The sequence below is a fragment of the Bombina bombina genome, chromosome 2, assembly GCF_027579735.1.
Source record: "Bombina bombina isolate aBomBom1 chromosome 2, aBomBom1.pri, whole genome shotgun sequence".
In the NCBI taxonomy this organism is placed as follows: Eukaryota; Metazoa; Chordata; class Amphibia; order Anura; family Bombinatoridae; genus Bombina; species Bombina bombina.
In genome coordinates this window covers 353,325,959-353,398,047 of record NC_069500.1, presented here as the reverse complement: position 1 = coordinate 353,398,047, position 72,089 = coordinate 353,325,959, and the positions used below count along the sequence as shown (strand labels likewise).

Below are 72,089 nucleotides of genomic sequence, written 5' to 3'. Positions count from 1 at the left end.
GATTACCTCCCTCAAAACAAGTTTTGAAGACCCCTGAGTTCTGTAGAGATGAACCGGATCATGCAGGGAAGACAATAAACTTCTGACTGAATTTTTTGATGCGTAGCAAAAGTGCCAAAAAAGGCCCCTCCCCCTCACACACAACAGTGAGAGAGATCAGTAAACTGTCATAAATTAAATAAAACGACTGCCAAGTGGAAAAAAATAGTGCCCAAAACATTTTTTCACCCAGTACCTCAGAAAATTAAACGATTTTACATGCCAGCAAAAAACGTTTAACATTAAATAAATTAAGTGTTATTAAAAAGCCTGTTGCTAGTCCCTGCAAATTAGGCTAAAGTCTTATGCATACAGTATAATTCCAGTGAAGTGCCATTCCCCAGAATACTGAAGTGTAAAATATACATACATGACAGCCTGATACCAGTTGCTGCTACTGCATTTAAGGCTGAGTTTACATTATATCGGTATGGCAGAATTTTCTCATCAATTCCATTGTCAGAAAATAATAAGCTGCTACATACCTCTTTGCAGATTAATCTGCCCGCTGTCCTCTGATCTGAAGTTTACCTCTCCTCAGATGGCCGAGAAACAGCAATATGATCTTAACTACGCCGGCTAAAATCATAGAAAAAACTCAGGTAGATTCTTCTTCAAATTCTACCAGAGAAGGAATAACACACTCCGGTGCTATTATAAAATAACAAACTTTTGATTGAAGGTATGAAACTAAGTATAATCACCACAGTCCTCTCACACATCCTATCTATTCGTTGGGTGCAAGAGAATGACTGGAGGTGACGTAGAGGGGAGGAGCTATATAGCAGCTCTGCTGGGTGAATCCTCTTGCACTTCCTGTTGGGGAGGAGTTAATATCCCAGAAGTAATGATGACCCGTGGACTGACCACACTTAACAGGAGAAAGAAGGAGGAGTGCATGGCTGGCAGTAGAGGATGCTGTCAACAGCGTGTCCCAGCAGAGGAGGACTGTTGAGGGCCTAAAAAAGCAGTGGAATGACTGTGATGCGGGTGAAGGAGAATATGAGGCAGGAAGCAGTCCACCAGAGGGGAACAGGCAGTGGCCCAGCAATCCTAGTGGAGTTCAACACCTGGCAGCACTTGATCCACAGGTCCCTGAGTACCACTGCAGTCCGTGGACATCCAGGGGCTCTTGACTCAGGGGTTGCAACCACAGCACATCATGCTGGTGAGTATCATACCATATACCATTATTATATGTAATTGCAATACAACACGCTTCAATCTTACACATTCATTTACATGATAAGGAGCATGTGAGTTGGAGTTCTAACAAACTATCTACAATTAGACTGTACATTACTGCTACATAACACAATGCCATTCATGATGTGGTCTGTAATATTGCAATACTAACATGTAACACAGGCCACAAGCCACACTGAGAGGCAGTTGGAAATAGACACTATAAAAAACATTTAGCTTTCTAAAGCAGTTTGTGTGCCTAGATCAAGTTAAAGTAAATTTAGTGACACTTTAAGTACCCATTATTTCATCATTGACATGTACAAATAACTATTGTAGAAAACACATCCCTGTATACTGATTATCTTAATAACACTCATAGACCACCTCACAATGTGCATATGCATGTAATAGAGGCTGACATATGAATCAGTATAGGCCCTAGCATGTATCATTTTAAATAGGATACCCACGTGTACATATATCTGAATGTGCTAATCCCTCTCATCCTTTAACGACTCCACAGAACCACCTCCTGCACCACATGGGACAAGGGTTCAATCAGCACCCTCTGTGCATCTTCTACCATGCTACCACTACCACCACCATGCTACCACCACCACCACCATTCTACAGGAAACAACATAAACAGTTGGCTCCCAGGCAGGATCATGGTTGGCTGACTTCAATACAGGAGCCAGCAGTGATGTCGTCGACATTGCACTATGAGCTGTGGCAAAATTCATGGCCAGAGGAATATCCTCCCTTTGGGTTTGAGGGGGAGCCAAAACGGCCACAAAGGGTACAGGTATTTTCCCCCACAAAAATGCAATCACATTCTCAAGCCGGTGACGGCTATTATCCTGGAACACTGTCACAGGATGAGGATATCGAAGAGGCTGGGTGATAGCACATTATGCCACAGTGGGACTCTGATTCATCTTGCCCACATCCACCATTTGCTGCATTCGGACAAGCTCAACCATCAGCAGCATTAGGACGAGCTCCTCCATCTTCAGAGACTCAACATGCAGCATCAGCGGGAGCACCAACAGCAGCTTCAGCAGAAGCAACAACAGCAGCAGCTTTAACAATTCAACCTCCAGCAGCAGCACATCTACCAGCATCACCTATTATTCGGACTCCTGGCCCTCGAAGAACTGCCACATATGTTGCTCAACAGTCTGAGTATGCATTGGATTCTCCCATGGATGCTGAATACATTAGGATGCAGAGTAGGATACTCAGAAGCACAGTGAGGTTCCACAGACGTGGCGCATAGAGCCGATGAGAGACATGGCAACATCGTTACAGGAAACTGTGAACAATCAGTCACAGATGATGAGATGGCTGGTTGATACGCTGCTGCATAATCAGCTTTTGGGTGTGTTGGTGGAACACTTTACACAACAGCAATACACTGCCTCAAGCCTATCATCTGCCAACAGTTGAAACACCAGAAACTGCAGAAGCAAGGAGGAAAAGGCAATCCACCACAGGCACCTCAGCTCCCTCATCCAAAAGGCCACGTAAAAAATAAAATTATTTATAGTTCAACAGAACCATTGTCCTTTGTTAGTTACCATGTAATTGTCATACACATCCATTTGGTGTTTTATTACACTAATATTCATAAAACATGATATGACCTGTGTTGAAATAGCTATAAAAACAGGCAATATGTTTATGACATATTATTGTACTATAACTCACATCACATAGTTGTGTATAAAGGGTAGATAAAGTAATATTCACTTATAAGATGTAAATCCATGTATCTCACATCCAATATAAATTTACACATGGGTATATATAATACTGGTGTATTTACAGAAGCTGTGGACATGGGGAAGTAACATCAATTTCCAGTCTTCTCCAGAATGAAATTCAGATAAATCATTGTGACCTAAACATGAATTAAACAATGAGACATATTCAGTAATTGGGGGGGGGGGTTAAGGGAAGGGGGTGGGATGCAGTAGTTTCACTTACATGCAATGGAAATCCGCAGTATGCAATTCTGCAAAACATGATATATACACATGCAATGGTTGGTGAGGTACAGTCAAACATTATAATACATGTGAATGTTATGAGTTATTGTGCGTATGAACAAATAACAATGACAAAGTCCCTCACTTCATTCTCCCTCAGTGTCCCCCTGTCCACACCTTCAGGTACAGGCACCACCTGATCTAGCTGTGGCTCAATGTCCCCAATATACATTTGTCCGCAGAAATGTTGTGTAGAATACAACATGCAATGACAATAGAACACACTTTGTTGGGGTTATACTGTAAAGCTCCACGGCTCTGAATCTGGATTTGAGTAGGCCAAAGTTCATTTCTAACACATTTCGGGTACATTTCTAACACATTTCGGGTATGTATGTGGGCCTCCTGGTACCCGAGTTGTGGCTCTGTAAGGGGTGTGCCAACGGGGTCAACAGCCATGGTCTGCAGCCGTACCCTGCGTCACCTGTCATGTGACATATACTGTATATGTATAACCTAAATGGTGAATCACTATAATTTTGGATATATACAATAAACTTAAAGGGACAGTATACAAAAACATTCCCACATAAATATGCAATATCTGCAGATTTTGCATTTTTCACAAAGAAAATGTATATTTAATTTAAAAAAATCAAAGTGAAATACACAGAATAGGCCGTGCATACTCACCAAGCAGCCAACCTCCCAAGAGTGTTCCAGATTTAAAAAGCTGGAATAAGGAGGTCTGGCGCAGGATGTAGGAATTATGGGCACTCCCTGGAAAGCCTGCATACACATGGGTGAATTTCAGAATGATATCACAGACCATCTGACAATTCAAGGAGTAGAACCCGTTCCTGTTGATATGGAGGAATGCCTCTTCATGTGAAGCCATGATACGCACGTGTGAAATCAATTGCCCCCATGGCATTGCTCCAGTCGATAAAAAGTCTTGTTTAAGATTGTTCCCCTCCTGGGGGGTAAGTTGGAAATGAAATGAATGTATCGCTGTGTATTGTTATCCAGAACAGACAACACCTTCCCCCAGGACCCTGGAGTTGGACTGCGCTAGGCCAGGTACATAGCCCTCTGTTGACTGGAATGAGCCAGATGCCAGGAAGTGTACAACACACAACAGCTTCTACATACCAGTCAGAGCACGGTTCCTATTAGCTTGAGAGTCAATATTATCCTTCAAGGCCTCATATAGGTCAATGAGGCTTGCAGATGTCAAGCGATACCCGCCCCTGACCTCCTCCTCTGTCATTCCAAACAGGGCGACCCTAACCCTGTGGATCCTTGCTGTCCCCCTCTGCTGATGCTGACATCTTATAGGCCCTGCTGGCCTCTGACCAGCTGCAGCAACAACAGGAGCAGGGACAGCTGCAGCACCATCACCAGGGACATCATAAGCAGGGATATTAGCTGCAGCAGGTTGAGCATCCTCATCAGGAACTAAAACACCAACAAGGGCAGCAGCAAGGGCTGGTAGGTCTTCCAGCACCCCTAGTGCCCCACAACAGCATCTATTCAAACGTTTCAGGTAACGCAGGAGAAAGATGGTGGCTGATGAGGGTGTGCTTTGTCAGGTGTTTTAAGGCTGCAGGTGAGGGGTTGTGCTTTTTTTGTTTCAAATAGTTTTTATTAATAATTTTTCAGAAAATATACATAACTCAAGCAGACAGTTATTATATGGTGCAAAATATGGTAAATATCAACATAATATATATTCTATAAACCTAAGAGTATTTAGCATTTGAGTTAATGGGGGAAGTGGAGATAGTGATAAGGGATCTGTTTTAAGGAAAGGAAAGAGAAAAAAGAAGCAGAGGGGGAAAAGAAGAGAACGGAAGGGAGAAGCAGAGAAAAGAGAGAAAATCTTCCCTCGCATTATGTATGTCCAACTTGGAGGGGTTGTGCTTTTTGTGATTGGTTTGACACACTTGCAGAGGGAGTATAATGTTTGTAATAATAACGTGGTCAGGAAAGGTTTACCTTTTTTAGATTTGCGGCTGTTATTTATGTGATTGCACATGTGTTAGGTGTTTGTTAGGCCTACCAGGGAGCTACGGTGCTTTTTCACACTGCGCAAAGGCTGCTGTGCCTGCCTGTAGCGAGATAAATTGGAGTAGATTCTATCCATTCTGCGCTGCATATGAGATACCAAATTGCTATGCCAGTTCTATGTCAGTTTATGGGAGTACAATTAGCGGGCGACGGGTGAAATATATGCGGCGATGTATATGTGATAGCAATACCTGACTAAAAACTGGTGATGCTGGCTTTTGCGTGCGACCTGTATATGTAATCACGCCCTTAGTGTTTTGTAGGAAGTGTTACTGCCCATTACTAGATGATCTCACTGTCCCTCTAACCAGACACTGGTCCAGCTCCCCCCACCAGCAACAGCAGTGTTTACTGACGCCTTTCTGTTCTCTGTCCAGGGGGAACTTAGTTCCACCTGCAAAAATAGTGCAGGAACTCCGTTCCCATGCATCCCCCACTAGACTTGACCCCTGTTATTACTATGTACCTGTAGTACTCTCTTTTCGTATATGCAAATTATGTAGCAATAAAAGAGAATTGCTCAACCTGGAAATGAACATTAGCATACTAGCTTGTTCTAGGGCTAGTTACCACCCTAGGAGCAGCCTCTTTCTCAACATTTGACTTTCACAGAAGAACTTTTCCTGTAGTATATCAGTCTGGTCCTGACTAAACAGTACAGTCAGTCCTGAAATACCAGGCAATCCCTCTATGAACAAGAGAAACGGCAAAACCCCAGAGGAAAATTGCCTGGTAATTCAGGGCTGGACTGACCTTGTTACGCTGGATAAGACTAATATACTTCAGGAAGCTTTTACTCTGTGAAAAGCACAATTGGGCTAAAATTAACTACTCCCAGGTGGTAACCAGGCCATAGAACAAGCCACTGAGGAGAAACAAAAAGTAATGCACCCATGAACAAATCCAATATACAGGCAAACTTGGAAGTCCATAAATCGCTACACTTACCTTGTAATACCACAATTCCTGTTGATGTTTTCTAAGTGATGTTGCTTAAAACCAGTACCATAACTACCTGTATCCCAGAGTCCTTGTCCCCCAATGTGCTTCATGTAAGAATAGCTCTCTGAATGGATTCCCTTGATCAACCTGAAGCAGAAAAAACTGACTACTGTAACCAGTAGGTCATTCTCCACCTATGACCTAGTCACTACCAGTGGCTAAAGAAATGCGAACTGATCCAGAACATTGTAATCATCTCTGGTTGACAGCGGTCACATAGGATCTTTGTCTTTGCTGATATTTTTAAATATGATTAACTCATTATATAGATCACTGCTTATTACTGTTTTATATGTAACATCCGTCATTAATTCAAAACATCACTCTTCATAATTGGGAGTCTTGACATATTTTTCAGGCCTAATCAGTATATACCCAATATATTTAAACCTAGGTTTTACACGTTAATTGTAAGATTAAAAGGGACAAATCAATACTGTGCCTTGGCTAGACCTTTTCCTGTTTCTGTTGAGAATGTTCTTGTTTATTGTAGCTCTAATGATTACTGTGAATCTTTTATGTCCTCTGATTCAAACTGCTTTAAAAAGGGACTTTAAACACTTCTTGTTTTGTGTAAAAGAAGAACATTTTCCCACTGTTCCCCAAAATCCATGATTCAGACAGAACATACAATTTTAAACCAACTTTCCAATTTACTTCTATTCTCTAATTTCCTTAAAGGGACAGTAAAGTCAAAATTAAAACTTTCATGATTCAGATATAGCATGCAATTTTAAACAACTTTCCATTTTACTTCTGTTATCAAATTTGCTGCATTCTCTTGGTATCTTTTGTTGAAGAGTAAAACTAGGAGTAAAGCAACAGCCGAAACCGGTCAGCCTTTTTGTCATCTGTTTAACTATAATTGTATGTTCTTACCCAAGGGTTAAGATACCCTTTATGTTCTAAATAAAGTTTGATTTTTTATCCGTATACTTGGTGCTCCTGTTATACATTTTTTCTGATGCTTTGCTTATTACTTGGCCAAACAGTGAGCACAGGTTTTGGATATAAATTGCGGTAGGTGGGCTAGAGGCACACTGCACTGACTGTCTTTTCATCTAAGGGACACAGGTGAAGTCTTTCAGGGCCCTAAAAATGGAATAATGGGCAGAGAGTAATAATCCTGGATTACAAGACACAACTTTTCACACCAGTACTGGACTCAGCATCCTGATCTGAAAGAACACCACACCAAGGGACTGAAGAGTGGTGAGTCAAGCATTTTATTTTATGTATATACGGATGTCTGGGAGTGGTCCCTTGTGAATGATATTAGTGTGGGGGTTGTTTTGGGGAACACCGCCACATTCTTTTCTTTACAAACAGTCTAAGTTGTGCAGTGGCCTTACAAGGAATTGGTTTCAGGACTATTTATACATTTCTTTATACAGTGCATACACCTTAACCACTTCCCCTATTGGATAATTTATGCTTACCTGATAAATGTATTTCTCTTGTGATGTATCAAGCCCACGGATTCATCCATACTTGTGGGATAGTCTCCTTCCCTACAGGAAGTGGCAAAGAGAGCACCCACAGCAGAGCTGTCTATATAGCTCCTCCCTTAGCTCCACCCCCCAGTCATTCGACCGAAGGCTAGGAAGAAAAAGGAGAAACTATAGGGTGCAGTGGTGACTGAAGTTTTTTAAATAAAAATATATTGCCTGTCTTAATAAACAGGGCGGGCCGTGGACTCGATACATCACAAGAGAAATAAATTTATCAGGTAAGCATAAATTCTGTTTTCTCTTGTAAGATGTATCGAGTCCACGGATTCATCCATACTTGTGGGATACCAATACCAAAGCTTTAGGACACGGATGAAGGGAGGGACAAAACAGGGACCTTAAACGGAAGGCACCACTGCGTGTAGAACCTTTCTCCCAAAAATAGCCTCCGAAGAAGCAAAAGTATCGAATTTGTAAAAAGTATGAAGCGAAGACCAAGTCGCCGCCTTACAAATCTGTTCAACAAAAGCTATGTGGAAGCCACTGCTCTAGTAGAATGAGCAGTAATTCTTTCAGGAGGCTGCTGGCCAGCAGTCTCATAAGCCAAACGGATGATGCTTTTCAGCCAAAAGGAAAGAGAGGTAACCATAGCCTTTTGACCTCTCCGTTTACCAGAATAAACAACAAACAATGAAGATGTTTGACGGAAATCTTTATTTGCCTTGTAAGTAGAACTTTAAAGCACGAACCACATCAAGATTGTGCAACAGACGTTCCTTCTTTGATGAAGGATTAGGACACCGTGAAGGAACAACAATCTCCTGATTGATATTCCTATTAGAAACAACCTTAGGAAGAAACCCAGGTTTGGTACGCAAAACCACCTTATCTGCATGGAAAACAAGGTAAGGTGAGTCACACTGTAAAGCAGATAACTCAAACTCTTCGAGCCGAAGAGATAGCTACTAAAAACAAAACTTTCCAAGATAGAAGCTTAATATCTATGGAATGCATAGGTTCAAATGGAACTCCTTGAAGAACTTTAAGAACTAAGTTTAGGCTCCATGGTGGAGCAACAGGTTTAAATACAGGCTTGATCCTGACCAAGGCCCGACTAAATGCTTGAACGTCTGGGACATCTGCCAGACGTTTGTGTAAAAATAGACAAAGCAGATATTTGTCCTTTTAACAAACTAGCTGATAATCCCTTCTCCAATCCTTCTTGGAGAAAAGACAATATTCTAGGAATCCTAATCTTACTCCATGAGTAACCCTTGGATTCACACCAATAAAAATATTTGCGCCAAATCTTATGATAAAACTTCCTGGTGACAGGCTTTCTAGCTTGAATCAGGGTATCAATGACCGACTCAGAGAAACCACGCTTTGATAGAATCAGGCGTTCAATCTCCAAGCAGTCAGACGCAGAGAAATTAGATTTGGATGCGTGAATGGACCTTGGATTAGAAGGTCCTGCCTCATTGGCAGAGACCACGGTGGAACCGATGACATGTCCACTAGGTCTGCATACCAAGTCCTGCATGGCCACGCAGGTGCTATCAGAATCACCGAAGCCCTCTCCTGCTTGATTCTGGCAACCAGACGTGGGAGGAGAGGAAACGGTGGAAATACATAGGCCAGATTGAAGGACCAGGGCACTGCTAGAGCATCTATCAGTACCGCCTGGGGATCCCGGGACCTGGACCCGTAACGAGGAAGTTTGGCGTTCTGTCGGGATGCCATCAGATCCAATTCTGGTGTGCCCCATAGCCAAGTCAGCTGGGCAAATACCTCCGGATGGAGCTCCCACTCCCCCGGATGAAAAGTCTGACGACTTAGGAAATCCGCCTCCCAGTTCTCTACTCCTGGGATAAGGATTGCTGAGAGATGGCAAGAGTGATCCTCCGCCCATTGGATTATTTTGGTTACCTCCATCATTGCTAGAGAACTCCGTGTTCCTCCTTGATGATTGATATAAGCTACAGTCGTGATGTTGTGCGACTGAAATCTGATGAATTTGGCCGCGGCAAGCTGAGGCCACGCCTGAAGCGCATTGAATATTGCTCTCAGTTCTAGAATGTTTATCGGGAGGAGAGTTTCCTCCTGAGACCATAAGCCCTGTGCTTTCAGGGAGTTCCAGACTACACCCCAGCCTAGCATCTGTCGTTACTATGAGCCACTCTGGCCTGCGGAAACACATTCCCTGATACAGGTGATCCTGAGACAACCACCAGAGAAGAGAATCTCTGGTCTCCTGGTCCAGATTTATTTGAGGAGATAAATCTCCATAATCCCCCATTCCACTGTTTGAGCATGCATAGTTGCAGTGGTCTGAGGTGTAGGTGGGCAAAAGGAACTATGTCCATTGCCGCTACCATGAGTCCATTTACCTCCATGCACTGAGCCACTGATGGCCGAGGAATGGAATGAAGAGCTCGGCGAGTGGTTAAGAGTTTTCATTTTCTGACCTCCGTCAGAAATATTTTCATTTCTACCAAGTCTATCAGAGTCCCTAGGAAGGAAACTCTTGTGAGAGGGAAGAGAGAACTCTTTTTTATGTTCACCTTCCCCCCGTGAGATCTCAGAAAAGCCAACACGATGTCCGTGTGAGACTTGGCTAGTTGGAAAGTAGACGCCTGAATTAAGATGTTGTCTAGATAAGGCACCACTGCTATGCCCCGCGGCTTTAGCACCGCCAAAAGGGACCCTAGCACTTTTGTGAAAATTCTGGGAGCCCTGGCCAACCCGAAGGGAAGGGCCACGAACTGGAAATGCCTGTCTAGAAAGGCAAATCTGAAGAATTGATGATGATCTCTGTGAATAGGGATGTGTAGATATGCATCCTGTAAGTCCACGGTAGTCATATATTGACCCTCCTGGATCATTGGCAGAATGGTCTGAATAGTCTCCATCTTGAATGATGGTACTCTGAGGAATTTCTTTAGAATGTTTTGGGAACCACAAACAGGTTGGTGTAAAACCCTAGCCCTTGTTCCTCTTTTGGAACTGGGCGGATCACTCCCATGGTATGTAGGTCTTCTACACAGCGTAAGAACGCCTCTCTCTTTGTCGGGTTTGCAGACAATCGAGAAATGTGAAATCTCCCCCTTGTGGGGGGAGTCTTTGAAGTCCAGAAGATATCCTTGGGACACAATTTCTAAAGCCCAGGAATCGTGAACATCTCTTGCCCAAGCCTGAGCAAAGAGAGAGAGTCTGCCCCCTACTAGATCCGGTCTCGAATCGGGGACTACCCCTTCATGCTGTCTTACAGGCATCTGCAGGCTTCTTGGCCTGTTTACCCTTGTTCCAAGCCTGGTTAGGTCTCCAGACTGACTTGGATTGGGCAAAATTCCCCTCTTGCTTTGCAGCAGAGGAAGCTTAAGCGGGACCACCCTTGAAGTTCCGAAAGGAACGAAAATTATTTTGTTTGGTGCTCATTTTATTTGTTTTATCCTGAGGGAGGGCATGGCCTTTCCCTCCAGTGATGTCTGAAATAATCTCTTTCAGTTCAGGCCCGAATAGGGTCTTTCCTTTGAAAGGGATGTTCAAAAGTTAAGATTTTGATGACACATCTGCAGACCATGACTTAAGCCATAATGCCCTGCGTGCTAAAATGGCAAAACCTGAATTCTTTGCCGCTAATTTAGCCAGTTGGAAAGCTGCATCTGTAAAGAAAGAATTAGCCAACTTAAGGGCCTTAATTCTATCCATAATATCCTTTAATGGAGTCTCCATCTGAAGAGCCTCTTCTAGAGCCTCGAACCAGAAAGCAGCTGCAGTAGTTACAGGAACAGAAGAAACCCTTGATGAACAAAAATTTTCTTCAAGAGACCCTCTAATTTTTTATCCATAGGATCTTTGAAAGCACAACTGTCTTCGATAGGTATAGTTGTAATAGTTGTAAGCTTAGCAAGAGTAGAAATAGCTCCCTCCACCTTAGGGACCATCTACCACGAGTCCCGCATGGTGTCAGATATGGGAAACATTTTCTTAAAAACAGGAGGGGGAGCGAACGGAATACCTGGTCTATCCCACTCCTTAGTAACAATATTCACAATCCTCTTAGGGACTGGAAAAACATCAGTGTAAACAGGAACCTCTAAGTATTTGTCCATTTTACACAATTTCTCTGGGACCACTATAGGGTCACAATCATCTAGAGTCGCTAATACCTCCTTGAGGAATAAGCGGAGGTGTTCAAGCTTAAATTTAAAGGCTGTCATATCAGAATCTGTCTGAGGGAGCGTCTTTCCTGAATCAGAAATTTCTCCCTCAGATAACAAATCCCTTACCCCTACCTCAGAACATTGTGAGGGTATATCAGATACAGTACAGCTACTAAAGCGTCAGACGGCTCAGCATTTGTTCTTAACCCAGAGCTGTCACGCTTTCCTTGTAAACCAGGAAGTTTAGATAAAACCTCTGTGAGGGTTGTTTTCATAACTGTGGCCATGTCTTGTAAAGTAAATGAATTCGACGCACTAGAGGTACTTGGCGTCACTTGTGCGGGCAAGACTGGTTGTGACACTTGGGAAGAGCTAGATGGCAAACCCTCATTCTCTTCTGTCTGAGAATCATCTATTGCAATATTTTTAAGTGCTAAAATATGCTCTTTATAATTTATAGACATATCAGTGCAAGTGGGACACATTCTAAGAGAGGGTTCCACAATGGCTTCTAAACACATTGGACAAGGATTTTCCTTGGTGTCAGACATGTTAAACAGGCTAGTAATGTAACAAAGCAAGTTTGGAAAACACTTTAATCAAAGCAAATAACACAAACTCTGCAAAACAGTGTAAAAAAGCAGTAAACAACAAAATTTTTACAGTAGCATCATAAAGCCTTAGTAACTTTGCATAGATATGCAAATAAACAATTAACCCCTTAATGTAAAAACCGGATTGACAAAACGTCAAAAACCTGGTAAAAAAGGAGCTATATAGACAGCTCTGCTGTGGGTGCTCTCTTTGCCACTTCCTGTAGGGAAGGAGAATATCCCACAAGTATGGATGAATCCGTGGACTCGATACATCTTACAAGAGAAATAAAATTAAATTGGAAAACAGTCAGATACCAAAGCCTGCGCTAAAGAACATTCTTTTCAGCGCAGGCCGGGGCTGTGCTAACGCAACTCTTCTTCAGTGTTCAGGGCCCAATTCTACTAATAAGCCAGCCCTGGCCACTGTGAAGGTCAGATTAAAACAGCCCCCCACTTGTGCTAAAGGAGAAGGCCCACTGCATTAATGATCCTATTATCGCAGGCCTGGTCTCTATGAAGAACAAGAATTGTATTAGCGCGGCTGCACAGCGCACTATAGGCAAGTATTACACCCAATTTAAAGAATAACACATATACTAATAATGAATTCCGCTAGTATATATTTGTTCTTTAAATTTAGTGCATTCATTCAGATCTTTGTCTCAATAAAACAATTTGTATTTGTGACAAAGCGAACTCACATATCTACTTTTTGACATTTTCCTCCTCTTAACTTTTAAAATATAAAAGCCAGATTTTCACATTACACACACACACACATAAAGTCAGACACACATACAGTCACACACACACATACATACAGTCACACACACACACTATAGTATACAAAATACACATTTCATTGGATTTTTGAATCATTTAATTCCACATATGGAAAATAATTAACACTTATCTGACAAGTTATTTAAGGTAGATAATCTATATAAAACAGTTACAGATAAACTAGAATTTGAATATAAATACAATATAGTTTCACTTTGCTATTGCATCTACACATGCAGCATTTTTATACAATTTCCAGTGTGGTGTAATCTTCCAGCTGGTTGAATAATTAAATCTATAGGACATAATTGTTTAGATAACATAAGATAGTAATACACAGAAATATTCAGAGAGAAAATTAAAAGTGGTTAACTCTCTTTATGTCATAATGTGAACACATTGTACTGGTCAGATGATACAAGTGTATACATATAGTGGTTTTCATAAGGCACATAAGGGCTACTGTACAATGGTAGTCACTAATAACACAACCTATTCACTGGGGATATGCATACAATTTGGCCTGTTAATACAGCATCACTTTAGGCCAACCTGTCTTCAGACTTTCCTAACAGGACAGATGTTCAGGATTACCTTGGGTGAGAGCAGGTTAATAACCATATCTACTAATCAGATGATTATTTTGCTTGTGCTCCAGTTCAGATCGCCTTAACATCTGGCCTGTTAGTAAGGCCTAATGACAGGTTTGAAAATCCCTGCTATAGGTTAAAGGGATGCTAAACCCAATTTTTTTCTTTCATGATTCATATAGAGCTTGCAAATTTGAGCAGCTTTCTAATTTACTCCTATTATTAAATTTTCTTTGTTCTCTATGAATCTTTATTTGAAAAAGCAGCAATGTAAGCTTAGCAGCCGGGCCATTTTTGGTTCAGCACCATGGCTAGCGCTTGCTGATTGGTGGCTACAGTTAGCCACCAATCAGAAAGCACTACCCAGGTGCTGATCCAAAAATGGTCTGGCTGCTAAACTTACATTCCTGACATTCAAATAAAGATACCAAGAGAACGAAGAAAATGTTTTTATAATAGGAATTTGCTTAAAAATATGTATGCTCTATCTGTACCATGAAGAAAAAAAAATAAGTTTAGTATCCCTTTAAGGAAAACGTTTTCAGTTTAGTGTTGAAGATATATTGTACATAGCAGCAATGTGAAGAGTTTTAAAGGAAGGGATGTGTGTGAGGTGGCACATGGGTCAGTGCTCAATTAGCTGCGTGTCTAGAAATTCCAAATCATGCTTATAGTGACTCTCGCTTTCATGTAATGTGCATCTACTTCCTCAAACCCATTATCAATAAAAAGAAAATAAATATACAGTAAATGCATTTAGTTCATAAAATTGCTGGAAACAGGTTGCCATTGTCAATGGGCCAGAAATATAACAAAACGGCATCTGTAACAAAAACAGTACTGCCAATTCCAAAGTGACATTATTGGTATTTCACCTTACGTAGTGACATGGTCCATAGCGTGATGCAGCTGTAGATAAGGAATGATGTGGAATAAGGTTTTCTTTTGGCAGATTGTAAACAACTACAGCTGATCAATGCAGCTTGTGAAACTGGCTCAGTATCCCAACCTGGGCTTTAAGTGTCCTATGTTACTAATCAAATATGATGTATCCATTCTCCTTAGTCAAGGGTTTGATCCATATTCATTAGCACCCTGCAATGAACACAGGAACAGATTATTTAAGAAAAAGTAGTGGAAAATTAAAAATTGTACATCTGTGTTTGTAGATATATATATATATATATATATATATATATATATATATATATATATATATATATTCATATTCAGGAGTTGTGTAGGTAGTTGCACCAGAATAGAAAGGGTGGTTTATGGGCCGAAGCCTGCTGGGAAAGTCTAGAGAATGCTGCCTCCTTAGTGTGACTAGATTGGGTAGTAGTAAAAAATGTGGTTGTTTTCTAATGGCGCTTTCAAGAGAAGTTCCTCATGTGCATGTGTAGAAATGGATACAAAAGATGCACGTATCCCAGATGAGTAAAACTGAGTTTTAAGCATTAATAAATTATGCCAATATTTGCTCACCTGTAAGATCACAGGGTCCGGTGATCAGCGTCGTCTGACCTTCATATGTCACAATATTTCCATCCGTGATAATTTTATATTATATATCATATATTTCAAGAAATATATAATAGGTGGATAAAAATAATACTTTTTTTAGAAACCACCAATCTGATTACTGACTGAAACGGAGTTTGTAGGATTACCTTTCTGATTCCACTCTGTATAATTGGACAGAGGGTAGGGAGAAAGGAAATTCCAATTTAAGGTCAAACGACGCTGATCACCGGACCCTGTGATCTTACAGGTGAGCAATATTGGCATAATTTATTAATGCTTAAAACTCAGTTTTACTCATCTGGGATACGTGCATCTTTTGTATCCATTTCTACACATGCACAGGAACGTCATAAGTTTACATACCCTGGCAGAATGTATGATTTCTTGGCCATTTTTCAGAGAATATGAATAACACCACAAAATCTTTTCTTTCACTCATGGTTAGTGTTTGGCTGAAGCCATTTATTATAAATCAACTGTGTTTACTCTTTTTAAATCATAATGACAACAGAAACTACCCAAATGACCCTGATCAAAAGTTTACATACCCTGGTGATTTTGGCCTGATAACATGCACACAAGTTGACACAAATGGGTTTGAATGGCTATTAAAGGTAACCATCCTCACCTGTGATCTGTTTGCTTGTAATTAGTGTGTGTGTATAAAAGGTCAATGAATTTCTGGACTCCTGACAGACCCTTGCATCTTTCATCCAGTGCTGCACTGACTATTCTGGATTCTGAGTCATGGGGAAAGCAAAATAATTGTCAAAGGATCTGCGGGGAAAGGTAGTTGAACTGTATAAAAAAGGAAAGGGATATAAAAAGATATCCAAGGAATTGAGAATGCAAATCAGCAGTGAGGGGTTCTGTTGAAACCAAACCCCGGTCAGGTAGACCAACTAAAATTTCAACCACAACTGCCAGGAAAATTGCTCGGGATGCAAAGACAAACCCAAAAATAACTTCAGGTGAAATACAGGACATGTGGTGTGGCTGTTTCAAGATGCACAATAATGAGGCACTTGAAGAAAGATGGGCTGCATGGTCGAGTCGCCAGAAGAAAGCCATTACTACGCAAATGCCACAAAGTATCCCGCTTACAATACGCCAAACAGCACAGAGACAAGCCTCAAACCTTCTGGCACAAAGTCATTTAGAGTGACGAGACCAAAATTTAGCTTTTTGGCCACAACCATAAACGCTACATTTGGAGAGGAGTCAACAAGGCCTATGATGAAAGGTACATCATTCCTACTGTGAAACACGGAGGTGGATCGCTGATGTTTTGGGGATGTGTGAGCTACAAAGGCACAGGAAATTTGGTCAGAATTGATGGCAAGATGAATGCAGTATGTTATCAAACAGAACGCCTCATTTTCCACTTCTTGATTAGAGTTTGAACACTGCTGATTGCATTCTCAATTCCTTGGATATCTTTTTTATATCCCTTTCCTGTTTTATACAGTTCAACTACCTTTTTCCCACAGATCCTTTGACAATTCTTTTTCTTTCCCCATGACTCAAAATCCAGAAACGTCAGTGCAGCACTGGATAAAAGATGCAAGGGTCTGTCAGGAGTCCAGAAACTCATTGACCTTTTATATACACACACACACTAATAACAAGCAAACAGATGAGGATGGTTACCTTTAATAGCCAATCAAACCCCTTTGTGTCAACTTGTGTGCATGTTATCAGGCCAAAATCACCAGGGTATGTAAACTTTTGATCCGGGTCATTTGGGTAGTTTCTGTTGCCATTATGATTTAAAAAGAGTAAACACGGTTGATTGATAATAAATGGCTTCAGCCAAACGCTAACCATGAGTGAAAGAAAAAGTTTTGTGTTATCATTCAAATTCTCTGAAAAATGGCCAAGAAATCATAAATTCTGCCAGGGTATGTAAACTTATGAGCACAACTGTTATATATATATATATATAAAAATAAATAAAACACATACATATACACACACACATTTCTACCCACTGACAAAGAAATGATCAGTCTACAATTTTATTGGTAGGTTTATCTGAACAGTGAGAGACAGAACAACAAACAAAATCCAGAAAAACACATTTCAAAAATGTATAAATTGATGCATTTTAATAAGTGAAATAAGTATTTGATCCCCTATCAATTAGCAAGATTTCTGGCACCCAGGTGTCTTTTATACCGGTAACAAGGTGAGATTAGGAGCACTCTCTTAAAGGGGGTGCTTCTAATCTCAGCTTGTTACCTGTATAAAAGACACCTGTCCAAACAAGCATTAATACACTTCATGTACACCCATATGACAGAAGTCTGAGAAGCATGATACAAGGATTTTAGAGATTATCTGGCTGTAGTTTATTACAATGGAACCTAGTGCCATTACTTGCAATGATAAGCCATAAAATGGAGCGCCACTTCAGCTCCCTCAAGAGACTCCATCCACTAAAGCGGGTTGATATCATTGATGAGGAAATCTCATACAGATCGGCTTTACCCTCAACATATCTGCAGGCCAAAAAGGAAGAGAGGTGTGATGGAAGTTTCACTACCGATCAAGATGGGGCAACTACAACTGATATAGAATCAGAGGTTATCAGAAAGATCAACCGTGGGGCTATCGTAATGAATAACCCGCTACTTACTGGAGCGGTTTCTCATATGACACTTGCAACTGAAGAGTCGAGCTTGGGCCCTCTGGAGATGTGGTCGGTCTCTGGGGGACCCCGGATAGTCTGTGAGCTGAAGCCCTTAGGGTGTACACCACCATCTATACCACTGGCGCTCATCAACTTCCATAAACAAAAGGAGATTCAGTTCTGCAGAAATTACATGGGAGCTTCTTGCCCTTCATCTGGAACATGGTTTAAGAGATCTTCCTTTACAATCCCCTGTGCCATTAACTCGGAAGATATTTATTGCTCTTTGAATTATAGTGGCGCTTAGTCATAGGATATTTAATTACTATAACCATATCAAAGTTATGCTTCCCGAGTCATAACTTTTCAGTACAGATGGTTAAAGCATTTACATTTTTTATAGTAAGTATTGGTATACCATTGAACAGTTATCTTATATCAGATGCTAAATCTTATTGACCTATGTCCAGACACATCTCCTTGTTCTCTTGGGGACATCTATAACCCTGGGGGCTTTCATTATATAGACTTTCTCCAGGTATCCGAGATAAATAAGTATCTTTGGAACTTAGATATCTGCTAATACTACTAATGGATTCACTGTTACCTAATGACTAGTGTATTATTTGATGTTTGAACACTCCATTAATACTCTATTATATTTTCCATACATACAGAGCATACACTCTATGAAACAAATATTAAATCCAGCTAACCCCTTTGTGATATTCTAAGTAAACGTTATCCTCAGTTACGATGACTAAACATGACGCCATTAGCTTGACTTATATTGAGATGGCTTGTCATCTTCCTATCTCACCCTGAATTTTGTTATTTGTCTTTTCTTCTTTCTTTCCCCCTATATTGTGCAATGTGGATTTGGCGTATAGTGTATGCGTCACAATACACCTCTAGACATGTAGAAATAAAGATCTAAATGTGTTTTTTTAAAAGTAATTTTAATGTATTTATCACCCTTACTCTACTATAATTTCTATTCCTTGACTTGCGCTGGGTTCTCCGCTTGTTGGCGGCCGAGACATGTGGGGTTACCAAATCCAGTATCATATAGTAAGCAATCACATAAGAGTCCTCACCTAAATGTGTCCTTTTTAGCATTATTTATCCCTAGAATTCAGTTCTACATAAGGTTCTAATTAATATCTTTTTTCTTAGGCTGTGCTTATTTCTTATCTTTATATTAAGGCATAGGTGTATTTCCACACTTCATAACAGCCCAATTACTGTTTATTTCAAATAGTAACCCCATATATCCTAATATCTGTCTGGGATAATGAGACACAAGGATTCCTGACCAGTAGTATGTTCCACAGTTTTATGGTTCAGTTATTACATCATGTATTTGCCTTTATTATATAACACTGTTGTACGTTTTCCAGATCCAAAAGTTTACACTTATATACTAAACTTTAAGTGGTGCTTACCCGCTGAATTTAAACTTTGTCTTACTATTACATTTATATACTAGGGTCCAAAATGTGGCCCCATCATAAAATATACTTAAAGGGACACTGAACCCAAAAAATGTATTTCATGATTCAGATAGAGCATGCAATTTTAAGTAACTTTCTAATTTACTCCTATTACCAATTTTTCTTCATTCTCTTGCTATCTTTATATGAAAAAGGCATCTAAGCTTTTTTCTTGGTTCAGACCTCTGGACAGCAGTTTTTGATTGGTGGATGAATTTATCCACCAATCAGCAAGGACAACCTAGGTTGCTCACCAAAAATGGGCCGGCATCTAAACTTACATTTTTGCATTTCAAATAAAGATACCAAGAGAATAAAGAACATTTGATAATAGGAGTAAATTAGAAAGTTGCTTAAAATGTCATGCTCTGCATGCATCTGAATCACAAAAGAAGAAAATTGGGTTCAGTATCCCTTTAAACATATACCTATATCATTGCTATATATTTTCTCAACTCTCCCCTCTGATATATAAATTTGTTTTAAGGTCTAAAAGTGACCTCTTGTGTAGTACGGAGAGTATATAATAAAAAACAGAGGTTCCATATCTATATGTTCATTACATTGGTTATTACCTGTACATTTCATTGTTCTTATAACTTGCTAACTGCATTATTTACTAGATGCTTACTCCTTGGTCTGGTAAATACCTGTACACTTGTATCTTATTGATTATTTTTTTTATTGTGAATAAACATGCTTACTATGTTGTTACTGATAAAAAAATCTTAATAAAAGATTATACTTTTTTATTTTTTATTTTAAAGTACACCTGTTCACAGAAACAATCAACCAGATTCCAAACTGTCCACCATAGCCAAGAACAAAGAGCTGTCCAAGGATGTCAGGGACAAGATTGTAGACCTACACAGGCCAGTCTGAATCATTCAGATGTTCATTGGCAAACTTCAGAGGAGAACTGGGTGAAATCGAGCTCTTTGGCATCAACTCATGTACCGTTAAATCTTGGGTGAGAACCTCCTTCCCTTAGCCAGGGCATTGGAAATGGGTCGTGGATGGGTATCAGATATATAGAAATATGTATTTATGAATAAATAGAACATATTCTATGTGAAAAACATTGTAATGTGAAATATAAATATTTTCATGTTTGGTTAGAGCACTTGAGAATATGGGATCATGTTTGTGCGCAAGTAGGGTGTTAGGTTCCCCCCCCCACACTTTTTTTTGCTCCATTGACTTCTAAAAGCAGAACTTCTAGCCCAGTTAACACTTGAGCAGGAAACTTAAAGGGACACTGAACCCAAATTTTTTCTTTCGTGATTCAGAGAGATCATGCAATTTTAAGCAACTTTCTAATTTACTCCTATTATCAATTTTTCTTCATTCTCTTGCTGTCTTTATTTGAAAAAGAAGGCATCTAAGCTATTTTTTGGTTCAGAACCATGGACAGCACTTTATTGGTGGATGAATTTATCCACCAAATCAGCAAGGACAACCCAGGTTGTTCACCTAAAATGGGCCGGCATCTAAACTTACATTCTTGCATTTCAAATAAAGATACCAAAATAATAAAGAAAATTTGATAATAGGAGTAAATTAGAAAGTTGCTTAAAATTTCATTCTCTATCTGAATCACGAAAGAAAAAATTTTGGGTTCAGTGTCCCTTTAATTAGCGCTCCACTTGTAATCTGCCCTTACTCAGTTGTATATCATAAACTTTATTTAGGAGAACATGTATCATACTATTTGATTAGGTTACACTGTTGCTCCTATTTGATTTCAAGTATAGTAGAAGCGCCTGAAGGTAAAAACTTAATTCACCACAAGTTGTAATATTAATACGCAACCATTTATTTTAATACTGATTTCCTGTTCTGGGGAATTTATTTGAACACACATGAGGCTATAATATTACTGTTGTCATGTGGTGATAGAGAGGAAGTTTTTATGTTGACTTTCCCATTTTTAAATTAAAGGTCAATAAACGTTATGTTTTAAGTAAACAAAGAAACATTCCATGATAATGTTGAACACAGTTTATTAAAGTACAATAGACTTTAGGACTAAGAGTGCTGTATACATGTATCCTTTTAGAGGCCTAGTACCACTAGTTCAGTAAATATTTACATTTGATATATAGTACCTGAGCTCCGATGATGAACATATAATTATTAATCATCCCAAATTTAAGGATATATAAAGTCCTGTAAATAATTTGTGTAGTGCCATTGGAATTTCTTTGTCAAAACATGCAGGTATAGACAGTAACACCCACAAACAGTTAGACAGCTCATACACACAGTTATAGAAAGCACACACACACACAGTTATAGACAGCTCACACACACGCACACACACACACAGTTATAGACAGCACACACACACACACACACAGTTATAGACAGCTCACACACACACACAGTTATAGACAGCTCATACACACACACACACAGTTATAGACAGCTCACACACACACACACAGTTATAGACAGCTCTCACACACACACACAGTTATAGACAGCTCTCACACACACAGTTATAGACAGCTCTCACACACACAGTTATAGACAGCTCTCACACACACAGTTATAGACAGCTCTCACACACACACACAGTTATAGACAGCTCACACACACAGTTATAGACAGCTCACACACACACACACACACAGTTATAGACAGCTCACACACACACACACACAGTTATAGACAGCACACACACACACACACAGTTATAGACAGCTCACACAGTTATAGACAGCTCACACACACACACACACAGTTATAGACAGCTCACACACAGTTATAGACAGCTCACACACACACACAGTTATAGACAGCTCACACACACACAGTTAGACAGCTCACACACACACACACACAGTTATAGACAGCTCACACACACACACACACAGTTATAGACAGCTCACACACACACACAGTTATAGACAGCTCACACACACACACACACAGTTATAGACAGCTCACACACACACACAGTTATAGACAGCTCACACACAGTTATAGACAGCTCACACACACACACAGTTATAGACAGCTCACACACACACAGATAGACAGCTCACACACACACAGATAGACAGCTCACACACACAGTTATAGACAGCTCACACACACACAGTTAGACAGCTCACACACACACAGATAGACAGCTCACACACACAGTTATAGACAGCTCACACACACACAGTTAGACAGCTCACACACACACAGATAGACAGCTCACACACACAGTTATAGACAGCTCACACACACACAGTTATAGACAGCTCACACACACACAGTTATAGACAGCTCACACACACAGATAGACAGCTCACACACACAGATAGACAGCTCACACACACAGATAGACAGCTCACACACACACACAGTTATAGACAGCTCACACACACACAGTTATAGACAGCTCATACACACACACACACACACACTTATAGACAGCTCACACACACACAGTTATAGACAGCTCACACACACACACAGTTATAGACAGCTTACACACACACACACAGTTATAGACAGCTCACACACACACAGTTATAGACAGCTCACACACACAGTTATAGACAGCTCACACACACAGATAGACAGCTCACACACACAGATAGACAGCTCACACACACACAGTTATAGACAGCTCACACACACACAGTTATAGACAGCTCACACACACACAGTTATAGACAGCTCACACACACACAGTTATAGACAGCTCACACACACACAGTTATAGACAGCTCACACACACACAGTTATAGACAGCTCACACACACAGATAGACAGCTCACACACACAGATAGACAGCTCACACACACAGATAGACAGCTCACACACACACACAGTTATAGACAGCTCACACACAGTTATAGACAGCTCGCACAGTACAGTTATAATACAGCTTACACACACACACACACACACACAGTACAGTTGTAGACAGCTCATACACACACAAAGTTATAGACAGCTCTCACACACAAGTTATAGACAGCTCATACACACACACACACACACAAGTTATAGACAGCTCTCACACACACACGTTATAGACAGCTCACACACACGTTATAGACAGCTCTTACACATAAGTTAGACAGCTCACACACAAAAGTTAGACCGTTCACACACACACAGGGAAAGACAGCCACACTTGCAAGTAAGGACAGCCAAAGAAGGCTGAGACAGCTACACACACACACATGAAAGGACAGCCACATGCACAGCGCAAAAAAGGAAAGACAGCCATACTCAGGCATGGGAACACAGCCACACATGCCGGTATAGACAACCGCACAAATGCAGGGAAAGACAGCAAGCATACACACACATGCAGGGAAAGACAGCAAGCATACACACACATGCAGGAACAGACAGCAAGAATACACACACACATGCAGGAACGGACACGCAGGGATAGACAGCCACACACACACACACGCATGGATAGACAGCCACACACACACACGCAGGGATAGACAGCCACACACACACACACGCATGGATAGACAGCCACACACACACACGCAGGGATAGACAGCCACACACACACGCAGGGATAGACAGCCACACACACACACGCAGGGATAGACAGCCACACACACACACGCAGGGATAGACAGCCACACACACACACGCAGGGATAGACAGCCACACACACACACACATGCAGGGATAGACAGCCACACACACACATGCAGGGATAGACAGCCACACACACACACACATGCAGGGATAGATAGCCACACACACACACACATGCAGGGATAGACAGCCACACACACACACACATGCAGGGATAGACAGCCACACACACACACATGCAGGGATAGACAGCCACACACACATGCAGGGATAGACAGCCACACACACACACATGCAGGGATAGACAGCCACACACACACACATGCAGGGATAGACAGCCACACACACACACATGCAGGGATAGACAGCCACACACACACACATGCAGGGATAGACAGCCACACACACACACACATGCAGGGATAGACAGCCACACACACACACATGCAGGGATAGACAGCCACACACACACACATGCAGGGATAGACAGCCACACACACACACATGCAGGGATAGACAGCCACACACACACACATGCAGGGATAGACAGCCACACACACACACATGCAGGGATAGACAGCCACACACACACACACACATGCAGGGATAGACAGCCACACACACACACACATATGCAGGGATAGACAGCCACACACACACACACACATGCAGGGATAGACAGCCACACACACACACACACATGCAGGGATAGACAGCCACACACACACACATGCAGGGATAGACAGCCACACACACACACATGCAGGGATAGACAGCCACACACACACACACACACACATGCAGGGATAGACAGCCACACACACACACACACATGCAGGGATAGACAGCCACACACACACACACACATGCAGGGATAGACAGCCACACACACACACATGCAGGGATAGACAGCCACACACACACACATGCAGGGATAGACAGCCACACACACACACATGCAGGGATAGACAGCCACACACACACACATGCATGGATAGACAGCCACACACACACACATGCAGGGATAGACAGCCACACACACACACATGCAGGGATAGACAGCCACACACACACACATGCAGGGATAGACACACACGTGCAGGGATAGACAGTCACTCACAGATATGCAAGTATAAACAGACATGCCGTGAAACAAACAGACACACACATGCAGGTCTTTTTAATACACTTCCCTTCTCAGAGAAGCAACTGTGACTGCTGCCTCTTTTTAAGCCTGAGATTCAACTCACACAGGACCCCCTCCTGCACCATGACATGACAGCTACAGTTGAAGGCTACAGGGGTAAAATTAACTGGGCGCAGGGTAACATATGCACTCCTGGGCCAGTGCTGGTGAGGGTGATATTATCACGGTGTAATATATTATATGAATATAACGGTAACATAGTCCCAAATATAAAAATATAACATTAAACAAAGAAATCTTTAATGCCCTGTTTGTTTAAAACTTTTAGGATGATGTGTCTCCAAAATAAATATCTACAAAACTGGTTACTGATTATGCAACTCTGAAAATGTTTAGCCACTACAGTTGATGAATCCTGATCCTACATATTGAATTGTGTAAATGTTTGAATATCTTTGTTTTTGAATCATGTTGGAGCATCTTGTATACCAAATAACAGCCAGCAATTGATTAAATAGATTTAATTGTTACATGTTATATATGATCCAATTATACTTGTCCTTCAAATGAAGAAACCACATAAGTTAAAAAATTGCAAGCTTTGCATACTGCTCTCCTTGGGCCTCCTCCAACTCCATGACATGCCAGCTACAGTGGAAGGTTTCAGGGGTAGACTGGGCTAGGAAGAGGGTGGAGGCTCAGGTATAGAGGGAAAACTGTAATTTTCTTTTTTGACCACCACATTGCAATGATTCCAGTTATTGCACTTACTGGCACTGCTGCTTCTTTTCTTAAAGTCAGTAGCACAAATTAACACAGCTCCTACACAATGCATGGCCACCCATCTACCTCTCTCAAAAGTCTGCACGTAGTATGTGGTTACAGCTTGAACTCATTTAATAAACATTAATTAAAATAATTTAAAATCACAATCAAGAGATTGAAAAAGGAAAATGATGAGAAGTAAAAATCATAAAATTATGCTTACCAGATAATTTCCTTTCCATCTGTATGAGGAGAGTCAACGGCTTCATTCCTTACTTGTGGGAATACAGAACCTGGCCACAAGGAGGAGACAAAGACACCTCAGCCAAAAGCTTAAATACCTCCCCCACTCCCATCATCCCCCAGTCATTCTGCCGAGGGAACAAGGAACAGTAGGAGAAATATCAGGGTATAAAGGTGCCAGAAGAATAACAAAATTTTGGTCCACCCAACGGAGAAAAACCAGGGGGGGGGGGGGGGCGTGGTGGACTCTCCTCATACAGATGGAAAAGAAATTATCTGGTAAGCCCAATTTATGTTTTCCATCTTAATATGATGAGAGTCCACGGCTTCATTCCTTACTTGTGAGAAACATATACTCAAGCTCTAGAGGACACTGAATAAAAACGGAACGGGAGGGTAAAAAAGAGAGGCGGACCCTATGCAGAGGGCACCAGAGCCTGTAAAAACTTTCTCCCAAAAGCAGCTTCAGCCGAAGCAAAAACGTCAAATTTGTAAAATTTTGAAAAAGTATGTAAGGAGGACCAGGTAGCCGCCCTACAAATCTGCTCCATAGAGGCCTCATTTTTGAAGGCCCAAGAAGAAGCCACAGCTCTAGTTGAATGAGCCGTAATCCTCTGAGGAGGCTTATGTCCCGCAGTTTCATATGCTATTCGGATGATGCTCCTCAACCAAAAAGATAGGGAAGTGGAAGAGGCCTTGTGCCCTCTGCACTTTCCAGAATAGACAACAAACAATGCTGATGTCTGTCTAAAATCTTTCGTAGTCTGAAGATAGAATTTCAAAGCCCAAACCACATCCAAATTATGAAGTAATCGCTCCTTCGAAGAAGGATTAGGACACAAAGAAGGAACCACGATCTCCTGATTGATGTTGCGATCAGACACAACCTGAGGGAGAAAACCCAACTCAGTGCGAAGAACAGCCTTATCAGCATGAAAGACTAGGTAAGGAGGCTCACATTGCAAGGCTGCCATCTCAGAGACTCTCAAAGCAATAGCCAATAGAAAAAGAACCTTCCAAGACAGTAAATTAATGTCAACTGAAAGCATGGGCTCAAACGGAGCCCTCTGCAAAACCTTAGAAATCAAATTTAAACTCCAAGGAGTGGAATGTCTAAATACAGGCCTGATTCTAGACAGAGCCTGAACAAAAGACTGAATATCAGGAAACTCAGCGAGCCTCTTGTGTAATAATACCAATAGAGCGGACATCTGTCCCTTTAAAAGGAACTAGCGGCAAGTCCCTACTCCAACCCATCTTGAAGAAAGGACAGAATCCTGGAAACCATGACCTTATGCCAGGGGAATCCACGTTCTTCACACCAGAATAAGTAGATCCTCCACACCTTATGGTAGATGCGACAGGTGACCGGCTTTCTGGCCTGAATAAGAGTATCAATAACTTTTTAAAAAAAACCTCTCTTGGCTAAGACTAATCGTTCAATCTCCACGCAGTCAGCCTCATAGAATCTAGATTTTGGTGAACAAAAGAACCCTGCTGCAGCAGATCCCTGCAACAGGGTAACTTCTATGGAGGAAATGATGACATCCCCACCAGGTCCGCAAACCACATCCTATGCGGTCACGACGGAGCAATTAGAATAGTCAAGGCTTGCTCCTGCTTGATGCGGGCCACTACCCGAGTTAGAAGTGGCAACGGTGGAAAAATGTAAACTAGGTTGAACCCCCAAGGCATTGCTAAGGCATCTATCAGCTCTGCCTGGGGATCCCTGGACCGCGACCCGTATCTGGGTATCTTGGTATTGAGTCTGGACGCCATGAGATCTATATCCGGCTTCCCCTATTTGTTGAAAATCTCCGCAAACACCTTGGGATGGAGAGACCATTCCCCCGGATGAAAGGATTGTCTGCTGAAGAAATCGAATTCCAAAATCCGAGATACTTCCCTCATTGCTAAGGAGCTCCTCGTTCCCCCCTGATGGTTGATGTAAGCCACAGAGGTACCGATTGGAATCTGATAAACTGGGACAAACCCAGAAGAGGCCAAACCTTCAGAGCATTGAAGATCACTTGAAGTTTCAAAATGTTGATTGGTAGAAGAGATTCCTCTCGAGTCCATCGGCCCTGTGCCTTCCTGGCACCCCAAATGGCTCCCCATCCTGAGAGACTTGCGTCGGTAGTCACAATCTCCCAAGATGGTCTCAAGAACCATGTCCCTTGGGACTGGCAACCTGGACAGAGCCACCAAGATAGCGATTCTCTCGACTGGTTGTCCAGAGAAATCTGTTGAGACAGATCTGAGTGATCGTTGTTCAATTGCCTCAGCATGCAAAGCTGTAGAGGTCTAAGATGGAACCTGGCAAATGGGATAATATCTATGCTGGACACCATGAGCCCAATCATCTCCAATACACTGGGCTACAGATGGCCTTGAGGAGGTCTGTAGGACAAGACAACTGAAAGTAATTTTGCAACGTCTCAGGTCTGCAAGAAATATCTTAATGGATATGGAATCTATTATCTGCCCAGGAACTCCACTCTGGTACTGGGAACTCTTTCCTAAGTTTATCTTCCATCCATGAGATTGAAGAAGAAATGCTCTCGAATGGTCTTCTGCCAGCCGGCAGGATGGAGCTTGGACCAGAATGTTCAAATAAGGTGCTACTGCAATGCCTCTGGATCTCGCCACAGTGAGCAGAGTCCCCAGAACCTTAGTAAAGACTCTTGGAGCAGTAGCCAGACCGAAGGGAAGAGCTACAAACGGGAAGTGCTGATCCAGAAAAGCGAATCTTAAGAACTTTAAGTGATCCTTGTGTATTGGAACATGAAGGTAAGCATCCTTCAAGTCTATTGTGGTCATGAACTGTCCTTCTTGAACTAAGGGCAGAATAGACCTTATCGTTTCCATCTTGAATGATGGTACCGACAGAAACTTGTTTAAACACTTTAGATCCAGTATCGGGCAAATGTACCCTGCTTCTTTGGGACCACAAAAAGGTTTGAGTAGTATCCCAGACCTCTTTGTGCTAGAGGAACTGGCACAATGATTCCTAGGGAGGAGCGATTCCTCACGCACCCTAGAAAGGCGTCTCATTTTTCTGTTCTTGAAGACAAGTTTGATAAGAGGAATTTGCCCCTGGGTGGATAAGATTTTAAATTTATGCTGTAACACTGGGCAATGACCTCCAGAACCCAAGAGTCTTGCACGTCTCCCAGCCATGCCTCCACGAAGAGAGATAGTCTGCCCCCCACACGATCCAGTGACGGGTCAGGGGCCGCCCCTTAATGCCGATTTTGTCTCGGCAGGCTACTTGTTCTGCTTGGACTTGTTCCAAGATTGAGCTGGTTTTCATTTTTCCTTGGACTGATCAGACTTTGCGGAGGGCTGCCGACGTTGGGACTTATCCGAACGAAAGAGACGAAAATTAGGACCTTGTCCCTTAGCTTTATTTTTCTTATCCTGCGGTAAAAAAAGCACCCTTGCCCCCAATGACTGTGGATATAAAAAGAGTCCAGTCCTGGACCAAAAAGAACCTTCCCCTTAAATGGAAGGGAAAGTAATCTAGATTTGGAAGTCATGTCAGCTGACCAAGACTTCAACTACAGGCTAGAACAGAAAAGCCTGATGTCTTCATTCAAGAGGATAATTTGCATAACAAATAAATGAATTAGCAACCCTCAAGGCCTTAATTCTTTCATGGATCACATTGAGTGGAGTTTCCACCTCGATTATCTCCGACAGGGAGTCCCACCAATAGGTAGCGGCTCCAGCCACCGCAGCAACCGCCGCTCCCGGCTGAAACAAAAATCCTATGTGCTGAAACATTTTTCTTAACATAGTTTCCAGCTTCTTATCCATGGGCTCCTTATACGACGAAACTATCCTCGAGCGGGATAGTGGTGCGCTTAGCAAGCATGGAGACAGCTCCATCCACTTTAGGAACAGACCCCCACAACTCTAATTGGGAGTCAGGAACCGGGAACAATTTCTTAAAGGAAGAAGGGGAAAAGGAGGATCCAAGCCTTTCCCATTCATTCTTAATAATATTTGACATCTTTACGGGAACCGGGAAAGTTTGTGGCACCACCCTGTCCTCATAAACCTTATCAAGGTTAGGAATAGAAGGTTCCTTGGGTAACTTGGGTTCCGGAACCTCTAACGTAGCCAACACTTCCTTCAACAGAAAGCGTAAGTGTTCTATTTACAACTGTTCAGAAAAGTCTAGCAGTAAGAGGGCCCCTCCCGAAGGAAGATTAGTAGTGCAATGGGGAGCTGCATGTGTAATAGGAGATGATTGCAGGAAACGCATCTCGCAGGAAGGAGACCCCTCAGAGGTGGACAGCTCGGTGGTACTAAACATCTTGTCCTTTTTAGATATAAGTACTCTATCAAGGCATGTGGAACATAATTGAGCACCCTCTAACACATCAGAGTCCTCCATAGCTTGCACTTGTACGATGGACTATAGAAAAAATAAATGGCACCTTTATACTCCCAATGGCCGGGGCACTCACCACCTCCTATGACCCAGGCCCCACAGAGAAACCGCTTTGTCTCCTGTAAACCACACGGTCAGGAAAAAGGAAGTTAATGAGGCCACACCCGGTCACATGGAGTGCCATGCATGACCACCCCTGCTGCAGGAAGAAAGTGTGCCAAACTGACAGGCAGTGCATTTATCCAAAACGAAAGTAAAACCTGAATGTTCACACATTTGCCAGAGCCTCATCTCACACATGCTGCAGCATAAAAAAAACATAATAAAGCAAATCATGTATAAATCCCCCCTATTCAATAATCCCCTTCCGGAGATATTAACCCTTGATTCCATACAGATAAAAGAGTCCCACTGTGACCCCGTCTCCTTACGTTATCATATGAGATAAAATGAAATGATCTTACCGGAATCGTTGCCGTGGAACAGACACACAGCCTCTCAAGTTTGACAGTCTTGTAGCATCGCACCTGACATGGACTTGAGTGATAGAAGCAGGCAGTGAAACTCGTCAACACTGATTGCTTAGGAGTTGTTAATACGAGTCTGGATAGTTTTGCAAAAAGACTGTCCCTGCATCCCCAGACCCTAACATTCGTCAATGCTCTCACTGAGAGGCTGACAAGACTACTTAAAACTCCAGTCCCATAGCGAAGAGTACTACCCTCCATAAGAGACTACTACAAATCTTCCAACACTTCTCTGCCATCCTCCTGTGACGAAAAAGCACAGAATGACTGGGGGGAGGTATTTAAGCATTTGGCTGGGGTGTCTTTGCCTCCTCCTGGTGGCCAAGTTCTGTATTGCCACGAGTAAGGAATGAAGTTGTGGACTCTCCTCATATTAAGATGGAAAAAAGGAGAGATGCATTACCTTAAAGAGACAGTTTACCCAATTTTTTTTCTCCCCTTTAAAATTATTCCCAATAATCCATTTTACCTGCTGGGGTGTATTAAATGGATTACAAGTAGCTCCTTATTTCAGCATTTGAAATAACCAATTTAACCTGTTGTATTCCCACCTATACTGAAAGTTTTTATACTGAAGCCCAGGCTATTGACAAGCCTATGTAAAGCAGAAGAAATTACACTCCCAGTGGGGTGCAGAATAGTAAAGTAATACTATGTTAATTTTCCAGCTTTGATTTACAAACTGATATAAAATAAGGAAGCAAGTCTGTGTGCACAAAATGATAACATAAGGAGATCTGATATTACCTGCAAGCTCAACCCATTGTAAAAGGTTGTGGTTTAAAAGCACAACACAGCTATTTCATGTACACAAATAAACATGAAAATACAATTTCTCATACATTTTATACTCTGCAGCTGGTATAACAAATCATTGAAAATACATTGAGAAAAAACTATTTTACAGTATACTGTCCCTTTAAAGTGCAGGTAAATAAAATAAATATACTTTTTTAATCTCTATGCCAGTAACATCATTTTGTTTGTGAAAAAGGAAAGCACATTTGTTAAATTACAATTTATTTACCCCACCATCTTTTATTCCTCCTTCTGCCTCTTCCTTTCTGCATATAGTTTGATTCTATGTTGTTATTTTCCTTTTGCAATATTTCTATATTTGAAAAAAGGATCCCAGGTAATCGCATCCTTTTCTGAGCTACATACTTTTATAGTACATTTAGCCTTTATACAGACAAAATACTTTTAAATGGATAAAAAAAAAAAAACCACAGTATTGAATGACAGAACTTAGTGATCGACAACCAGAAATACTATAAGCCCTTTCATGTATTATTATAATGACAATTACTCACCAATTCATAGTCTTCAACATATTTGTATTTCTTTTCCCTGTAGTAATGCCTTTTCTTCATGAATTGGAAGACAATGATATCACACAGTACTGTGGCCTAAAAGTTAAAAATAAAGAAGGTTACATTTAGAGTGCAATGCTTGTGTACACGGTGCTCATCCTTACACAGTACACTCTAAGCTCTGCTGTGCAGCCTAGTGATATCCCACTAGAGCCATACCAAGCAACCGCACGTCCGAGAAGTAGAGCTCAGCTATAATGAGCGCTTATCCATGCACTACAAAGGTTTGTTGAATTGTCCTTACTTCCCTTTCTCACTCCATCTCAAGGGCTGGGAGTTAGATTTAGGGAAAGAATTTAACCCAATAAAATGGCCAAAAGGGACCGACAAAAAAAGAAAAGAAAAAAAAGCTGTCTATTGAGTGATCCCTATTATACATTAAGGTGAAGGTAAATTTGAGCATATTCGCTTAAGTCATAGGATATAATTTAAAAAAAATGAGTGAGAGACTTTCATTCATGTAATCTGTAATTAATCCTGATATTTTTTTTAATACTTTTTTTTATTGAGGTTACACATCATTACAGGTACAAGATCAGTAAATACATCTTCATATAAGTAACATATTTCCACACATGTTTACAAACATACAGAATGAAGATTTTCCAGAAGTTGTATGATTAAGCAGGTTATTACATCCTGAGTGGTTACATTGTTCAGTAAATCTAGAAAGATAGGTATAATGGATACCTGCACGGGTCCCTCATTATTTTAACAATATAAAACAACTAGTGGGAAAGTCTGCCCAATGGGCAGTCTATTGTGGTGACGGAACCACCAAACCACCCTGCCATTTTCGGAAGGGCATTCTATTGTGGTGATGGAACCACCCTGCCATTTACGGAAGGGCATTCTATTGTGGTGACGGAACCACCCTGCCATTTACGGAAGGGCATTCTATTGTGGTGACGGAACCACCCTGCCATTTTCGGAATCCACCTGGATGCAGCTTACGCCGAGTACCTGCATACCATTCTGGAACACTTGTTGCATGTTTTAATACCCATGTTTTTACCCTACGAGGATTTACAATAAAATTTGGAATTTTTTTATACTGGGAATCCAAGTGCTCTTCTGTTTCCTACTTCTAAATTTACTTTGTTCAATTTTGGCGTGCTGAGTAGTCACGCAGGAAGGAGCTGCCTTGACCCATGACCCAGTCATCCTGTGAGTAAGGGAAATTAATTCCCGCCCTCTCTCTATTGTGCCATTGTTGGAGGACTTTTGAATCTGGAGCGCTCCGCTGTGCAGACTTTTTCTGTTTCTGTTCCTTGTAAAGCCCGTACTTTAGTGTATATATCAGTGTCTATATTTTTTTGGAAGTGAAATTAACATTAGCCAGGTATTTGCTGTACCTAGTCATAGGTGTTAAATAATATGAAGTATACTAGAAATATGGGAGAATGTATCTTTTTCAGGTTAAACTGACCTTTATGCAGAAATAAGAAATCTGTGGTATATACGAGTTTCAGAGAGGAAAGCATAGGGAACCTCTTTACAGTTTATTAATTTAATCATCCCTAAGAACATTTTGGGCAGCCATTTCTGAGTTTATGGGCTTCTAATCAAACTTGTCTCTGGGTTATTTTCCTGTATATGAGTGAAGAGAAGACCCATTCTCCTCCTACCTCCCCAGAACACCTATAAGTGCAGATGGAAAAGCAAATTTTTTCCCCCGAATTTATATACACAGTCTGTTCATATGCAAGTTAAATGTATAGTTACCTTAAGTCTTTTTTTTTTTTTAACACATTAAAGTATGAAGGAATTTCTTGTATCAGTCTGTCTTATATGATGCTTTTGCTATTAACTCTTCCACTGTGGTACTGACAAGTAGTTCATTGTTAAAGGAATATATTGAGTAATTTGTCTAGTCTTTTACAAAGATTATATTAAAAAAATAATTTATAGTAACTTTTAGTACTAGATGTAATTTATCATCATCTTGTTCTGAATCCATCCAATACGCATGTTATATATGTGGAAAGCCATGTTGTACTCACTGTTGCATCTAAAAACCTCAACAACAAAAAAACCCAACTATAAAATAAAAATGTATATACATATAAAATCATCGGTCTGGACACAAAGGGATTGAGACCTAGCCCCAAATTGGTGCTCACTGGATTTTACACTGGCAGTTATGAAATTTAGAGCAAAAATGTGACTAGGTCAAAGAAGAAACAAGAGAAATGTAATGCAACATATGCAAATGATGAATACACTTTTTATTGTCCGAACAAAACAATTCTTAAAACAATGATAATGCCATTGGTGTGGAAGACAAGAATACAAGAATAAATAGACAAAAAGAAAAAGAAAACAGAGAGAAGAGGGAAGTCAAGACATCAAACAGCATAAGCAAAAAAAAGCCTGTAAAAAACAAACAAAAAACTCACCACCCCAAGCAATGCAGCACCAGATCCGATGTTAATCATAGTTGGAATTATGTCAAATTTCCCTGCCTGGGAAAACAAACAGGTTTTATTTATTAGGTTCAATAAAGAAGTGACAGGTGTTCTCTGTGAAACTGCATAAAGCTGTTAAATTACCAGCCAACTCCTGGAAAACATTAAATATGGGCTGTGAAATGTTTATTCTCTTATCTATTTAGTTAAAAAAAATGTTAAAAAGAAGATACCACCTTTAAAATGTTGGCATTTTTTTTAGCATTTATTAAGGGACACTCAAGTCAAAATTAAACGTTCATGATTCAGATAGAATGTGTAATTTTAAACAACTTACCAATTTACTTCCATTAACAAAATGTACAGTCTTAATATTTACACTTGAGTCACCAGCTGCTGAGCATGTGCAAGAACTCACAGAATATACATATATGCATTTGTGATTGGCCGGTGGCTGTCACATGATACAAGAGTGGAAATAGTCAACTTCAAATGAGTAGTAGATGTTTTTTCTGACAAATTTCAAAAATTTATTGCATTGTCTTTTTCACAACAGTGATAACTTTTACTAGAAGCATTTTTTGCCAAAACATGTATATTGCAGATATGTTTCTATTCAAAGATGTAATTCAACCATGTGTATTTAAATTTTGACCGGAATATCCCTTTAAGTCACAAATTTCTACAAAAAAAAACAAAACCAAAACAAACTTGTGATCTATGTACGAAATAAATCAAAACTATAAGACAACTTACAGTTCCAAACACAAGGATGTCAAAGCGAATTCCATAGACCTTCATCAATGTTCTTGATTCTATGTCGCTTTTATCTTTATAATATTTTGCAAATCTGAAATACAAAGTAAATGTCTTGAAGTCATATAATCATCAGTGAGGAAAATTCAGTATAGATAGCAAATATCATTAAAATGCATTGGATCAGTCATTTTTTATTTTTTTTGTAAGAGAAAAATTTTCTACCTGAAGTTGTATCCAGGGGCCACATTGTGCTCAACTTCTCTGTTGTCCAAACGCCGAAATGAATACTTTGGGACACAGTCTGATTTTTTCCTGTCCAAATCACAGTTCCAGTTAATCTGAATACCCATAACCCCCCCCTGAAGCAAGAAAACAAGTAGTATTAATAAATAACATTAAGAGAAGAATTGCAGTTTCAAAAAAGAAGAAGTTTCTATCATGAAGGTTATCAGGCTTAAATAGTCTCAACATGCATCAGAGGATAATAAACAAAACACGATTAATTATCTCCATGTGTACAGAATATAAAATATGTCTGCTCACCAGCTGCACAGTTTCTTCGTGTCCTTTGTACTTGGTATACTGGAGTTGGTCAAGCCCATAAATCTATAGGTATGCCATTGTTACCCACAATTAAACAGACATCCTAAAAGCTTTTATCAAATCTATCACAATCTACCACTGTGCCTTCCCCAAACTTGGCACAAATTTAGAAGCACCCAATTAACTAATATATCTTTGCATCCTGAAGTATTATGATGACCCTTCACTGGCATAGCCCAAATGATCTAAAAACGGCACCAGACCCTTATACCTCCTCCACCAGATTTTACAGTAGGCACTATGCATTCTGGTAAGTAGTTTTCCTGGCATCAGCCATACCCAGATTCTTCCATCAAGATACCAGATAGTGAAGCGTTATTCATCACTCCAGAGAATAGTTTCCACTGTTCCAGACTCCAGTCGAGGTGTGCTTTATACCACTCCAGCCGATGCCTGACATGAATATTGACGGCTGGCTTCTTTAAAGCCACTTGGCCATGGAAACTCATTTATAAGCTCCTGAGACACAGTCCTTGTGCTGTTGTTGCTTCCAGAAACATTTTGGAACTCTGTAGTGAGTGATGCAACAGATGATAGGAGCTTTTTACGTTACACACATCAGCAGCACTCTATGAGTTTGAGTGTTCTATGTGTGGTCTATCATCTTGTGGCTGAGCCGTTATTTCTCCTAGATGCTTCCACTTCACAATAATAGCAGTTGACTAGGACAGATCTAGTAGGTCAGATATTTTACAAACTGACTTGTGGCAAAGGTAGCATTCTATGATAGTTGCAAGTCACTAAGCTCTTCAGTATGACCTATGTTTGTCAATGGAAATGTCATGGCTTAGTGCTGGATTCTAGGTACTTGTGCATAGCAATAGGGGTGGCTGAAACACTTGAACTAAGTAATTAGTAAGGGTGTCCATATACTTTTGGCTTTACAGTATTTGTAACTTACAGTATATGCAATGACAGATGTTGCTCTGACGTCCACCTCTCCTTGATTACTAGGGTTGATTCAGCACACAAAATGGGCTATGGAGGGATCAATTTGGCTGATAGATAGGTAATGTATGAGTAGTAACTCACCTCTCCTTGATTACTAGGGTTGATTCAGCACACACAATTGGCTAGGGAGGGATCAATTTGGCTGATAATTAGGTAATGTATAAGTGGAAACCCAGTCGTAAAGGGCCTGATCAAAAATTCTCTTGCCTGGAGAGAAATTATAGTGCAGACTTCACAGGGGCAGCACTCGCTGAGAGAGCTGCCTCCCACAGAAAGTAATGAAGATCTCTGGGATAGAGAATCTCACAGGGGAGGGTAAGGTTAACAGGGGAGCACCTGGAACTGATATAAAGTCTAACGGCTAGATTTAGAGTTTGGCGTTAGCCGTCAAAACCAGCGTTAGAGGCTCCTAACGCTGGTTTTGGGCTACCGCTGGTATTTAGAGTCAGTCAGGAAAGGGTCTAACGCTCACTTTGCAGCCGCGACTTTTCAATACCGCAGATCCCCCTACGCCATTTGCGTATCCTATCTTTTCAATGAGATCTTTCTAACGCTGGTATTTAGAGTCTTGGCTGAAGTGAGCGTTAGAAATCTAAAGACAAAACTCCAGCCGCAGAAAAGTCAGTAGTTAAGAGCTTTTTGGGCTAACGCCGGTTTATAAAGCTCTTGACTACTGTGCTCTAACGTACACCAACACCCATAAACTACCTATGTACCCCTAAACCGAGGCCCCCCCACATCGCCGCCACTCTAATAAAAATTTTTAACCCCTAATCTGCCGACCGCACACCGCTGCAACCTACGTTATCCCTATGTACCCCTAATCTGCTGCCCCTAACACCGCCGACCCCTATATTATATTTATTAACCCCTAATCTGCCGCCCCCAACGTCGCCGCCACCTACAATTATTAACCCCTAATCTGCCGACCAGACCTCACTGCTACTATAATAAAGTTATTAACCCCTAATCCACCTCACTAACCCTATAATAAATAGTATTAACCCCTAATCTGCCCTCCCTAACATCACCGACACCTAACTTCAAGTATTAACCCCTAATCTGCCGACCGGACCCCACCGCTACTCTAATAAATTTATTAACCCCTAAAGCTAGCTAAGTCTAACCCTAACACCCCCCTAAGTTAAATATAATTTTATTCTAACGAAATAAATTAACACTTATTAAATAAATTATTCCTATTTAAAGCTAAATACTTACCTGTAAAATAAACCCTAATATAGCTACAATATAAATTATAATTATATTGTAGCTATTTTAGGGTTTATATTTATTTTACAGGCAACTTTGTATTTATTTTAACCAGGTACAATAGCTATTAAATAGTTAAGAACTATTTAATAGCTACCTAGTTAAAATAAGTACAAAATTACCTGTAAAATAAATCCTAACCTAAGTTACAATTAAACCTAACACTACACTAGCAATAAATTAATTAAATAAAATACCTACAATTATCTACAATTAAACCTAACACTACACTATCAATAAATAAATTAAATAAACTAACTAAAGTACAAAAAATAAAAAAAGCCGTTACAAAAAATAAAAAAATTAATTACAAACATAATAAAAATACTACAACAATTTTAAGCTAATTACACCTACTCTAAGCCCCCTAATAAAATAACAAAGCCCCCCAAAATAAAAAAATGCCCTACCCTATTCTAAAATTAAAATAGAAAAGCTCTTTTACCTTACCAGCCCTTAAAAGGGCCTTTTGCGGGGCATACCCCAAAGAATTCAGCTCTTTTGCCTGTAAAAAAAAAAAAAACATACAATACCCCCCCCCCCAACATTACTACAACCCACCACCCACATACCCCTAATCTAACCCAAACCCCCCCTTAAATAAACCTAACACTAAGCCCCTGAAGATCTTCCTCTACCTTGTCTTCACCATGCCAGGTATCACCGATCGCTCCAGGCTCCGAAGTCTTCATCCAAGCCCAAGCGGGGGCTGGAGATCCATCATCCGGCTGAAGTCTTCTATCAAGCGGCGGCTGAAGAGGTCCAGAAGAGGCTCCAAAGTCTTCATCCTATCCGGGCAGAAGAGTAGATCCGGACCGGCAACCATCTTCTTCCAAGCGGCATCTTCTATCTTCATCCGATGACAAGCGGCTCCATCTTGAAGACCTCCGGCGCGGATCCATCCTCTTCTTCCCGACGTCCTAAGTCAGAATGAAGGTTCCTTTAAATGACGTCATCCAAGATGGCGTCCCTCGAATTCCGATTGGCGGATAGGATTCTATCAGCCGATCGGAATTAAGGTAGGGAAAATCTGATTGGCTGATTGAATCAGACAATCAGATTGAGCTCGCATTCTATTGGCTGTTCCGATCAGCCAATAGAATGCGAGCTCAATCTGATTGGATCAGCCAATCGGATTGAACTTGAATCTGATTGGCTGATTCCATCAGCCAATCAGATTTTTCCTACCTTAATTCCGATTGGCTGATAGAATCCTATCAGCCAATCGGAATTTGAGGGACGCCATCTTGGATGACGTCATTTAAAGGAACCTTCATTAGGATTTAGGACGTCGGAAGAAGAGGATGGATCCGCGCCGGAGGTCTTCAAGATGGAGCCGCTTGTCACCGCTTGGAAGAAGATGGTTGCCAGTCCGGATCTACTCTTCTTCCCGGATAGGATGAAGACTTTGGAGCCTCTTCTGGACCTCTTCAGCCGCCGCTTGATAGAAGACTTCAGCCGGATGATGGATGTCCAGCCCCCGCTTGGGCTTGGATGAAGACTTCGGAGCCTGGAGCGATCGGTGATACCTGGCATGGTGAAGACAAGGTAGGAAGATTTTCAGGGGCTTAGTGTTAGGTTTATTTAAGGGGGGTTTGGGTTAGATTAGGGGTATGTGGGTGGTGGGGGTATTGTATGTTTTTTTTTACAGGCAAAAGAGCTGAATTCTTTGGGGTATGCCCTGCAAAAGGCCCTTTTAAGGGCTGGTAAGGTAAAAGAGCTTTTCTATTTTAATTTTAGAATAGGGTAGGGCATTTTTTTATTTTGGGGGGCTTTGTTATTTTATTAAGGGGCTTAAAGTAGGTGTAATTAGCTTAAAATTGTTGTAATATTTTTATTATGTTTGTAATTAAAAAAAATTATTTTTTGTACTTTAGTTAGTTTATTTAATTGTATTTATTTGTAGGTATTTTATTTAATTTATTTATTAATAATGTAGTGTTAGGTTTAATTGTAGATAATTGTAGGTATTTTATTTAATTAATTTATTGCTAGTGTAGTGTTAGGTTTAATTGTAACTTAGGTTAGGATTTATTTTACAGGTAATTTTGTAATTATTTTAACTAGGTAGCTATTAAATAGTTCTTAACTATTTAATAGCTATTGTACCTGGTTAAAATAAATACAAAGTTGCCTGTAAAATAAATAGAAACCCTAAAATAGCTACAATATAATTATAATTTATATTGTAGCTATATTAGGGTTTATTTTACAGGTAAGTATTTAGCTTTAAATAGGAATAATTTTTTTAATAAGAGTTAATTTATTTTGTTAGATTTAAATTATATTTAAGTTAGGGGGGTGTTAGTGTTAGGGGTTAATAAATTTATTAGAGTAGCGGCGAGGTCCGGTCGGCAGATTAGGGGTTAATACTTGAAGTTAGGTGTCAGCGATGTTAGGGAGGGCAGATTAGGGGTTCATACTATTTATTATAGGGTTAGTGAGGCGGATTAGGGGTTAATACATTTATTATAGTAGCGGTGAGGTCCGGTTGGCAGATTAGGGGTTAATTATTGTAGGTAGCTGGCGGCGACGTTGTGGGGGGCAGATTAGGGGTTAATAAATATAATATAGGGGTCGGCGGTGTTAGGGGCAGCAGATTAGGGGTACATAGGTATAATGTAGGTTGCGGCGGTGTACGGAGCAGCAGATTAGGGGTTAAAAAAATATGCAGGGGTTGGCAGATTAGGGGTTAACAAGTGTAAGGTTAGGGGTGTTTAGACTCGGGGTACATGTTAGGGTGTTAGGTGCAGACTTAGGAAGTGTTTCCCCATAGAAAACAATGGGGCTGCGTTAAGAGCTGAACGATGCTTTTTTGCAGGTGTTAGGTTTTTTTACAGCTCAAACAGCCCCATTGTTTTCTATGGGGGAATCGTGCACGAGCACGTTTTTGAAGCTGGCCGCGTCCGTAAGCACCGCTGGTATTGAGAGTTACAGTGGCGATAAATATGCCTGTACGCTCCCTTTTTGAAGCCTAACGCAGCCATTCTGTGAACTCTAAATACCAGCGGTATTTAAAAGGTGCGGGGGAAAAAAAGCCAGCGTTAGCTACGCAGGTCGTTACCGACAAAACTCTAAATCTAGGCGTAGGTTTGCAGCAAACACACATTAAACTGAAATGTTTTCACTGCAGTAGTATAGAAAAATGTACCTCTCTCGAATCTTGCAGTGCTGGAGGATCATTTTAGATCAGACATCCTCAAACGTGGCCCTCCAAAAGTTTTGGAACAACATTTCCCATGATGCTCAGCCAGCTGATATGCTGGCTGAGCATCATGAGAAATGTAGTTCCAAAACCTCTGGAGGGCCAAGTTTGAGGATGTTTGTTTGAGAACATCTCATGTGACCGGAGAGATTTGGGTGCTGATTATCTAAAGTTCTCTGGGCGAATGAGATTAGTTAATAATGCTTGCCAGTCCTATTTCCCTGGTGAAATTATCTAAAGCCACTTTTTACCCTGAAAACAGGGACTATCGCTAAGGGGCATATACTGCATTTTCGTATAGGAAGCAGATGTATTTAACCATTAATGGGACACTAAACACAATTTTTTTCTTTCACGATTCAGGTAGAACATGCAATTTTAAGCAACTTTCTAAATTACTCCTATTATCAATTTTTCTTTGTTCTCATGCTATCTATTTAAAAAGCAGGAATGTGATGCATAGGAGCTGGCCCATTTTTGGTTGAGAACCTGGGTTATGCTTGCTTATTGGTGGGTAAAAGTAGCCACCAATAAGCAAGTGCTATCCAGGGTTCTGAACCTAAAATGGTCTGGCTGCTAAGATTTACATTCCTGCTTTTAAAATAAAGCTAGCAAGAGAACGAAGAAAAATTGATAATAGGAGTAAATTAGAAAGTTGCTTAAAATGTCATGCTCTATCTGAATAATGAAAGAAAAAAATTGGGTTCCTTTAACACAAAAATACATAGGAAAAATGTGTTTCAAAAATCATAACAAAAATGTTCACCAAAAATGTACAATTTGTATGTTAATTACACAGGAATAAATAAAAAATAAAAAAATAAAAAAAAGCAGTACATGCAATTGTGAAATGTCAGGCAGCATCCTATTGACCAACGTTTGGCACAGAGTCACTTCTGGTATAGACAAAGACAAAATGGATGCACAAGCAATATTCATGTTAACGTTTGGATGTAAATTTATAACTGTACACTAAATCTTTCATGCACGTTGCAAAACAGACTAACTTTATTTTAATTTTGTGGTTGAAGACATTTAGTGCTAGATTTCAAATGAAGCATTATTTAATGCTCCAACTCAATTCGCCAACCCTGCTAGAAGTAAGCTTTTTGCGCGCATCGGGTAGCGTTCGTATTATTAGTTGAAAGTAAACGGTTTTTGCTCCCGCTAACCCGAAGTGAGTAAAAAGCCTGACATTGGAATGTGAAATATTTATAAGAATATCTCTTCATATTCTGCTAGGTGCAGAGCATTGGAATGTAAAATATTTACAGTAAATCTTTATTAAAAATTAATATTGCATAAATATGTTTTTACATGTTTGCATATATTTAAAGGGATAGTCTGGACAAATTTAAACTTTCATGACTCAACACATGCAATTTTAAGCAACTTTATAATTTACTCCTATCATCAATTTTTCTTCATTTTCTTGGGTATCTTTATTTGAAAAAGCAAGAATGTTACCTTAGAAGCCAGCCTATTTTTGGTTCAGCACCCTGGGTAGCTGTTGCTAATTGGTGGATTACATTTAGCCTCCAATCAGCAAGTGCTTCCCAGGTTCTGGACCAAAAATGGGCCAGCTCCTAAGCTTATTCTTTATTTTTTAAATAAAGATACCAAGAGAATAACTGATAATAGGAGTAAATTAGAAAGTTGCATGATCTATCTGAATCATGAAAGTTTAATATTGACTATTAAATTATCCCTTTAACTACTAAGGGCTCCAAAGCACTTCTATATATGTATACATATTTATTTATGTGTTTATATACGTCTGTAAATACATATGTACACACACACACACACACATTATACATATACACACACATATACATAAAGAGAAGCACACTCACAGGAACAAACAACCGTCTCAATACCATTGTTAGCCTGTTCTATGGCGATTTACCCCCTGGGTGCAGCTTCTTTTTAGCCCAGTAATGCTTTTCACAGAGTAGAACTTTCCTGTAATATATCAGTCTGATCCCGCCTACTACGGTCAGTCCAGCGCCGAAATACCAGGCAATTCCTCCCTGAACAAGGATCACAGCAACCCCAGACGATCGTTTCGGCCTTCATTGGGCCTCGTCAGTGAGGTGTAGCCATATTCCTCTAAGCACACTGAGCAAGGAGTCCACCTCTGGCTGCCCCTTTTTCCCCCTTAGGGAGACTACATACATAAAGAGAAGCACACTCAAAGGAACGAACAACCGGCTCAATACCATTGTTAGCCTGTTCTATGGTGATTTACCACCTGGGTGCAGCTTCTTTAGCCCAATAATGCTTTTCACAGAGTAGAACTTTCCTGTAGTATATCAAGCCAACAATGGTATTGAGCTGGGTTGTTTCGTTCCTGTGAGTGTGCTTCTCTCTGTGTGTATATAGTCTCCCTATGGGAAAAAGGGGAATCCAGACATGGACTCCTTGCTCAGTGTTCTCTGTAAAAAGCATTACTGGGCTAAAGAAGCTGCACCCAGGTGGTAAATTACCATAGAACAGGCCAAGAATGGTATTGAGCCGGTTGTTCGTTCCTGTATGAGTGTGCTCCTCTCTGTGTATATATAAATTACACACATACATCTTTAGATATGTATATATCTCAATGTGAAAGCCTGCCTTTTTTTCCTGACACCCAAGACCTCATATCTTTGAGCCCTTATCACTTTTTTGTGAAATAACTTTTATAGTGTTATTATGAGTGTAATTGTACGTTGTAATGTATTTTTTTTATGTGTTTCATAACACTTTTGTTTTGCTCTGAGGAAGCACTATCCAGATGGGCATAACTTCAATTATGCTCAAGGGATCGCGTTTACTTTTAAATTGCAATATGAGCGAAAAAAATGACGTGCACTTATGCTAAACCCCTTTTCGCTTGTGCATAACTTATCTCTCCGCTTGTAATATGGCCCTTCATAAATAACACCTTTGCTACTGGGAATTTCAGAGAAAAAAAACTTGCCCAAAATAACAGAATTTTTAGCATTTTTACCATCACTCAATTTAAACAGAAAAAGAGCATTGTTTTTTTTATTTTTTATTTGCCTATCAAAATTATATATATTTTTTAGTAGAAAAACCAAGGTATTGATCTAGACTCATTTTGGTATAATCCATGCCACTATTTCACCGTCATATGAGATCATATAAAAAACAAAAACAAAAAATCATTAAATATGGGTTTCTCACTGAATTATTTACATACTGCTTGTGTAATCATAACACCAATGGTTAAAAATTCCTGTCAGTAAAGGGGTTAAATAGCTACCAAGGGTATTATTATTGTTGTGTAGGTAGTTGCCTACCGCCTCCCACCTCCCTCCCAAAAAACACTCTCCCCCCCCTCCCCCACGTTGCTTATCACCATCTTAGTTACTGGCAGTCTTGTTTTTTTTGTAAATGAATTGTATCTATTTTTTTAATTTTCTGCAATGTAGCGATCTCCCTCCTTACCCTCCTTCTCCCTGATCCCTCCCAAACAGCTCTCTAACCCTCCCCTCTCCCAATGGTCATCGCCAACCGATCATAAGCTTCTTTACCGTAGTGTAGGGACCCATCCCTCCCTCTCGCCTAATAATTTATTTTCTGTAGAGTAGGGAGCCACAAACCTACACACACATATCATGAATTAGATTCCCTTATATCAATCCCTGTATCATCACGCACCTGCACCGCCATGTCTTGGAAGGATTCTCCTGCCTCACTAACTATATTTCCCAGCCGAAATATTGGGCAGAATGGATTATGTATTCGATCATACAGACAAGTCTTGAGGTAGCTATTACTGATGTTTGGCAGAATATTTCTTCTGTTAAAAAAAAGAAAGAAAAAAAGGGAAATTAAAATCACTTAAACCTAGAAACCCCTGTCAATTACAGTTGTCTTTTGGTTAATTTTGTTTGCTTGCCAATTAGCTCAGTTTTAGCAACAACTCAAAGCTTTGTTACAGTCAAATACAAAAGTACTGAAACTCGGTGGGATGATTCACATGACTAGGCAGTTAACTTAGAGGGATATACTTTATTTAGGAGGGACAGGAATAATAAAAGGGGTGGAGGAATCTGCATGTATATTAAACCTACAATAATGAAAGATATTTATGATACAGGCGACAATGTAGAGACCCTGTGGGTGGAAATAAAGAGGGGGGGGGGGGGGAAATCTTTAAAAAAATAATCTTACTAGAAACATGCTACAAGCCCCCCAACATTAGTGACCTGTAGGAAACAACTCCCAATGCAAATAGGTGAGGCTGCTAATAACAGTGCTGTAATTATGGGAGATTTTAACTACCCTGATATAAACTGGGCAAAGAAAACTAGTAATTCATCTAAGGGGGATAGATTTTAAAATGTTCTCAGGGATAACTTCTTCTCACAATTATTAGAGGAGCCAACTAGGAGTAACGCTATATTGGATTTAGTGCTATCAAACAATACAGATATAGAGGCCTATTTATCATAGGTCTTGGGTCCTGATCCGACAGTATAAGGAATGTAACAAAGCATGTAAAAAAGCAATCAAATTAGTCAAAATTTAAAATGTAAAAATTAATTGCAAAGAATTCTAAGTCTAACCCTAAAAAGTTCTTTAAGTACATAAATAGCAAACAAATCTAAGAAAGACAATATAGGTACATTAAAATGTGTGGAGGGTAGCATGATTAACAGTGACATGGAGAAGGCTGAGGTACTAAACCATTTTTTTTCTTCGGTATACACAAGAGAGGAAGAACCATTGGATGATACTTTGAAACAAAATAGAACATGCCAGCCCATACCATTAACTGGGTTATGTATAGAGGATATCATGAAAAAAAAAAAAAAAAGGATAATATTAAAGGTAAATAAAACTCCAGGCCCAGATGGAATACACCGAAGGGTGTTAAGGGAATTTAGCACCGTTATAGAAAAACCTCTACTCTTAATTTTTCAAGACTCATTATCCTCAGGCATGGTACCCCAGGATTGGCGTAAAGCTGATGTGGTGCCACTCTTCAAAAAGGGAAGCAGGGATGATCCAGGAAGCTATAGACCAGTTAGTTAGTCTGACATCAATAGTGGGGAAGATATTTGAAGGGATTATATTGAGGAGTATATTTGTGTAAACAAGATTATGAGTTCTAATCAGCATGGTTTTATGAGAAATAGATCATGTCAAACTAATCTAATTAGATTCTATGAGGAAGTAAAAATATAGATAAAGGGGAATCAGTTGATGTGATATACTTAGATTTTGCAAAGGCATTTGATACAGTGCCACATGAGAGATTAATGCACAAAATTAAGGGACTGGGAATAGCTGAAAATGTTAGCTCATGGATAAATAACTGGATAAAAGATAGGTATTAACGGGTAGTAGTAGTAGTAAATGGATCATACTCCAGATTGGACAAAGGTAATTAGTGGAGTCCCCCAGGGATCAGTACTGGGCCCTGTTCTTTTTAATATTTTTATAAATGACTTGGAGCAAGGATTAAATAGTGACATCTCTATTTTTGCAGATGATACTAAGTTAAGTAAGGTCATTAGGTCAGAGCAGGATGAACTTTTGTTACAGAGGGATCTGCAAAAATTAGAAGTATGGGCAGGTAAATGGAAAATGAGATTTAATTCGGGAAAATAGAAGGTTCTACATTTTGGAAGTAAAAATAAACAGGCAACGTAGTATTTAAATGGGACAAGACTTAGCCAAACAGAGGAGGAAAGGGATTTGGGAGTAGTAATAGATAAGCTAAAGATGGGTGCACAATGCAGGGCAGCGGCTTCAAAGGCTAATAAGATACTAGCATGTATTAAAAGAAGCATTGATTCAAGGGAGGAAAGCATAATTCTGTCACTATATAAAGCCCTGGTAAGACCTCACCTTGAGTATGGAGTTCAGTTCTGGGGACCGATCGCAAAAAAAGATATTGTAGAACTAGAAAAAATTCAGAGAAGGGCCACAAAGCTAATAAGGGGATTGGAGAATGTAAGCTATGAGGAGAGGCTAGCCAAACTGGGTATGTTTTCTTTAGAAAAAAGGCGCTTGAGAGGTGACATGATTACTTTATATAAATATATTCAAGGCCCATATACAGAGATGGCAGAAGCTATGTTTATGCCAAGAAAATTGTTTGTGACAAGAGTCACAATTTAAGGTTGGAGGAAAGGAGATTAGATCTCCTGCAACGGAAATATTTTTTCACTGTAAGAGCAATAAAATTGTGGAACTCATTACCAAAAGGAGGTAGTGAATGCCAATACCCTAGATACATTTAAAAATTGTTTGGATACATTTCTGTCTATAAACAAAATTCATAAATAGGATTGTTAGTATTAAATGGGTCACCTTTTAGTGAGATTATTTAAACTTAACTGGAGCTTTTTGTAAGTCTTTTAGATTTGTATAGGTTGAACTCGATGGACTTCGGTCTTTTTTCAACCTCATCTACTATGTTACTATGTAATGTAAAACAAAGATTTGCTATTTGCATGGTGAATAATTTCATGGTTATTAATGATGCTATGGAGAAAACAAACTACATAAAAATATTTTTTAAAAAGGGAATTTAATGCAAAGAGGAAGTATTCACTTAGAGAATTTTATTTTTGCATTTTTATGTCCCCTTAAAAAGGGATATTAAAGTGATGGTAAATAAAAGGGACTTTCAGTCATGAAGTATAAAAAACAAAAACAAAACAAACTTCATGCTGAGTTCCTTTATTTGCCTATTATAATGGTAAAAATACATATACATATTATTCCAAGGCTAATCTTTTTTGAGAATACATTGTTTTGTGAAGCAAGTATTTATGGTTTAATATCCCTTTAACTTACATAGGGCCAGATTACAAATGACGTGCTATTTAGCGATTTTGCTCACAACGCGGAATAAAATGTTCTTTAATAAAAAAAAAAAAAAAAATGTATAAATATATATATATATATATATATATATATATATATATTATATAATGCATATATACATACATGTTTATATGTATGTATATACATATATAAAAACACATGTATATACATACACATATTTAGGTGTGTGTGTGTGTGTGGGGATTTTAAACTCCTCCACCAAATACAAAATGTAGAGAAAATAACTCATTGTGTAAACCATTTACAAATCTAGACAAGTCAGAAGACTTGCTATTACCACAGAAACTCTCTGATTACACTGTTTCCAATGCAGCAAAGGATTCACAAGTTATTTTTGTATATATATATATATATATATATATATATATATATATATATATATATATATATATATATATATATATATATATATATATATATATATATATATATATATATATATATAACACATATATACATATACTGTACATATACACACACATTTTTTTAAAATTATAGCCGTTACCATTCAAACACTGTCATATTCCTTATAACTCTTATTAAAAAAATAATATTTATATATGAATAATTTTTTTATTAATTAGATAGTGTATGAACGAGTAACGCTTTTTCTAAATGTATTTATGTTGTGTTTGATTTAACTTTATATTTAATCCTAAATCTTTACACAAGGACTTCAGTTGCGCTAACCTGATGAGTGCAATTTGCGCTTGTGAGGTTGCATTTAACTAACATGTAATAAGGTATTGTGCCCGTGTAAACGATAGTGCGCCACTTGTAATCTAGCTCATAATAGTTAAATTATTAAAATATTTTTCATACCCTTTATTTAAAAAGTTTATTTATGTCAATTCCTGACATTATATAGAAATATGTGGTAATGTTTTATACAACACAAATGGTGAGCATTAACCTGGGCATCATTTTCATGAAGACATTTAAAAAATATTTAAGTAACAGAGCTTACCACAAACTTACTTGGAGAATTTGAATTTTGGATACCAGATGTTATTCTTTATAAGAACTGTGAAGTTTTCCGCATCCTTGAGGAAAGCAGGTCTAAAACCAAAGCAAGAATGTAGTATTATAAAACAGTTTTATTTCCTCTGCCCTTCAGAGATTTTTTTTTATTTTTTGATCTGAAGGAAAATGTCTTTACGTTATACATCACTCACTTTGGCGTTTCTGTGTCATTTTCCACTGGGCACCATGCAAAAACTTCACAGGTTTTGACAGTTTCATTATATTTTACACACTTTCCAGTCTGTTCTCCTATATGATGAACACATTTGTAAGGTTTTTGTTTTAATATCAGGTCTATTTTCAGTCAGCCAATACCAAATTTTAGAGTTTTATCCACTGCATTATTTAGAGTGACATTTGCACTAATTTTATTTTTGAGCTAAACAGACTTGGAATTTAAACATTGTTCATAGGGGATCTCTGGTGATAGAAGAATGCACTGCTAACTTCAAATCTAAACTTCTTATAAAGGAAGGAGGAGGACTCCCTACAGACGTCAAGCCACACTAACAGGCCAGATTTTGAAAATTTCTTTTTGTCCTCAAATCACCCAATGAGAGTTATACAGGGGGGTTTCAAAACCCCAAAATTAATAGATGGAACCACCACTAGATTAATCTGTGCTCAGGGAGAAAAATACCTTAAGGATGGGTATTAAAAAGGAACCCCGACCACCAACCAGATCATGAAATAAGCACCATTTTAAATAACATATAAAACGGCAAAGTTATGGCAAAAATATTAGCACTGAATAAATCTGGCTTTTTACATTTGTTAGTGAAACCATCCCACAGATTGCCACCATGTTGTAACATAGGTGGTCACGTGATATGCGTTGTAACATAGGTGGTCACGTGATATGCGCAGTAACATAGGTGGTCACGTGATATGCGCAGAAACAGCTCATGTAGTCAAGCTTGTCCACAGAGCATTATTCTCAGAGCTGCAGACACATTGGGCATGCTTGAGTGACAAGCAGTTCAGCAGCGGGCAGTAAGAGTAGCGCTGCAGAAGTTTGTGAGGTATTTGTCTTGCACAGGGTGCTTTTTATAATGGGACAGGATTTCATGTATGCGCATGGGAGCGTGCTCTTGTTTAGGACGACAAAATGTCCAAGATTGCTCCCAGCACCTTTATGTAAATCAAAACTGCTAGAAAACAGTGGAATGAGAACATTGGGTGCAGCAACAATGAGGTACTTTTACTTTTAGGGCATAGCAATGATGGGGTTGTGTCCTCAGTACACAAACCTACATTGTGGATATTTTAACTTTTCTTGTGATTAGTGTTTTATGTTCCTTTAAAAGGAATATGAAAGTAAAAAAATGGTTAAAGTGAAGGTAAAGTCAAACGCTTTAGTACAAACAATTATAGATATGAAGGAAAATAAAATATAAGTTTCATTCATCAATTGTTTCAAAAACATATTACCTGAGTTATCTAATTTTTTTGTCATCTAATCAGCTTTCCGAAAAACAACCCGTAGCCTTTTTTTTTTTTTTCTAAAGAACGATCACGTGCTTGAGCCATCCAATTGATTGTTTGGCCGTTAGGCGGCCGTCAAATTTCAGCATCAACATATGGGTCTACATGCGCATGCGTTACATTTTCTCCTCCTCAATTTCCAAGCGTGCGCGTACTCGTTTCGCGCATGCACAGTATAAACTCGCAAAACACACAACTATTCTATGTGTTGTCCAATATAGTATTGAATGAATCTCGCAACTCATTCAATACTATGTTGCAGTAGAGACAAACAACCGCGATTAACGCCTGCGTAAAGATCACTGTCCTTAAATTATGCGCATGCACGGTTAATCCATGCTCGATATGCACGAGCTTACTAGACACGTATAGAGCGGGTGGGACCGCTCTATACGTCACAGTATCTTAAACCCGGAAATGGAGGATGGGAGGAGAATCTGCAGGGAACGGTAGGAAAAGTAAATGTATAAATAGAACAAAATAAATAATTTATTAAAAACAAACCTAGCGACTGGATTTGGGTTAGTAAAAGGAACATAAAAACGATTGCTGGTTAACAAAACTTTACCTTCACTTTAAGGTAGAGAAGGTAATTTTAAGACACACTTAAATTAACTTCTATAATCAAATTGACTTTGTTCCTTCTGTATCCTTTGTTGAAAAGCATATGTACATATCCTCAGCAGGGAACTAGCTGGTTATTGGTGGTACACATTTACCTCTTGTCTTTGGTTCACCAGATGTGTGAGCCGACTTTATTTACGTGTTTAATCCCTTTGCAGGTGTTAAACACATGGTTATATGCTAGCAAGAGGGCAATAAGAAAATGCTGTAACAAATTACAGCAATTTCTTTTTGCACTTTTAAGTTTTGCTTTTTTTCTGTACAAATACTGTATTTGACTAAACTCTGTACATGTGTTGCAGTGAATCCTTGTGCAGTTATAAATTTTAATCTCTCGGCTGCCAAAGAAATGTGTTGCTGCAAATAATCATTAACTCCTGGGCTGCCGGAACCTCAAGGTCCTAATAGCTTTTTTTGGATAGGATTTTTTTTTATTATAATACACAACTCCAAAGGTCAGCAGTAAAGTCCAAAGGAAGAGGGGGGGGGGGGGGAAAGTTTTCATGCCTACCATTGCTGTGTGTGCCCACTAGCCCAGCAGTACAATTATGGTCAGAGGTGCATATGGTTGATTCATCTGGAAGCTGCAGGAAAAACATTATTTTTAAATATATGCAGCTCTGCAAACACACTTCATAAGCTAAATAATAGACAACAAATAGCTGAAATGTTTTAAGTATTACTGACTTCATAAAATTATATATCTTGGGACTGATGTGAATTAGAACCTAACACTGACTTGGGAAATTATACAGTCAACTCAAGAATTATTGGGAACTTTTGAACAAAAATTAAGAAAATAAAACACTAAGGCCTAGATTTGGAGTTTGGCGTTAGCCGTGAAAACCAGCGTTTGAGGCTCCTAACGCTGGTTTTAGGCTACCGCCGGTATTTGGAGTCGTGTAGGTAAGGGTCTAACGCTCACTTTTCAGCCGCGACTTTTCCATACCGCAGATCCCCCTACGCCATTTGCGTATCCTATCTTTTCAATGGGATCTTCAAAACTCCAGCCGCAGGAAAAAAGCAGGTGTTAAGAGCTTTATGGGCTAACGCCGGTTCATAAAGCTCTTAACTACTGTACCCTAAAGTACACTAACACCCATAAACTACCTATGTACCCCTAAACCGAGGTCCCCCCACATCGCCGCAACTCGATTAATTTTTTTTAACCCCTAATCTGCCGACCGCCACCTACGTTATCCTTATGTACCCCTAATCTGCTGCCCCTAACACCGCCGACCCCTATATTATATTTATTAACCCCTAACCTGCCCCCCTCAACGTCGCCGCCAGTTACTTACAATAATTAACCCCTAATCTGCCGACCGCAAAGCGCCGCCACCTACGTTATCCTTATGTACCCCTAATCTGCTGCCCCTAACACCGCCGACCCCTATATTATATTTATTAACCCCTAATCTGCCCCCCTCAACGTCGCCGACACCTGCCTACACTTATTAACCCCTAATCTGCCGAGCGGACCTGAGCGCTACTATAATAAAGTTATTAACCCCTAATCCGCCTCACTAACCCTATCATAAATAGTATTAACCCCTAATCTGCCCTCCCTAACATCGCCGACACCTAACTTCAAACATTAACCCCTAATCTGACGACCGGAGCTCACCGCTACTATAATAAATGGATTAACCCCTAAAGCTAAGTCTAACCCTAACACTAACACCCCCCTAACTTAAATATAATTTACATCTAACGAAATTAATTAACTCTTATTAAATAAATTATTCCTATTTAAAGCTAAATACTTACCTGTAAAATAAATCCTAATATAGCTACAATATAAATTATAATTACATTGTAGCTATTTTAGGATTAATATTTATTTTACAGGCAACTTTGTAATTATTTTAACTAGGTACAATAGCTATTAAATAGTTAAGAACTATTTAATAGTTACCTAGTTAAAATAATAAAATTACCTGTAAAATAAGTCCTAACCTAAGTTATAATTAAACCTCACACTACCCTATCAATAAATTAATTAAATAAAATACCTACAATTACCTACAATAAAACCTAACACTACACTATCAATAAATAAATTAAATACAATTTCTACAAATAACTACAATTACATAAACTAACTAAAGTACAAAAAATAAAAAAGAACTAAGTTACAAAAAATAAAAAAATATTTACAAACATAAGAAAAATATTACAACAATTTTAAACTAATTACACCTACTCTAAAGACCCCCAAAATAAAAAAATTCCCTACCCTATTCTAAATTAATAAATTTAAAAGCTCTTTTACCTTACCAGCCCTGAACAGGGCCCTTTGCGGGGCATGCCCCAAGAAAATCAGCTCTTTTGCCTGTAAAAAAAAAACATACAATACCCCCCCCCAACATTACAACCCACCACCCACATACCCCTAATCTAACCCACACCCCCCTTAAATAAACCTAACACTAAGCCCCTGAAGATCTTCCTACCTTGTCTTCACCTCACCGGGTATCACCGATCGGTCCTGGCTCCGATATCTTCATCCAACCCAAGCGGGGGCTAGACATCCACTGAAGAAGTCCAGAAGAGGGTCCAAAGTCTTCCTCCTATCCGGCAAGAAGAGGACATCCGGACCGGCAAACATCTTCATCCAAGCGGCATCTTCGATCTTCTTCCACCGGTGCGGAGCGGGTCCATGTTGAAGCATCCGACGCGGATCCATCCTCTTCTTCCGGCGTCTCCCGACGAATGATGGTTCCTTTAAGGGACGTCATCCAAGATGGCGTCCCTCGAATTCCGATTGGCTGATAGGATTCTATCAGCCAATCGGAATTAAGGTAGGAATATTCTGATTGGCTGATGGAATCAGCCAATCAGAATCAAGTTCAATCCGATTGGCTGATCCAATCAGCCAATCAGATTGAGCTCGCATTCTATTGGCTGATCGGAACAGCCAATAGAATGCGAGCTCAATCTGATTGGATCAGCCAATCGGATTGAACTTGATTCTGATTGGCTGATTCATAGAAACATAGATATTGACGGCAGATAAGAGCCATAGGCCCAGCAAGTCTGCCCGACCTTACCTAACAGTATAAACTTATCTAGTTCGTAGGATAGCCCTATGCTTGTCCCATGCATTTTTAAAGTCCCCCACAGTGTTTGTTGCTACTACCTCTTGAGGAAGTTTATTCCATAAATCAATCACTCTTTCTGTAAAGAAGTGCTTCCTCAAATTACTCCTGAATCTACTACCCTTTAGCTTGTGCTCATGACCCCTTGTTCTTGAATTTTCCATTTTATGTAAAATACCCACAGCCTCAGTTTTACTAAACTCTTTAATGTACTTGAAAGTTGCTATCATATCACCTCTTTCCCTTCTCTCCTCTAAGCTATACATATTTAGGTCATTGAGCCTATCCTGGTAAGTTTTATTTTTTAGACCATGTACCATTTTGGTAGCCCTCCTTTGCACAGATTCAAGTTTGTTAATATCCTTCTGAAGATATGGCCTCCAGAACTGCACACAATACTCAAGATGAGGCCTAACTAATGATCTATAAAGTGGCATAAGAACCTTACTATTTCTGCTGCAAATACCTCTACCAATACATCCAAGCATTCTGCTAGCCTTACTCGCTGCATTACTACATTGTTTACTAAGTTTTAAATCATCTGAAATAATAATTCCCAAGTCCTGTTCCTCGTCTGTAACAGTCAGTAAAGTGTCATTGAGTCTGTAATTAACATTTGGATTTTTCTTCCCTAAATGCATTATTTTACACTTTGCTGTGTTAAACTTTAGATCCCAGTCGTTTGTCCAATCCTCCAATTGTTGTATATCACTTCTCATTTTGTCTACCCCCCCTGGAACATCCACTCTGTTGCAAATTTTTGTATCATCTGCAAAGAGACATACTTTCCCCTGTAGCCCTTTGCTGATATCGCAGATAAATATGTTAAACAAAACGGGCCCCAGAACTGACCCCTGAGGAACACCACTAGTAACAGCCCCCTCTGCTGAATGAACTCCATTTACTAAGACACTTTGTTTTCTGTCCTTAAGCCAGCATTCCACCCATTTCACAATTTTTGAATCTAGACCAAGGAGATATAGTTTGTGAATAAGTTTATTGTGTGGGACGGTGTCAAATGCTTTGCTGAAATCTAGATATGCTACATCAACTGCTCCTCCCTTGTCTAATACTTTTGTTACATAATCAAAGAAGTCAATTAGATTAGTCTGACATGATCTCCCTGAAGTAAAACCATGCTGATTTTGGTCCTCTAAATTGTTTGTCTTTATGTAAGTCATAATTCTTTCTTTTAAGAGGCTTTCCATTAATTTCCCTACTACTGAAGTTAAACTAACTGGCCTGTAGTTGCCAGATTCTTCTCTACTGCCCTTTTTATGAAGGGGTATTACATTTGCTATTCTCCAATCATCTGGGACAGCTCCTGTTAATAGTGACTGATTAAACAGATCAGTTAATGGGACAGTTAGCACTGATCGAAGTTCTTTTAAAACCCTTGGATGAATATTATCAGGACCCACTGCCTTTGTAACATTTATTTTTGATAATGCTAACAAAACCTCATCCTCTGTAAAAAGATTACTGTTAAGCTTGTTTCTATTTTGCGTAGCATCCCTTAATGTAGACATTGTATCTTCACAATCTTTAGTGAAAACAGAACAGAAGTAATCATTGAGACAGTCTGCAATCTGCTTATCTCCTTCTATTATTCTACCATCAACTGATTTCAATTTTACTATTCCTACCTTATTTTTTCTTCTTTCACTGATATATCTAAAGAATGTTTTGTCCCCATGTTTTACTGACTGTGCTATCTTCTCTTCTGCATGAGCTTTAACCTTCCTAATTAACTGCTTAGTCTTTTTTTGTTGGAGTCTCCATATTTTCATATCATCATCTGCTTGTGTGTGTCTGTAATTTTTATAAGCTATCTTTTTTGTCTTTACAGCATGTGCTACTTCTTTGGAAAACCAAATTGGTTTCCGCTTTCTTTTACTTTTACAGACATGTCTAATACAGTGTGCGGTTGCATCTAAAATGGCACCTTTCACAAATTCCCACTGTTCTTGAACCCCTGTAATAAGAGTTTTCCCCTTTAAATAGTTTTTTAGGTATTCTCCCATTAATGAAAAATCTGCCGTCCTAAAGTCTAAAACTTTTGTTTTAGTCTGGGTGGACAGTTCCTGAACATGAATACTAAACCAAACAGATTGATGATCACTGGATCCTAAGTTCTCACCTACAGACACATCTGAAACTGTATCACTGTTTGCAAGTATTAGATCTAATATAGCTTCCTTACGAGTTGGTTCCTTGACTAATTGTTCAAGTGATTCCCCTAGCAGAGATTCAAGAATATACCTGCTTCTAGCCGATCTAGCAGAAGGAATCTTCCAGTCTATATCTGGCAAATTAAAGTCCCCCAGTACTATAACCTTACCCTTCATGGTCATTTTGGTTATTTCATCTAATAACAGATTGTCCAGTTTTTCATCCTGCAATGGAGGCCTATATACAACCCCTATTCTAAAAACATTTTTATCTCCAATTTCCAAAGTCACCCAAATTCTTTCCACCTCATCATTTGTTCCTACAATTTCAGTAACCTTTATATTTTCATTTACATACAAAGCAACTCCTCCACCTTTCTTTCCTACTCTGTTCTTTTTAAATAACCTGTATCCAGGTATGACTATGTCCCAGTCATGCAAATCATTGTACCATGTTTCTGTTATAGCTACTAAATCCAAGTTGTCCCTAGTCATTATTGAAATGAGTTCAGGTAATTTATTTCCTAAGCTGCGAGCATTTGTGCTCATGGCACGAAGAATTTTTCTACTAGAATTTCTAGAATTGTTACTTGGACTAACAGTTTTGGCATGCTGTGGGGGGCAGGTGGATATATTAATGCTACCCCCCTTTATTAGTTTAAATGATTTCTAATAAAGTATTTGAACTCCTCTCCCAGATACTCTGTTCCTTTAGCATCCAAATGCAAGCCATCTCTCCTAAATAACCTAGTATCTTTCCAAACAGAGCTATAATGGCCAATAAAACCAAATCCTCGTTCCCTGCACCACTTATCTAACCAAGAATTAAATGTTGTTATCCGCTCCATCTTTCCTGCTTTGTGGTCATACACAGGTAAAATAGCAGAAAATGATAGAGTTGATGCCACAGTCTCTAAATGATTACCTAGGTCACAAAACTGTTTCTGAACAGCAGCAACATGATTACTAGCCAGATCATTTGTTCCTAAATGTACAATCACATCTAACTCACTTCCCTTTCCTGCTGCCTTAACAATTCTCAAAATACGATTCTTATCCCTGTGAGCAGTAGCTCCTGGAAGACATCTAAGCTCCCTTGTTTCTCCTTTACTTTCACCTAAATACACATTCCTCAAAATAGAGTCACCCACTAACAGTCTTTTTCTCAAAAACACATCTGCAGTTCTTTCCTGTGTTATGTTACCTGGAGAATCAGGTGCCAATAGATTTCCATCAGCCAATCAGAATATTCCTACCTTAATTCCGATTGGCTGATAGAATCCTATCAGCCAATCGGAATTCGAGGGACGCCATCTTGGATGACGTCCCTTAAAGGAACCGTCATTCGTCGGGAGACGCCGGAAGAAGAGGATGGATCCGCGTCGGATGCTTCAACATGGACCCGCTCCGCACCGGTGGAAGAAGATCGAAGATGCCGCTTGGATGAAGATGTTTGCCGGTCCGGATGTCCTCTTCTTGCCGGATAGGAGGAAGACTTTGGACCCTCTTCTGGACTTCTTCAGTGGATGTCTAGCCCCCGCTTGGGTTGGATGAAGATATCGGAGCCAGGACCGATCGGTGATACCCGGTGAGGTGAAGACAAGGTAGGAAGATCTTCAGGGGCTTAGTGTTAGGTTTATTTAAGGGGGGTGTGGGTTAGATTAGGGGTATGTGGGTGGTGGGTTGTAATGTTGGGGGGGGGTATTGTATGTTTTTTTTTACAGGCAAAAGAGCTGATTTTCTTGGGGCATGCCCCGCAAAGGGCCCTGTTCAGGGCTGGTAAGGTAAAAGAGCTTTTAAATTTATTAATTTAGAATAGGGTAGGGTATTTTTTATTTTGGGGGTCTTTGTTATTTTATTAGGGGGCTTAGAGTAGGTGTAATTAGTTTAAAATTGTTGTAATATTTTTCTTATGTTTGTAAATATTTTTTTATTTTTTGTAACAGTTCTTTTTTATTTTTTGTACTTTAGTTAGTTTATGTAATTGTAGTTATTTGTAGAAATTGTATTTAATTTATTTATTGATAGTGTAGTGTTAGGTTTTATTGTAGGTAATTGTAGGTATTTTATTTAATTAATTTATTGATAGGGTAGTGTTAGGTTTAATTATAACTTAGGTTAGGACTTATTTTACAGGTAATTTTGTTATTATTTTAACTAGGTAACTATTAAATAGTTCTTAACTATTTAATAGCTATTGTACATGGTTAAAATAATTACAAAGTTGCCTGTAAAATAAATATTAATCCTAAAATAGCTACAATGTAATTATAATTTATATTGTAGCTATATTAGGATTTATTTTACAGGTAAGTATTTAGCTTTAAATAGGAATAATTTATTTAATAAGAGTTAATTAATTTCGTTAGATGTAAATTATATTTAAGTTAGGGGGGTGTTAGTGTTAGGGTTAGACTTAGCTTTAGGGGTTAATCCATTTATTATAGTAGCGATGAGCTCCGGTCGTCAGATTAGGGGTTAATAATTGAAGTTAGGTGTCGGCGATGTTAGGGAGGGCAGATTAGGGGTTAATACTATTTATGATAGGGTTAGTAACTTTATTATAGTAGCGCTCAGGTCCGCTCGGCAGATTAGGGGTTAATAAGTGTAGGCAGGTGTCGGCGACGTTGAGGGGGGCAGATTAGGGGTTAATAAATATAATATAGGGGTCGGCGGTGTTAGGGGCAGCAGATTAGGGGTACATAAGGATAACGTAGGTGGCGGCGCTTTGGGGTCGGCAGATTAGGGGTTAATTATTGTAAGTAGCTGGCGGCGACGTTGTGGGGGGCAGGTTAGGGGTTAATAAATATAATATAGGGGTCGGCGGTGTTAGGGGCAGCAGATTAGGGGTACATAGGGATAACGTAGGTTGCGGCGGTGTACGGAGCGGCAGATTAGGGGTTAATAATAATATGCAGGGGTCAGCGATAGCGGGGGCGGCAGATTAGGGGTTAATAAGTGTAAGGTTAGGGGTGTTTAAACTCGGGGTACATGTTAGAGTGTTAGGTGCAGACGTAGGAAGTGTTTCCCCATAGGAAACAATGGGGCTGCGTTAGGAGCTGAACGCTGCTTTTTTGCAGGTGTTAGGTTTTTTTTCAGCTCAAACTGCCCCAATGTTTCCTATGGGAGAATCGTGCACGAGCACGTTTTTGAGGCTGGCCGCGTCCGTAAGCAACTCTGGTATCGAGAGTTGCATTTGCGGTAAAAATGCTCTACGCTCCTTTTTTGGAGCCTAACGCAGCATTTTTTGGGACTCTCGATACCAGAGTTAATTTTATGGTGCGGCCAGAAAAAAGCCTGCGTAGCGTTAACAGCCCATCTACCGCCAAACTCCAAATCTAGGCCTAATTCTGGGGTCATTATTGGGCTTTAATTTTAACCCAATTTCTCAAACACAAAACATAGGTTTTTAAAAGTACTGGCACCCATTTTCAAGCCTTTTGTAGAGTAGATGACAGCCTATCCCTGTGAGATTTGAAATTGCCTTAGTAGTCTAAGGTCCTTTAACATTTCAAAGGACCTTAGACCACTCCTCCATGCAGCACATTTGAAGAACTTTTATAGTCTAAGGTTTGTGCTTATTTACTGCCCTCTTCTATTCAGACCACAGACTTTCATTGGACTCAATTCTAGTGATTAAGATGAACATTTAAAAACGTTTTTGGTGTCCAGCAATTTCTGCGTTGATTTGATGTATGTTTGGCTAAAATATTGAAAAATAAATTCAACATTCCATCAATCTTAAAAAGGAACATGAAGCCTAAAATGTTCTTTCATGATTCAGATAGAGAATACAATAAAAAAAAAAAAAAGAAGTTACCAATGTACTTCAATTATTAGGTGGCCAAGCAAGGTAGTTGCTGGACACCCTATTGTTATTGTCAGGATTATTATTATTATTTTTTATATTATTATTATGACCCACCAGTTTATTTTACAGAAGGCATCAGATGCTTTTCCTTGTTTGCGGTCTACTTTTGTAACTAGAATTGCCAAAGGTGAATATGGGATAACTTCAATTTAGTTCCAGTGAGGCTTGGCAAGGTTCATGTGCAGCAATTTGTGGTTTGAGCTCAGTAAAGACTTCTTTCATGGAATCCTTTAAAAACTGTGTTTTGACATAGAGGTGGCATCTAACAGATCAATTTGTTTAAAAAGATAGATAATCCCTTTATTGCCCATTCACCAGTTTTGCATAGCCAACACAGTTAAATTAATACACCTATTACCTTGTATCAAAGCCTCTGCAGACTGCCCCTTATCTCAGTGCTTTTGGCAGACATGCAGTTTAGACAATCAGTGCAGACTTATAAAAAAACTCCATGTGAGTGAGCACAATGTTATCTATATGACATATCAACTAGCTCTGTCTAACTGTGATAAACTTTAAAAATGCTATGAGGTAAGAGGCGGTTTTCAACGGTTTAGAAATCAGTTTGAGCCCACCTAGGTTTAGCTTTTCAAAAACAATACCAATAGAAAAAAAAGCAAATTTGATGATAAAGTAAATTGAAAAGTTATTTAAAATTACATGCCCTATCTGAATTATGAAAGTTTAGTTTTGACTAGACTGTCCCTTTAACCCTTTCAGTGCTATCGACGTCTGAGCCGTCGCTAGCACTCTCCCACCTTGATGGAGATCTGGGGGCTGCCACACGCTCCTACCCCGGCGATCGGGCCTGTATAGTGACAAGCATCGCTGGGGCTTCACGTTTTGCATGGTGACATCACACGCAATGACATGATGACATCACCGCTCCAACTTTATTTAAAAAAGGACAATTACAAGTATAGGGAAAGAGAGCATGCTGCTTAGAAGCCTGTATCTCAGGCATCTAAGCACCTACAGACCTCCAAGACCCACAAATGGAAAGGTAATCGCCTAACCTTTCCAACGGTGTAAGTCTTGGGGATCTGAAAATTATATATATATATATATATATATATATATATATATATATATATATATATAAACAAAACTTTAATCTGCTTAGCACCCAGGTGGGAAAGTGCTTAGCACTCAAAGGGTTAATAAACCCATGATTGTCTAGGCTGTACAGTTCTGAAAGTGTGATCTTAGCAATTCCTCTTTGCCTCCCTTATCTCCATCATCTTCTTTCTTTTACAAATTGTCTTGACTGTGCTTACTGGCATTTTCAACTGTTTATGTATGCTTTGTTATACTCAACTATTCTGTGTAAGTCAACAACCATCTGTCCTTTCAGATGAAATTCCTTTGTCAACATGGGTGAATCCAAAGAGATTTTTTTTTAAACACTTGGATTTACCATCACTTTAAGCAGCCATCTATATGTGCTACTATTTTATTTTTGGCAGCAATAAAACATCATAGGAAATTCTGACTCACCTTTCTTTATTGCCCAAGACATTAACAACTGGGAGAATATTTCATGTATACATCACTATTTCTATATAATATTGCTTTCATTACCACTGAGACCAACACCATCCAACTATGGATGAAATTCAAGCCATAATAAATCTCTTAATGTATTTCAGTTTCTGCTTTGTGCCTCTATTCTGATCACACATGCAAAATATAGCCATATACATACACACATTTGTCATTTAACTTACTTCAGGGCAGTGATCTTGTGTTTGGTTAAGTGTGACAATTAGATTGGTCATTACAAAGAAGGCATTCTCTTCCTGTATTGAGAAAAGATATGATCATTTTTTAAACATGTGTTCCAATGCTTAACATACTGTTAATTTATACCCATATCTAGCTATTACATATGTGGGCACATAAACAAACATATAATGGGGTTGGGGTGAGATTGGATAACAGAGACGAAGAAAGTGTAAGAGTATTGACTGTGTCACTGCCCATCAACAGAGCTGTAGAATATATTGAATTGTGCATAAACATGCTACGTGTAAAATCCAAATGGAGCACACTCTCACCTTGTCTTTTAGCTACCAGGCTGCAAGCAAAGTCGTAAACATAAGTGCAATAAACAGCTGGATATTCCAAGTGCTATATTTTGCACAAAACAAACCAAACCAGTGACATTTTGGGGATCTCACTTAGTCTAATGAATGGATGAGATCCCCGAAAAGTCACTGGTTTGTTTTATGTAAAAAAAAGTGACAGCTGCTTATTGGACATATATGTGTGTGTAAATTATGATATATATATATATATATATATATATATATATATATATATATATATATATATATATATATATTATACAAACCTACAGATTTATATGCTTTTTCATATACACTTTAATATCCCTTTAATTATAACTTTTAAAAATCCTCTTTTAAACTACACCAGTACCCGCCACAACATGATAGAAATATATTAAACAATACAACAGTGATACTTTAGCTATATATACAATTATTAAATTCCCCATTAGATGCCAGGTTCACCCACCTGAGCCGGTATAATGTAATCTGCCACATCCCAGATTCTGCTTCCAAATTCTGAAGTGTTGGTCACTGCAACTCCTTTCACCTTGGACGCCACTGAGCTAACCACGGTGTCAAACTCCTGGTAGCCTTTCTCCCAGACAAACACCCACCTGACAAAATACAATTAAACACGGAGTATATTTACACTGAGTTTTATTTTGTCATAAAGCTCTCTCAGAAGCAATGTGCAAAGTAAATACTGGTTGCCAACATTTAACCCGTTATATGCATGCAACAATTATTGTAGATTACTCATACCCATCCCTTTTACATTTTCTAAACTTTAAAAAAATACTTTATAAAAGGTGAATAGTACTACAATGAACATATTTTAGCGACACATATTAAACCTTTTAAGTTACAAATTAAGGACATATGGACCTTGGAACTCAGAAACCTGGTGACAAACAATCAAATACTGGCTAGCCTAGCTCCGTTTCTCTGCAAATTGCGCGTACACATTCACACCATACGGCTTTTTTGCACTGACTTGTTAATTCTTCGCCGCACATTACAGTTTCCTACCCAATGACATATGCCAGGATTCCCAGCTGGATCACTCTGTTCATAAGTCCAACCTTTCTGCTCTTGATAAGCACTATACGCGGGGTGTTATATTCAAATATACAGCTGTACACCTCCCTGCAGCAGCCCCCACATGCCATGGTTGTACCTCCAACCGAGACAACAGTCAGACAGGATTGCTCTGGTCATATGATCTGGGAGTCAGTCCATGTGCACTGTGCAGCTATGTAATGTTTTATTCCAAGTATCGTGAGCGCGCACGTTTCCCTCATTCGCTTTGCCAACAGGTCCTGTTAGGGAGATAAAATCAACAGTTTGGCGTAAGACGCTCTGAAACAATAGTTATTGTATTTGTAACTTTCAGGTTATTTTGCTTTGTTAACATACTGTACTTGCTGTTTAGTCGCCATATTGTAATGCCCTTCGAGAAAGATAGGTATGGCTTTTGAAGCAGGGACTGGGAGACAAGACCCTTGGGTTTACCTGTGTGCTTGTGTAAAATCACTGTGAGTCGCAGGTAATTTGTTCGGGTATTAGAGAATTGCCCCATAGTCTGAAAACTGGCAATGCTACCCTGTCACTAGGACGGTAAACACGTATTAATTAATTTAAAAGTTACTATTAATTTCCTTTCTGAGCTATTTGGAATAATAACATTGTTCATTTTAAATCTGAAAAAGGGTGGAGTCTTTACTATAAAAAAGTGTTACGTTTTCTAGATCCTAGTTAGATCAGTGATATGAATGAAAAACACATCTAAAACACTTTAAAATATATACAATTGCCCTATTATAAAACCTAGTATAAAGTGAACATAATATCCACAAATACTGTCATATATATTTTATTATTATACTTTATGCACAATTGACAAAAGCCAGAAACATATGTTCTATAAAAGGGAGCAAAAATAAGCTAGAAATAAACGCCAAAAAGTAAATTACATCCTGTATTTATATTATATAACGAGATTTACACAACATAACTAGTGATTAAAGGGACATTCCAGTCAAAATTGAAATCCACATAGATCAATTACATATTTGAATAGAAACATATTTGCAATATACATGTATTGGCAAAAATGTTTCTAGTATTTGTGAACTGGGTGGAATGCTGGCTTAAAGGGACATTCCAGTCAAAATTTAAATGCACGTAGTTGAATTACATCTTTGGATAGAAACATATTTGCAATATATATGCATTAGCAAAAATGCTTCTAGTAAAAGTTATCACTGTTTTAGAGTTAGTATTTTTCTCTGCACGTGCATGTGAAGCATAGCTAGATATTCTCAGTGCACCCACATTTTAAATAATGCAGCTGCTCAGATCATCACTGGGGCTTGTATCATGTCAGCAATTAACAAATTGAGTCATTATCAGATGGTACAAGCACCTTAGGCTCTCTCAACAAATGCTGTGTTTAAAACGCTGGTGCACGGTGCATACTTAAATACACTTTTGAAACAGCTATAGCTTTAATTAGAAGCATTTTTGCTAATACATGCATATTACAAAATTACTTCTGTTCAATACCAAAATGAACCCATGTGGTTTCCAATTTTGGCTGGAATGTCCCTTTAAGGACAGAAAACAAAGTGTCTTAGTAAATGGAGTTCATTCAGCAGAGGGGGCTGTTACTAGTGGTGTTCCTCAGGGGTCAGTTCTGGGGCCTGTTTTGTTTAACATATTTATCTGTGATATCAGCAAAGGGCTACAGGGGAAAGTATGTCTCTTTGCAGATGATACAAAAAATTTGCAACAGAGTGGATGTTCCAGGGGGGGTAGACAAAATGAGAAGTGATATACAACAATTGGAGGATTGGACAAACTACTGGGATCTAAAGTTTAACACAGCAAAGTTTAAAATAATGCATCTAGGGAAGAAAAATCCAAATGTTAATTACAGACTCAATGACACTTTACTGACTGTTACAGATGAGGGACAGGACTTGGGAATTATTATTTCAGATGATTTAAAACTTAGTAAACAATGTAGTAATGCAGCGAGTAAGGCTAGCAGAATGCTTGGATGTATTGGTAGAGGTATTTGCAGCAGAAATAGTAAGGTTCTTATGCCACTTTATAGATCATTAGTTAGGCCTCATCTTGAGTATTGTGTGCAGTTCTGGAGGCCATATCTTCAGAAGGATATTAACAAAATTGAATCTGTGCAAAGGAGGGCTACCAAAATGGTACATGGTCTAAAAAATAAAACTTACCAGGATAGGCTCAATGACCTAAATATGTATAGCTTAGAGGAGAGAAGGGAAAGAGGTGATATGATAGCAACTTTCAAGTACATTAAAGGGTTTAGTAAAACTGAGGCTGTGGGTATTTTACATAAAATGGAAAATTCAAGAACAAGGGGTCATGAGCTCAAGCTAAAGGGTAGTAGATTCAGGAGTAATTTGAGGAAGCACTTCTTTACAGAAAGAGTGATTGATTTATGGAATAAACTTCCTCAAGAGGTAGTAGCAACAAACACTGTGGGGGACTTTAAAAATGCATGGGACAAGCATAAGGCTATCCTACGAACTAGATAAGTTTATACTGTTAGGTAAGGTCGGGCAGACTTGCTGGGCCTATGGCTCTTATCTGCTGTCAATATCTATGTTCAGTAAAAGTTATTGCTGTTTTAGTGTTAACATTATTCTCTGCATGTGCATGTGAAGCATAACTAGATATTCTCAGTGCACCAGCATTTTATATACTGCAGCTGCTCAGAGCACCAGTGGGTCGTCTGTCATGTCAGCAATTAACAAATTGAGTCATTATCAGATGGTACAAGAACCTTAGGCTCTCTGAGCAAGTGTTGTGTTTAAAATGCTTTAGCACAGTGCATACTTAAATACACATTTGAAACACATAGCTTTTGTTAGAAGCATTTTTGCTAATGCATGTATGTTACAAAAATGCTTCTATTCAAAACTGAAATACATCTATGTGATTTCTAATTTTGTCTGGAATGTCCCGTTAAGCTTATTTCCGATGATAAATAAGTCGCATATAGTTATTAGACAGGAGGAATTTATCATTAATTTGCCTGAGCTCGCATTTGGAAAAGTGCGAAAAATACTAAAAAAATTTAAAATAAATTTGGGCGCACAGATGCCCTTCTCCAAAGGTGCGCAGAGGAGAATAGAGAGGAGAATTCTCATATCGCTTTAATAAATCTTGCTCCTATAGGCAAAACAAAGCCAGCGTTTTTTATTAAACTTTTTAGGCAAGAAAATTCCTAATTTAATCTTTCCCCACTCCTCCCTTGAAACCATCAATCGGATCACTAGTGACATCACCCTTTGTACCATTTAACCCCACTCTCTCTTACATAAGACCCTAGCACCTTTTCATTCCCCCCCATTTACATGCAACCACCTCCTTATATTCTTTCTCACCCCTTCTTCTTTACAGACAGCCCTGCTTAACCCAGGTCCGGACTTTCCATAGGGCATACAGGGCATTTGCATGGTGGGCCAGGGCCAGTTGTGAGCCAGGACTGGTTGCATTAGCCCCATCCGACCATAAGCATTATTATTTGTGCATGATGCAAGGCCAGCCTGCCCTGCCTCTCACTGCCTTGCTGTGAATGTGAGCCAATAACAGAGAAGCAACACATCTTAATTATACCTGTGGGTGCCTGTTTTGTGTGATTGTGGATGTATTGGGTGCTTTGTATGTGCATGTGGGTGCTGACTGCCTGTGGATGTTTTTGTATGTGTTTTATCTCTGATAGTGCAGCTTTTGTGTGATGATAAGTGTCCCAAATGTGTTTACATATTCTTCATAATAATAGTTTTATTCAGTTAGATGTTACACTTACAATTTACAACAATCAAACCTTGTGTTTTATTGATGGACTCGATGTGGCTGGAACAACCCTACCTCCGCATTTGTGCCAAATTTGACCTAATGTTGGGGATTACATTACCAGTGAACTTTTTACATACTACTTAACCTTGTTTCCAACGATTGTACCTATACATTTGTACTGTAGTGAGCTTTTCAATCAAGCATAGGTTTTGAGTGGGCACACCCATAGAAGCTGTTGTATAGGATGCAATGACTGCATGCCCGCACGGGCGGAGGATTAAACTATGTGTAAATAGAGATACTATCCTAAACCATATAGAGTCCAAAGAATAGGCAGCACCACCTTTGGTTTGCAAAAATTCTCTTTTATTCCTTCTTAAAGGGCCATAATACCCAAATGTTTAAACACTTGAAAGTGATGCAGCATAGCTGTAAAAAGCTGACTAGAAAATATCACCTGAACATCTCTATGTAAAAAAGAAAGATAGTTTACATCAAAAGTTCCTCAGTAGCCACCTCCCATTGTAAAGGATTTCTAAGCAGCATTTTAGTGTGTTTGTCCTGGGACATCTGAAGGGACTAGCATCGTGCACTCTCATATTATTTCACCAATCAGGTAAAGGAAGCTTACTATGAAATCTCATGAGAGTTAAGTCAAATCTCATGAGATCACAGTAAGAGTTCATGACCTCAGCACTGCTGATGCTGATTGGCTGCTGTTCATTTCTTCATTTTTTTTAATTTGTTTACCTGCAGCTGGAAGCAGCTGAGTATAACTTTTTACACAGAACTTACTCTAGTGAGTTGAAGAGATTGTGAGGTAAAATGTCTTCCTTTTTTACATAGAGATGCTCAGGTGATATTTTCCTGTCAGCTTTTTACAGTTATACTGCATCAGTTTCAAGTGATTTAGCATATGAGTATTATGTCCCTTTAAGCAGGAGTGGGTACAAAAGAAAAGCAGACTACGTTTAAGGTTACATACCCTTAGGACATGTCCTAAAGGTACGTAACCCGAAACGTAGTCTGCTTTTCTTTTGTACACACTCCTGCTTAAAGGGACATAATACTCATATGCTAAATAACTTGAAAGTGATGCTGCATAACTGTAAAAAGCTGACAGGAAAATATCACCTAAGAATCTCTATGTAAAAAAGGAAGATATTTTACCTCACAACTTCCTCAGCTCAGCAGAGTAAGTGCTGTGCAAAAAGTTATACTTCAGCTGCTGTCCAGCTGCAGGTAAAAAAAAAGAAGGAAGAAATGAACAGCAGCCAATCAGCAGTGCTGAGGTCATGAACTCTTTTATTGTGATCTCATGAGATTTTACTTAACTCTCATGAGATTTCATAGTAAACTTCCTTAAACTGAATAGGGAAATAAGATTAGTGTGCATGAAGCACGCTCCCTTGCCTGTCCTGGGACAGGCATACTGATTTGCTGCTTAAAGTCCATTACAATGGGGTGTGAATACTTAGGACATTTTGAGGTAAAATATCTTTCTTTTTTACATAGAGATGTTCAGGTGATATTTTCTAGTTCGCATTTTACAGCTATGCTGCATCACTTTCAAGTGTTTCAACATTTGGGTATCATGGCCCTTTAAGAAGAAATAAAAGAGAGAATTTTTGCAAACCAAAGGTGGTGCTGCCTATTCTTTGGACTCTATATTATTGTTACAGGTGAGCAGTGACCTGTTGGCGCGCACACCTTGCTACTCTGGTGCTGGATTATATTTGTCATTGTACTATCCTAAACCATCTCATTACATTGTTACACCGTGTCACCACCTAGATAATATTATACAAATAGTTAAATATGTTGGGCTAATGATTAAGCAAAAGATGTATATACTAAACCATCCTTAAACAACATAACTAATCATATTAGGGAAGGGACTTAACCACATCGTGACCAAATCGTTAAACTCAAATGACAGAGAGAGAAGTAAAGCTAAACTTTTCCGTGAATGATAGGGGAGTGTCAAACAATCTCATTGGCATCACCTATTACAAGAATCAATCCGAACTTGGTTTGCTCACATATTGATGAGGGCATGCAGTTCTATTGTTTACCTTAAAGGGACAGGCTATACCCAATACATCATTTTGATTACTTATTGTTACATACCAGAGAAGCATCCTGCTACTGGTCCCACATATATGCTTGTAAGAAGTACTTGAAACATTTAAATATTCATTGTTTGTTAGGAGCTGAAAATGGCTGCCAAGCTTCGCCCACCTATTGAATGTATTTTTTGGTATGTTAAGTTACTGCTATCACGATTGACTCCTAAATAAGTTTTCCTACTCACATGTGCTGATTTGCGCATGTCCTATTTTAAATAGCTAACTGAAAAATATTAAATGTGCATTGCTAAACTGTTATACAAGAAAACAGTTAAAGGGCCATAATACCCAAATGTTTAAACACTTGAAAGTGAAGCAGCATAGCTGTAAAAGCTGACTAGAAAATATCTCCTGAACATCTCTATGTAAAAAAGAAAGATATTTTACCTCAAAAGTTCCTCAGTAGCCACATCCCATTGTAAAGGATTTCTAAGCAGCATATTAGTATGTCTGTCCTGGGACAGCTGAAAGGATGAGCCTCATGCACTCTCATATTATTTCCCTATTCAGATTAGGGAAGTTTACAATGAAATCTCATGAGCGTTAAGTCAAATCTCATGAGATCACAGTAAAAGAGTTCATGACCTCAGCACTGCTGATGCTGATTGGCTGCTGTTCATTTCTTCATTATTTTTTTTTTACCTGCAGCTGTGAGCAGGTGAAGTATAACTTTTTACACAGAACTTACTCTGCTGAGCTGAGGAGATTGTGAGGTAAAATATCTTCCTTTTTTACATAGAGATGCTCAGGTGATATTTTCCTGTCAGCTTTTTGCAGTTATACTGCATCAGTTTTAAGTGATTTAGCATATGAGTATTATGTCCCTTTAACTGGACAAGAAGAAAGCTGTGGGCGGAGCTTGGCGTCCATTTTCGGCTGCTAACAAATGATTATTTAAAAGTTTCATGTACTTTTTAGAGGTTTATATATGTGGAATCCATTGCAAGATGCTTGTCTGGTATGTAACAATAAGTAATAAAGAATAAGTATTGGGTCTAGACTGTCCCTTTAACTTGTGTGAACAATGAATGAAGTTGCATTCGATCCCTATACTCAAGTATTACCAAACCCCACATTTCATAGTTTCCTTTGGTGTATACGTGCTATAGTCTACTGTCATTATCAAATTAAGCTTGACACCACACACTCAATCCTTACACTGCTGCTGCACTGTTCCGTGAGATTAAAGGGGGAGCCTCAATGTATTTCATCAGCAACACCCTATCTTACAAGGTTACATTGGAACCAGAATTTGCTGTACTGGGCCTTTCTCTAGTAATTGATTAATCAGAAATTATGCTGGAGGATCCCAACAGAAGGTGAACTATGGTATAATTTGGGTCGTATTAGGATCTATACCACATTATAGCAAATATAAAACGCCTGAATATACACCACACTAAAGGGACATGAAACCCACATTTAATATTTCATGATTTAGGTAGAACACACAATTTTAAACAACTTTCCAGTTTACTTCTATTATCAAATTTGCTTCATTCTCTTGGTATCATTTGTTGAAGGAGCAGCAATGCACTATTGGTTTCTAACTGTACACATGGGTGAGCCAATGACAATCGGTATATAGCTATATATACAGCCACTATTCAGCGGCTAGAACCTAGGTTCTTTGCTGCTCCTGAGCTTTCCTAGATACCCCTTCCAGCAAAGAATGACACGAGAAGGAAGCAAATTAATTAATATAAGTAAATTGGAGCATAAAATTGTATGCTCTGCCTAAATCATGAATGTCTAATTATGACTTTACTGTCCCTTTAAGTATGTGAAATGTTCTTTAATAACATGACAGTTTTTCACGATTCATAGTGTTCTCTTTCTATAGTCTCACATAACCTAGTAATATATATATCATGGCAGACCTGGATGGAGGGGGACCAAACTATTTACATCTCAACTATTTTTTTGTTAGGACTCCAAACCAGGACCCGCTGCCAGCGGCCAGGGCAGTGTGGTGGAGGTAAAGTTGTCTATGTTAATTTGTATTGGTTCCCCTAAAGGGACATTAAACACTTTGAGATATTACTATACAATGTATAATTGTATGTAGTAAAACTTTGAAATAGCCTTTCATTATTTATTTTGTTTCCTTTTCTTGTAATTTAATTCTGAATATTGTGGGCTTTCCAAATTCCTC

General features: G+C 39.2%; 1 protein-coding gene across 1 annotated transcript; it reads right to left on the bottom strand.

Moving 5' to 3' along the window:
• Positions 1-14,251: 14,251 nt before the first annotated feature.
• P2RX4 (purinergic receptor P2X 4) lies at positions 14,252-64,168 on the bottom strand. The gene is made up of 12 exons (XM_053701735.1): positions 63,993-64,168; positions 63,430-63,577; positions 62,619-62,690; positions 52,260-52,332; positions 49,792-49,888; positions 49,595-49,675; positions 45,413-45,554; positions 35,938-36,074; positions 35,713-35,806; positions 34,948-35,013; positions 32,489-32,584; positions 14,252-14,971 (listed from the first exon to the last, which is right to left on the bottom strand). The coding sequence occupies exons 1-12, from the start codon at positions 64,130-64,132 to the stop codon at positions 14,942-14,944; spliced, it is 1,176 nt and encodes a 391-aa protein (XP_053557710.1). The 5' UTR covers positions 64,133-64,168; the 3' UTR covers positions 14,252-14,941.
• Positions 64,169-72,089: the final 7,921 nt, after the last annotated feature.

Coding starts and splice junctions, on each gene's coding strand:
- P2RX4 (XM_053701735.1), bottom strand. CDS start 64,132: ATGGCATGTGGGGGCTGCTGCAGGGAGGTGTACAGCTGTATATTTGAA. Junction 35,807..35,937: donor GCCCCTGGATACAACTTCAG/GTAGAAAATTTT, acceptor TTTGTATTTCAG/ATTTGCAAAATATTATAAAG. Junction 32,585..34,947: donor GTGCTGCATTGCTTGGGGTG/GTGAGTTTTTTG, acceptor TTTAACTTTTAG/GCCACAGTACTGTGTGATAT.